Source organism: Sturnira hondurensis, unplaced genomic scaffold (assembly GCF_014824575.4).
Source record: "Sturnira hondurensis isolate 20B ecotype Veracruz unplaced genomic scaffold, ASM1482457v3 Scaffold0010428, whole genome shotgun sequence".
In the NCBI taxonomy this organism is placed as follows: Eukaryota; Metazoa; Chordata; class Mammalia; order Chiroptera; family Phyllostomidae; genus Sturnira; species Sturnira hondurensis.
Window position 1 is genome coordinate 1,924,585 of NW_028083059.1, and position 60,948 is coordinate 1,985,532.

A 60,948-nucleotide genomic window follows, 5' to 3' on the forward strand; every position below is an offset into this window, starting at 1 on the left:
GCGGCGGAGCATTTTCTCCCTCAAACGTTTCCCTGTCGCCGAAGCACAGTCTTTTCTGGGACTTAGAGGTCCAACAGAGGTGTGCCCAGTTCACACAGCAGGTGAGTCTCAGAAAAGTTGGGTTTAAAGGTTAGAGTTTGTACCCGTGAGCCCGGCATGGTGCTCAGAGTTTGCTTCAGGTGGTCCTCGAAATTCTTAAGTGTTTCAAAAGGACAAAATAAATAAGATGTCATAAATGCCACTTTGATGGTGATGCTTTTTAGAAGTAAAGAACCATTACAATACGTGAAACTAATACAAAATAATGTTCAGTGTCAACTGTAATTGAAAAATAAATTAAATGGCCTGGATATTAAAGCAACTCATCCCAGATTGCAGACCACAGACCCCCTAACCTACCCTTCCCACATGTGAGCACTTAGTAAGCTGAACCCTGTTCTAGTTTGAAAACAGCTCTCCACCCTGCAGTTGGATGTCCTCGGTCACTCGCACAGTCTGTAGCGCAGGCCACTGAGTTCCTGGATCACCAGGAAGTAGCACTTCGAAACTCAAGGTGTCAGGGTGAAGAAGAAGGAAAACACATGTTTGCCCTTGGTTCCTTTAAAAGGCAACACTGGCCACATATATCACCCGTTAAACATTAATAAACATAACTTCCTTGAAAAAATATATAGTTGCTACAACCCAGAAACAACGCTCCTAAAATATCCTTTGGAGAAATGTGTGCACATGTCCATCTGGACACAGGTGTAAAAGAATGTGCTAAGATTGTTCACAACAGTTGAACACTGGGAACAAAACAAATATTCCACGGCAGCTGAAAGGATAAATGAGTAGTTGAATGTCGGTGCGTTGAAGAACCATGCAGCAGTGAGGGTGAATGAACCATGGCTGCGTTCAATGACATGGACGGATACTGCAAAAGCACTGTGGTGGAGAAAGCAAGACTTCCTCTAGCAACAAGAATACATACCTATTACTGATCAACTCTGGTGCTCAAGGATGCGTACACAGATGTTAAACTAAAACAATAATAGGAATAGGGAAAACTACGGATGTGTTCAACTCTCCTATCAACTATACAGAGCTGGGCCATCAGGGAAGGCAGGAGAGTGGCTATCTTGGAGGGAGTGGGAATTAAATGAGAAGGGACCCACAGAAACATCTCAGGTTCTGGAAATGTTCCATTTATCACCCTAGTTGGTCAGTGCACAGCTGAACAATATAAAATTATTTATTAAACTGAACATTTATTTATCTACACTTTGCTGGATTGGCTTTATGTTTCTCAATGTAAAATGTTAAAATAAGAAGTTGACTAAAGGCCTTTTAAATTTTTATGGGAAACATAATTCCCCTTATATTGTCTGTAAATAAAAATGCGTGACTTGTAAAACAGTCATTGTCAACATAATTGGCTGAAAAGTCCTTAAGCTGCTGAATCATGGAACTCATACTTGCGGGAAGGACATTGGAGGAACTAGAGAAATATAACAGAATAAAATATCTAAATGTGTCAAGAGCAGACTTTTTGCTGAATTAACAGTTTGGAAACACATTTGCAGGTCTGGGTTCAATTATGATTAGTAAAGGGAAAACATAAAATGGAGAAAATAGTAGTGCACGGGGGAGAGATTGAGAAGGTTTTAAAAAACACAAACTTGAAATATATTGCTTTTTTTTATTTGCACGTAGAATGCAAACTCCTCTCTTACACTCGAGTGTGTGTGCGGAGGGCAAGGAAGAGGGGGCTGCTTTGAGTAATGCGGGAAAGCGACTTCGCTACTATTGCAGGCGCAGCCCCGGAGGCCCGCGCAGGTTTGCCGCGCTGTGGGCATCGGACAGCCGCAGCTCTCAGCCAGTCGGAAACTCAGTAGAGGGTGTGTTTTTAGATGATAACTTTGATTAATGTAGTCCCTGCATACTCCCTGCATGATGGATTGTTACGAAAGAGCGACATATTCACATGGTGCGAGACCAAGTTACAGACCCGCAATGAATGGCTCCGCATCGTGTCAGCATGAGTGACAGAATCACACTGAGCAAAGAGAAGACTGGAACTTGGCTGCAGGCCTGGGGCCGTGCTCGTTGCTTTCGCATGTGATTTCACACAATCTCACTGGCAGTTCCTCCCGCCAGTGCGTGCAGAGTCCAAAGGATGGACCGCGGCCCCCCGTTTCACAGATGGGGAATGCAGCCCGCACAAGGGAAATGTCAGAACCTGGGGAAAAGTGTCTATTTCAATGGAAAACATAAATTGTGGGAATAGACATGATGCTAAGAAAATGCAGATACTTTAATTAATATATTTATGATAAATAAAGACTAAGAACTCAGCTCAAATAAATATTCAAAGTATAATCCATTTCAGTCTTCTTGCTTTCAAGACTTACTATATAGTGACAATAATTACAATATATCGTGTGTAGTGTTGGTAGAAAGATCGACACTCTGATCAATGGAACAGCACAGAGAACCCAGAAAGAGGCCTACACAAACACACAGAAGTATTTTTTGGTAAAAGTGTGAAAACAATACAACGGAGGGAAGGACAACCTTTCAAAAAACAATGCCAGAACATCTATAGGGGAAAAAAAAAACCCTTGATTCTCACACTTTACACAAAAGTTAACTTCAAATGGATAATGGATTTAAATGCAAAAATGTAAGACTATAAAACTTGAAGAAAAAATGGGTAAAAATCTTGAAGATCCAGGGCTCGGCAAAAAGTTCTTAGACTTGACACCAAAAGCATGGTCTGTATAAGGGAAAATTGATCAATCTCACCTCAAAATTTAAAACCTTCGCTCAGTGTAAGACCCTGTCAGAAAGGATAAAACGGCAAGCTTTACCAACCAGGAGGAAATATTTACAAATTACGTATCAAACAAAAGGCTACTCTCTAGAATACATTTTAAAAATAATCCTAAAACTCAATGGTTAAAAAAAGCAAACAATTGAAATAAAATATGGGCAAAATATAATTCACTAAAGATGATTTACAGATGGAAATTAAGTACATGAAAAGATGTTCAGCATCATTATCTGTTAGGAAAATGCAAATGAAGCCACAATGGGGTCTTAACGACACACTCACCAGAATGTCTATAGAACAAAATAAAACCTAACCAACAACAACAAAAAATCAGGAACAGCACCAAATGCTGCCGAGGTTGCAGAGAAACTGGGTCACTCAGACCTTGCTGGTGGGAATGAATGTCAAATGGTAGCACCGCCTGAAAACAGGCTGGCTGTTTCTTTAAAAAAAAAATCCAAAAAACAAAAACAAAAACATGGAACTACCATATGACTCAGCAGTTGTGCTCCTGGACAATTATCCTAAAACAATGAAGACTTACATTCATGCAAAAACCTGTACACAGACGTTTATTTGTAACAGCCAAAATTTGCAACCCACTTAAGTGTCCTTCAACAAGCAAACAGTTCAGCTGTGGCACATCCGTACCACGGAATACTACTCAGCAATAAAAAGGAACTAACTCCGACACACAGAACTTGGATGGCTTATAGTGCCTCTTTGCCCTTTTCCTGGTTTAGCTAAATTTCTACAGTCCTTCATTCTTTGTACATCATATGTCTTTGCTCAGAGGCTAATTTAAGGCTGTGGCCTTAGAGCAGTCTAAGGAAAATCCCAGTTGTCCATGGTCTTCAAAATTAAGGTTTACCAGAATAGTAAGCGGTGCTAGAGCTGAATATTTTTATGTCTTTCTAGTGCAACGATTCTGAAACTTTTTGTCTCAGGATCTCTTTACACTCCTGAAAGTTTCTGAGGACCCCAAAGAGTTTTTGATGTGTGGGCTATACCTACTCGTATTTGCCATATTGCAAGCAAAAGCTGGAGGAATTAAAAAATATTTTATTAATTCACTTGAAAATAGCAATAATAAATCCTTGACATGTTAACATAAACAGCATTTTTGATTCAAAGTAAATATAGTGTGGGAACAACAAAACATTTGGCGAAAAAGAGTAGCATTGCTCCCCATGTGGCAAATCTCTAACGTCTTGCTTTCTCGTTGGCCAATCTCTTTTAAGAGCCGAGTTCTCATGTCTGCTCCCGTCTGCTGTGATCTGTTGGTCAAGCTGAAGCACGTGAGAAAGCCCACCTCACACAGATGTGCAGTTGGGAGAGGGAGGACTAGACGGGCCCCTGAAAGTGTCTCCGGCCCCCCAGGGATCCATGGGCCACACTTTGAGAATCACTGACCTAGTGGGTTTCCTCAGATTTCATTGAAGTTCTTCTTTCCTCAAAGTCACAGAAGACATGCAGAACTTGACATTTTGTTGAAGTCTTTGGAGGACGTAGTGCTTTTAGGCAATTTAGGGAATCGTAAACAGAAAATAAGATGATGAGGAAAACTGTCTCCAGAAGTCGTGTTTGGGGGTGGGGAGGGGATGACTGTTTTCTTTAAAAGAATTCTCTGAAGACGAGGTCTGAGCAGCTCCCCAGGCCCAGCCCTGGACAGCACAGAACAATACTCCTGAACCGCCTGCTCTGTGAGGTTGCACAGGTGACCCAGTCCTGGGAAAACTGGGCGTTTTAAGCAGCTAAGTAAAAGCAGCGTCTATCTTAGCTTTCCTTTTAATGAGATTAGTCTTGCTTTTCCCCTCCTCTTTATTTCACTGTCTGCAGGCCACCTCTTGGCGCTCACGGTAATGTGATTAGCTGGCCTGTGGCCCACACGGAGGCCACTGTCACAAAGATCTCTGCTTACTTGAGTGCACCTCTTTCCTGAATGTGTTTATAGTCGCAGGGGTATTGTTAACTCTTGGATCCCAGTAGAATGGGATATTTACGACCCCCTCCTCCCTCCCCCACCCCCATAAAAGTTGATTCAGGGAGACACTTCGGGAAGAAATAGACAAGACAGATGTGTTTCCTTCCCCAGATGCTGAAGGGCTTCAATTGTTCCGCATATGTAATGACTTTTTATGGCTCCTCGCAAATGTCTCTTCTGACTTTTCAAAAGGTGTCAAAGTCAAATATAGGTAGTTACTGAGAACGCTTTAGTAATCTCACCGGATGCTCCAGCAGGCTAGAAATCCTCTATCAGAGGACACACGATAAGCCTCCGCCCCCTTCCCATTTTATGGGTATGACTGATTGAAGACTGCGTAAGCACGGACAAAAAGCAACAGTGTCTGATTTGAACAACAAACGTCTTTCATAAACCTTTAATGGTTCAATCATTGTTTTAAAGGCAGTTTATATAATTATGGCAAGAAGAAATGAAACTGATGGAGAACGTGGACCTCCCCTTCCTTTCTTCTAACGCAAATCCGTAACTCCGATAGTTTTTAAAGGACGAGTTGGATGGTAGTGATTTTGACAATTCAGGTTCAGCCAAATAGGAAACCGTCCAGGACGGGGAGGCTCCTGTCCGGATACCGCACTCGGGTAGCCTGGCCTGTGCGGTTCTCACCTGAAGACTGCCGGCGAGTTTTCCCCGAGAGACTGGACCCAGCACACAGGCACTTGCGCCTGGATGTCAGAGGGGGCGTGCGTGCGGAAGAGTCCTGGGTGCTCCACAGACCTGCCCCCGCTGTCATTTCCCCTTCAGGGTCTGGAGCCCAGAGGCAAATCCATGACGGATAACAAAAAGGCAAGACAGAGCAGAGTCCATGAGCAGATGCCTCCTAAGCACAGATATTCTTCCACTTACTTATCTTCCTTCCAGGTCGATTATCTTCTGTCTGTGCAAGAAAGTCCTTGGTGAGGTGTGCTCAGTAGTATGCTGGTAAACGCTTAATAACCGGCAATTTGTGGGGGGATGAGTCTTCATGTGTCATTCCTGTGGGGTCAACACTCCCCTGGCTGACTTCAAGCCACTGCTGTGACGTTACTGACCCCAGAGTTGGGAAGAGATGCAGCTGATGAGCTCCTGCTTGTCCTTGCCTGGCTCCAGCAGGCCCCTGGCTTCTTCCCGCTTAAAGGACGAGTTGGGGGCCCCCCCGCATCTGTGCTTCCAGGACGATTATAAGGGCGGTGAAGGAAGAGAGCATTGTACAGGTTTGTGCTGTCTAGAGCACCCCCCACAGAAAGCGCCCCACGAATCACCACCCAATTGCATCATGATCGTTACTATTTTTACTCTTGCTGCTGTTATTTCATGGACATGTATTACATTTAAATGTACCCTTATAAAAGCCTCATTATCTCATTTGCTGGAGATGAATACAAGGTTGTATTATGGACTATGGAAAACAGTATGGTGGTCCCTGAAAAAATTGAGGGTAGATTAACATTATTGACCCGTACACTTAGAAGCTAAGACGATATATTTTATGTTATGTGGGATTTTTTTTAATCACAGTTAAAAAATAGAATTGCCACATAATTCAAAAACTCTACTTCTGGGTGTATATACCCCCATGAATTGAAAACAAGGACTTGTACACATATTTATGCACCGTGTTCGTGGCAGCATTACTCACGATGGCCAAGAAGTGGAAGCAATCCAAGTGTCCACTGACAGGTGAATGAATAGAGAAAATGTGGTCTATACAACAAAATATTATTCAGCCTTTAAAGAATTTTGACAAACAGTACAGCATGCTTGGACCTTGAGGACATCGTGTTAAGTGAAATAAGCCAGCTACAAAGGCACAAAGAGTGTGTGTTTCCACTTATATAAGGTACCTAGAGAGGGGTCAAGTTCATAGAGATGAGACGGCCAGCAGAGTCATGGTTTCCAGGGTCAGAGGGAGGCGGACGTGGGGAGTTGGTGTTTGGCAGACGTGGAGCTTCGGTTCTGCAAGATGGAAAGCACTCTGGAGGCAAGTGGCGGTGAGGGCTGCTTGACAGTCTGAATGTACTGTTACCACTGAACTGGACACCCGAAAATGCTTAGGGTGATACATTTTATGCTATTTGTATGTTACCAAAATTTAAAAAGGTAACAAGGTAAAGAATATATCAGCGAGAATAAGTATATTTGTTGAAAGAGTTGTTACAGAATTCTACTCATTAAATGCCTGGAGACTAATAGACAGTGTGTATTTCCTCGTCTTACCTCTTGCGCTTTCTCGCTTTAAGGATCATTCCTTCCTCCCTGTTCCCTCATTTCTTTTTATGCCGTTCTGCCTCTGCCTTCTCTCTTATGTATGTGTGTACACAACTGTTTTCAAATAATTTTCAGTCATTAGAGCAATCACATTTTTCTTCATCTCACCTACAATTATCAGCGTCATCCCTCTGCAAAAAAACACATTTTGTGGTTTCCCTTACCAAGGAGTTAGGCAAACCCAAAAGCTGCCTCTTATAACACCTCATGACCCTCCTGGCCTTAGACCCTCAGGAGGAGTGGGGCGGACGGGGGGCAGTCTGGGAAGGACCACATTCCTTTCAGGGCCCCGCCGCCAATGCAGGATCTCAGAAAAGAGCTTGCATAGCGCCTTCAAGATGGGCAGTTCAGTGAACTGGGAACCTAGAGACCTGGCTTATCATTTCTAATTTATTTATCTGTACATTGGGAATAACACAGTTTCTTATCATTTGTAAAGAAAGTTTAAATATATGGCTTTGTGTTTTAAAGGCACAAAGTATGATATATGCCCATATATCAGTGATCTGGCTGATACTGAAGTATTTTACCATACTGACCCAAATATGCAAGATGGTTGGTGTTATCAGCCTAAAAATGTTTATTGCATATTTGTTAAATTTGCATTTTTGCTATATTTTGGTCCTAGCCACCTTGGTTATTATTTATCTTTGAAAGTGGTGAGGAGCTCTGTGGCCACGAACCGTAATCCTGTTCAGCACACCTGTTCGTGATGTCCGGGAAATGCTCTCGATTCTCGTCAAACGTTTCCCAGATTTTGGGATTGGACAAAAGTGACAGAGACTTCCATGTTCTCTTAAGGCTTTTTCCTGTGCTTTTATTGATTTAGGCTGTTGTTACTGAAATACGTAATGGTTTCTTCATAAATTAATTTGAATTTTATGTCAACTGCTTCAGTCATTTGCCCACAGTTATTTGGGACATACACTCAGAGGATTGTTTTCTACTTTGGGTTACGAATTATTTGGTCAACAGATTCTTTGGGAGTGAATGCTGTGCCAGGGTTCACAGCTGCACTTCCCAAGGTGCTGCTGGTGGCTCTTTTACTCAGTTCCATGTTCCAGGATGAGGCCCAGCATCACCCCACCCCCTTCTTATGCTCCAGCCTCAGAGGAAAACTTGGACTTCCTGGTGTTTCAAGACAAATCCACTGACTGTGGCCAACCCTAGATACATGAATAAGCTCATAGAAGAGTCTTCGAGCAGCCAGTTTTATATTCTTGGCCAATTGGAGAGCGTGGGCGGGGGTGGGGTGAAATTGGAGCTGTAGCGTGTTTAAGGTATAGCGGGTCCGCACACTTGTCTTACTGGGCTTACGACCTCCTCGGGAACAGGAGGGGCATAACTGCTTGTCAGGGTACCAATAAAACAGACACGGAGGGGGAGGTGAGCTCCTAGGAGACGTGGGCAGACCGCGACACCAGGCACCCTCAACCCACGCACCCTGGGCATTAACACCAGGAGGTGGGTGAGAGGCAGATTTACTAGAAAAAAGGGAACATGTAAACCTCATCAATTCAGCCCAACAAGAAATGCTTCCTCCTTCAAAAACTAAAATGTGCCCTGGCTAGTGTAGCTCAGTGGATTGAGCACGGGCCTGCAAAACAGAGGATCGCGGTCTGATTCCCAGTCAGGGCACATGCCTGGGTTGCAGGTCAGTTCCCAGCAGGGGACACATAAGAGGCAAACATACATTGATGTTTCTCTCCCTCTCTCCTTCCCTTCCCCTCTAAAGATAAATAAATAAAATCTTAAAAAAACAACAACAACTAAAATGCGTTTGTCGTCCAGAGCCCTTCTCATGAAAGTACTTATGTCAATACACCGACTGGGCACAAGTCAAAAAGTTTCTTTGAATGTATGTAACTGCTATTGTATTAAAGTTGTTCAAACTGTGGGTGACAGTTTTGTTTCAGCCAGTGCCACCCGCATTCCTTTCTCTCCAGGGCCATCTCCGAAACCAGACCAGCGTAGCTCAAGATTGCCGTCTCCCCTGACTGAAAGGCGGTTATGACCCTGCCTACTTTCCCCAGGCCTCTGAGATTAAGAAGAATTGATCTGATTTTTTCTTGTTCAACCTATGACTACATATCTACCACCAATAGAAGGTATTGATTTAAATATATTTCCCTGTAATATCTTTCAAAGAGTTTGTGTTTAAAACTCAAGATTGGCTTGCAAATTGATGATTTGCTTGCTTGTTTTTTCAAACTGTTTATCCCGAGAAGATCACACAGGGTTCTTCGGAGAAGACTTACAAACTGGACGTTGCCTCTTCACCAGAATGACATGAGCTAGGACACGAGGCCGGGCTGGCGGAGCACGGTCCCAGAGGGCGGAGAGCAAGGAGGCAGCGGTCACTAACCTGCAGGATCCCAGTTCCCTTCAGCGACAAAATGGGAGTGGGAGGTGGGGAAAATGTTTTTGTCTTGTTATATGTTTAAATAAATAGGACCCTTTTAAAAAGACATTAAGGTGTGTTGTCATTAAGAATCAGACACTAAGAAAAATAAAACTTAAAAGTTCCACTGACCAATCCAAGAATTAATGCAGTTACGCAGAAGAACAAGGACCATTTTTGGTCATTGGATAAAGCATTGCAAGATGTATAAATCATACCTACCTGTCCTTGACATCCAGCCCTTTGTTGGATGCTGGAATTTGAGTTTTATGAGGTGCCTATAATTAAAGTTTTTGGTTCAGTTTTTAAGGAAGTGAAAATTAAACACTTTAAAAGCCAACACCTTGCTTCTCAAGATGTAACCCCGGGCAGATTTTTATGGCTGCACTAGGCTTATAGTCACCGGCCGGCACTCTCCTAATTCTTCAACTGCTCCCAGCACTTCCCCTCTGTGGTGGGGCTGTGCTTCCTGCGGGGGCCGCAGGCGGAGACCTGCCTCCACCCGCCTCCCTGCCAACAGGTTGTGCACCTGGGGCTCAGTCCCGGGGGTGGACACAGGGCCCAGGACCGTGACGAAAGATGGGGGCTGACATAGATGGGGCTGAGGCCCGGCTCAGGTGCGAGCCAAATCACAAACTGAGGGGAGTTGGAATGGGAAACACAACCAGTGTGTCCGAAAGCACAGCTGGCTCTCGTCAAACCACAGCTACCTTCGCTGCCCTGAGCTCAGTGGTGGGGCTGGCTGGCTGGTGCAGGCTCAAGAGAATCTTCGGGAACATTGCAAGTCCGTTATTAAATGCAGCCGTTATCATTATGAAAATGAAATGATGTGAAAAACAAAGGTGGTAATACTCCAAACTGATCATCTCTTATTTGTTTCTCACTGCCCTTTACTATTCTCTGTGCCCTCCAGACCACCTGGGAATGTGGCACTGTGGACACTGTGTAAGGGTTCTCACTGGGCCTCACTTCCCAGCCCTGCATCAGTGACGTCATACCAGTAGATCGAAACTGACCACCGCACCGCGCCGAGGGTGCGAGGGTTTGCACCATAGAAATGAGCAAAATGTTACAAATCAAGGCTTGCTTTCTTGTTTTGTGGACTGTATGGAATAGACCTAAGAAAGTAACGGAGAAAATGCTAATGCATTTTAAACTTCAGTGTATGCAGGTAACTGTTACACTGTAAATAGTCGAAAAACGGAAAATGCATTCTTCCAGCGTCTGAAATGTTAGCTGATTTACAAAGCGTTCATATATATCATTAATAAATAACTGAAATTTGGATGTGGCCTGTGTTGCTTTATTTTTGTCTTACTCTCCAACAAAAGCATCAGCTAACATTTATGCAGGCACTACCCCTATTTATCAGTTGCAGCTGTGTCCTGGCCACACCCACGTGGACCCAAAGAAACTGACCACAGGCCTTCCGTGAGGACCAACTGGCTCTGTGGAATTCACAGTCGAGAGTGCTGCATTTTTTTATCTGTCAACTGTGTGTCGCACCTCTCCTACATCTGTAAGTGTGTAGCAAACCTACATAGAAGCACATTGCACACACACACACACACAAGTGCTCTTATCCCTGGTGCTGGTTGCTGACATGCACTGACACACCAGTGCACACACCAGTGCCGTGTGACTCCACACTTCCAGGCAGTGGCTCCCAAACCTTGCCTAACGGCAGCCCACTTTGACAAGCTACACACCTCCGGGCCTTCCTACCTCAATTAGGTTCCATGGGGCGCAAAACAGAGCTCCTCAAACACATTCAGCAGAACTAGGCACGTTTTAAATTCCGCAGGAGGGGCGTGGGTTCACCTTTGAACCTCAGTGTGTTTCTGTGTGAACATGTAGTTACTGGGGAAGTGCAGGCAGGTGCTGGGCTGATCCAACAACTCGCAACAAACTAAATGGACAAACCTAAGCCAACAGTCAGTCATAATTTAAAAACAAGAAAGCCAGCAGTTGTGAAAAGCATGACGGACTTGGGACAGCACTGATGACAAAGTGCTCCTTCCTCCCTAAGTGGCCCAAGCCAACCCTGCTCAGCAGTCAGACCTCCGGGACCTGAAGGGGAGCTTTCAGTATAGTCTAGTCCTGTGCTAAGTTTAGCTCGTAAACAGTAAATCGTGCCGACTCCTAAGGACTCGCTTCTTAGGTCACAAATAATTAGGCATTAGTTATCTATAAAAACAAAAGTGTCTGGAACTGCCTGTCATTTTTAGAACGGAAGGAAGGACCTGCTCAGCACAGGTGGGCTCTGTGTCCAGGTATGGCCACACAACACAGGCTCTTAGGAATTCTATGGTATCCCTAACGTTTCACACATAAATACCCCCTGCACCCAATTTGGCTCACACTTTGGGGTCCTGTGCTAAATAAGGTCCTTGCTGGTATTTAGGACAACCAGTATGGCATCTCTGTGAAAGCACAAGTCCTTTAGGTGATCAACCAGTCAGCGGGGCTGGGGCCATGTCAATCACAGAATTTCTGCAGTCAGCACGAGGCTGCACTTCCTCCAGGCACTGGAAGGGCTTCCCTTGCTCTTGGTCTCTACAGAGGCCCATCTCTGCCCCAGGCCTCTATCATCCGAACAAGGCCCAGCGGCTGGTTATCTCTGCTTGGGAAGTCCTGGGTCTGCTTCATGTGCATTTTAAAGAGCTTATCTTTCTGTTTATTTGTGTCTCCTTGATCGAAACAGCCTTGGCCAGGTGACAGACCAGCACCCGGAACTGGCCCAGCAGCCGGACCTCCTCAACTTTGGTTTAGAGTTGATTTTGGGGTTAAAGGTTACACTTCTCGAGAAAGGTAGTAAAACATTAATGACGAGTAAAGTTCCTTCTCTCTCGCCCATCAGGTAACTGGGTAATCCTGTTTGTTCTACAGAGTGAGCTGTGTTTGCTGAGGGTAATCTGAATTGAGCAGCACAGACAACCTCCTTGACTTCCTCCTGCCTCTGGGCTGCTGTGTGGGGTGGGTGTTACAAGGTGCTATCAGGCAGCCGGAAACAAGCCTTGTCATGACCGAGACCCACTCATAATCAAGTCCCCCAGTGGGGGGCAAGAGCTGCATATTTTGTGAGAATCACTGGGTTAGAAACGGAAGTACCTAAGACACTGGGAACCGCACAGACTCTCAGAGCCTGAACCTCGACTTCAAATGTACCACCTGACCCAAACACAGCAGCGTGCCGTGGCCCACAGTGGACTTGGAAGCTGGGGAGTCCGACCGACTTTCATCACTGGAGACTCTGATTTTATTCCCCTCTCTGGCCCCCAGAGCCCTGGATGACCTCGGCCTATGCTTCCGAGTCTACACCTAGAACGTGATGTACTTCTTTGTTCACTGCCTTCCTTCTACTGAAATAGGGACTCCGTGAACTTGGGGCTTTGGCCTGTGTTGTGCATCGCTGTCTTTCCAGGGCTTAGAGCAGAGACTGGCCCAGAGGAGGCAGTCCGTAGCTGTGAAACAAACAAATGAATCCTGTGTCACACTTTTTTCTGTGGCCTCTGTGGCACTTACCACTTCCCTAGGGAGACGTGGGTGTTACATGGCACATGTGGAGCCACGAGGCAAGTGGGTAAGACCAGCAGAGCCGGGAGCTGAACCACAGGCAAGGCCAGCACGCTGTGGCAGGAAGTCAGCGGGCTCAGGGCCCATGTGGGCCAAGGGCTGAGGTTGGGCAGGCGCCTCTGTGTCTGCTGGGCAAAGGTCAGATTGGCATGGACGGTGGGGGTGGGGAGTGAGTGTGGAGGATGTGGGCATGGGGAAAACTACTTGTTTTAAAAATCTGACTGAATTCTGTCTTAGTTGACTTCAAAGGTGTGGCCAAAGCCATGTGTAGCAGATTCTCCCCCAGTGGGGGTTAGGGATATTCCTCAGTGTCTGGAAAATGTCAACTTATCCTGTGGTCCTGGGTCTAAACTTTGCTAAACACAGTCCAGAGGTCTCCTCCTTTCAGCTTGGGGCAGGAAGCTGAGGAGAGGCCCAAATCAGAGGGGAGCATCTGGTGCCTCCTGACCATTTTCTGGGTAGTGAGAAAAACCCTCATCAGTCACCACATTTCCTAAAAAGTCTCTTGCAATAGGTGCCCAGGACAAGAGCACCCCTGAGCTTAGGTGGGAGGTGACCTGCTCACTTGAGGGCTGAAGGTAGTAAACCAGCCCCAGCGGAGGTGACTTGATGAAGCTCTCTGTTAGTGTGCAGGCTGCTTAGAACAGTCCTGAAGATGCAGTCGATGCCGGGGCTTCGACCGCCAGGTGCTCAGGTGCAGGTGCTCGGCAATCCCCACTCAAGTCTGTCCTATGTGCCCCCAGGTGGGGGTGGGGTCCGCTCAATGTGCTTCCCAGACAGCCGTGTGTGGCTGCTGTTTACAAGGTGAGAAAAGGCTCCCCTCACTGAGCAAAGAGAGGGGTGCATACGTCCTACGGGATACAAGGGGGTGCTCCAGGCCTGTGTCGTCCCCGACGGGCCAGGGTCCTGCCTCACAGATGACGTCACCGCACAGCCCTGGCAGCAGTGGGAAGCCCTCCGACCAAACTCACTTTCCAACGGTACAAAATCCAAACCACCTCATGGAAGCACATAATAAATCTCTCAGGATTCTGATTCCCCAATTGGGCTGTTTACTTTAATCAAATCACAAACCAATGGATCAAATTTGGATTTGATTCTGTGCTTGTAAAGATAACCAAGAAGACAACATAAGTTGCGGTCCATCAAACTCTTCTCAGACAACGGCTGGTATTACCATTCGCCAATTACATTTTTATCAGGCAGTTAAGTTAATTACCTGCGGTAAATGTGTTCATGGGACACGCGGAGATGGCTGTCAACATTTGCTGGCTGCTTTAAAGTGCTGCCCGAGGACCAGGGGAATCAAGACACAGAGTATGCAGGTGTGGTTACACCTGTAGCTTCATATAAAAAGCTCAACTGAAACCTGTGCCTCTTTTTTCCACCACAAGATGGCTCTGCACGGTTTCTTCTCAGAAGCAAGGTGGGATCCAGGGCAAATCTGTGTTTGTGAAGCACCACAAGCCTGGGCAAGGCGCCATCAGAGCCAGGTGGTCCGTTTGAAACATGGACTTGAGGCCCCCTTCCTTGCGGACTGAAAGCCTCAGTGCCTCCAGCCACCCTCCGTGCCAGGTGACCGCAGCCTCTGGTGCCTGCCCCCTGCCAGGGCGGCGCCTGCTTCATTCACGGAGGAAAACTACGTGCTGACTCAGTGTCATTTCCACGCTGTGTCAGTCTCCAGATGAGGGTGCCTTCCCTGCTTGAAATTCTCCCCTACATGCACCAGTGGCAAATCTTCACATGGTGTTTAATACACAGCTTATTCCCTTTGGCTTTTTGTATTCGTAACCCCTTTACCAACTCCCCAAACTGGTGTAATTCAACATTTGGTGTGGCTCAGTGGTTGAGTGCCAGCCTGCAAATCAAAGGGTCTCGGGTTCAACTCCCAGTCAGGGCACATGCCTAGGTTTCAGGCCTGGTTCCCACAACCTGTAGGGGGCACATGAGAGGCAACTACACCTGGATGTTTCTCTCCCTCTCTTTCTTCCTTCCCCTCCCTAAAAACAAATAAAGTGTTTTTTTAAAAAAAACAAAACTTGCTCTCCATTAGGAATGTGAGACACATTCACATTTCTTCCCCCACCATTCCTAGGCAGTACCAGCTGAAGTAAATCCCTGTTTTTAGGAAAATTGTGGCTTTATCTCATTATCTCCAAAGCGTTTTTTTCTACCAGACTAAAAGCCTACAGAGTAGTTCCACTGCCTTTGACTGTTCTGAGTGCTTACCATATACTGACTCACTTAATTCTCTCTTCCACTTGACTCTGCTAAATCGGTTGTTATCCAAATTCCTGCTTTCTAAAACCCAAACTTTTGTTCGAATACAGTTTGAACAAGTTGTCTCTTGCTTTTTTGTCCTTCTGGGATAATATGCTTTTTGGGAACACCTCCTTTCTGTCATTTTATCAGGGTTTCAGAAGGAAGCAGTCACTACTCGTGTTCAAGTCACCAACTCAATACGCGCCCTGACGGGAGCGCTTCGCACAGAATATCTCATTCGCTCATCCCCATAGCCTTTTCCCGTATCCCCATCTTTCAGAGGAGGGAATGGAGGTGCAGGAGAATCAACCACACAGCTGGGAGGTGCCTAAGAATCCAGTCCCTGATCCCCTCTCTTTGTCACCCGCCAGGCCACGTCACCCCCTCCTGTGCCTGGGCCCACTTCTTCCTTCTTTTCCCTTTTTATCTTGGTGGGGCATCCCATAGCTTCCCGAGAAAGAGTACAGGGAAGTAAAATTGGGGGGAACTTGTACAGCTAAAAATATTTTATGTCTATCGTCCTACTTAATTGATTGTTTGGCTGAATATGGAATTCTAAGTGTAAAATATTTTCCCTCAGGATTTTAACCCCATGGCTAAAATAAAGATTCGCAAGAAGGAAAGAGAAATCACAGTTTATCACACGGAGCAGATGTTAATAGCATTGATATAACTATGTTAGTAAAAACATGGAAGCCTGGCTTAACTAAAATATGGCATAGTCCCTCTTGCTCTTTGCATGTATAATGAGTCGATTGAGCGCATAGACTCCGAAGCCAGAATGCCTGGGGCGAACCTGCACCACCTTCACCTCCCCCTCGCACACTTATAAACTGTGTGATGGGGCCACAGGCTTTACCTCTCTGACTCAGTTTCCTTATCTGTAAAATGGGGGCATAAGAGAACCCAGGATTTGGGGGAGTAATACATAAATTAATACACGTGAAATGCTTACAGTAATGCCTGCTGTGTAGTCAGTTCCATATAAGAGTAACCTAGTATTGTTATTTTTTCAAAATTTAGGTGAATGGAATGAGAAGTGTGTGTGTGTCTTAATCTTCATCTTCCACAGGGGCAAATCGATAAAAAATGCCTAACATGAAAAAATCAGAAGCAACACTGTTATTTAGAGAGGTAAAGGAACATACTGAAAAATAAAAGCAAAGATGAATGTACAGTGGTTGCTTCTGGAGAATAGGAAACTGGGAGGAGCCAGGATGGGGGCGGGGGTGGGCAGAGGCAGGCTGTTTTTCATAATAAGCCTTATAAAGTGATGTGACTCCTATTTCCTGGGAAGTGACCATGAGACAAGGAGTTGGGTTCAGGATCTATCAAGTGCTCCTAGAGGAAAAAGTGGAGGCGGGGGGAGCTGGCCAGGGCAGGAGAGGCGCGGCCTGGGCTAAGGGTCTGGTGCTTCCCACCCACAGGTGGAGGAGGCTTCCTGCAGCCCCAGGATGTGCATCTGGGGACAGTCCTGGGTGCTGGCACCTGGAAGGCAGGCATAGGCCTCAGACGTGTGAAGAAATATGGGTGGTGGCCTTTAAAGAGTTAATGGTCCTAGAAATATAGTTCAAAACTCTCCAGTGTGTGTCTCCAGCACTTGCCCCATTGTGTCCACCTGTCTCGGCTGCTCCGCATCTTAGTCATGGGGTTGCTCTCACCCTGGAACCTTGCTTTGTAAAAAGCTTCAATAAATATTTTGGGTGAGTGGATGTTGCAGAGAACATGTTAAGTTTCCGTGTTTCCACTCTGTGCTGCGAGGTGAGCAGAACGAGTGACTTTCCAGCCTCAAGAAGCAGGCAGGTTTCATTCTAAAATGTAGTTGGTAAATAAACCCCTCCACATGCTTGTAAAGGGACTCCTCAGTAGGGCTGTGTGGAACCCACAGATATGGGGACAAGAAGGGTCATTGAGGGTCTGAGCAGTAGGGACTAATGCACAGGCGTGTGGCTGTTAGTGAATGGGGAATGTCCTGTGCAAGGACACGGATGCCTTACCTGTGAGGAGGAAGAATAATGCCTTCCTTATACACTTAATGGGAGGATGACATGAGATGGCGCCTTTAAAGTACTTCCTATAGAAGTTGGCCAAGAATAGACCTAAAATAATTCGGAGAAAAGGTGTGTGTGTGTGTGTGTGTGTGTGTGTGTGACGTATTTCAAAGCCATTCATAGGATACAGGATACATGTGATGCATGAAAGAAATTATAAAAACTCATTGGCATGCCAGAAAGCGATCATTAAATCTTCTGTTCAAGCCAAACATTAGTATTTCATGTGACATGTTATCTGCGCCGGTAAATGTTTTACCAAGAGAAATGCTATGAAAATGTCCACTATTAATTCTGCTGCTTCATAGCAGTGGTGGAAAAGGTACTAATTCAGTCAAGAAATATGTACTGGCACCCGCCGTGTGGCAGAACCTGTGCGAGGTGATGGGGCCATAGCGGTGACTAGCAGGCAGACAGCCCACCCCTCGGCGCTTGCCAAGGGCTGCTGGGGAAGGCTGGTAAGACAACTGTGGTAAAGCGTGAGAAGTGCTGTGAGGAGGGAAATGCAGAGAACTGCGAGGTGCGCAGCTGGCTGCTCGGCCAGCAGGAATGTGCCTGTCAAAGCTCTTGGAGGAATTTGCCCCTAAGCTGCCACCTGAGGAGTTGACATTGGCTGCTTGTGAGGAACAGCAGGGTGTGAGAAGGAGAGGGTGATGCCAGCCAGGTGGAGAGGATGTGGGAGGCCTGAAGGGACGTCAGAGATGGCAGGTGTGAGCCGTGAGAAGGCTCAGAACCGGGAAGGCAGGCTGGAGGTAATGCTGGCCCCTTTGAGGTCTTGCAAGGGCACCTGTAAGGAGTTGGGGTTTTATCCTAAAGGCTACGGGACATCCCTGAAATCCCTGCCTTTGGGAAGGAGCCCTCAGCCATAGTCTGGAGAAAGGATCTGGGGGCGTAAGCCTGGTTGCAGCATGCACCTGAGGATCAGGTGAGATGCTGGCACACTGGATCAAGATGGCGGCGGGGGAGCTGAAGAGGGGCAGGTGGATCCTACCCCTAAAGTAAAGCAAGAAGCCACCCGTAGAAGGGGCAAGGACTCCCTGGAGATGCCTGCTTACCTCTTTCAGGGGCACCTTTGGTGGCTGGCAGAGGAAATGATGCAACACAAAAGTCCTGGCTGGCTGTGGTTAGCAAGAGTGCATTCCAGCATCTGACCTCATGGGTAACCGCAGAGAAATTAGGCCCTGCTCACTAGATGGAATCTGGCTATTTCAGAATGAAATGGCTTTGAAGTGGATGTGAGCGATTAAGTGTAGGTCTGTGGCAGTACTCTGGGGCCATTACAACCACAGGAAAATGTGACAATCACCCCTCAGCAAGGGGAGGGCTACTTAGAGCAGCCAGGCTGGAAACGCACAATGAGCAAAAAACCAAGAAGAAAAATGGTAGTGGGACTGAGCACCATCCACTGGATAGTTCCAAAGGTCCACGTCGGGGACATTCAAAGAACAAATGCCGAGAGGGTGAGAAATCTGTCAACAGTACAGCTGGGAGCAAGGACAGAGATATGGGTCACAGCATGGGGGACCTCTCCTGACTGAGCAATGAGACAGTGGCTCTCGGAGGCTCCCTGAGGGATGCCTGTGTGGGTTTTATTGAGAATGTGGCTGAGGGCTGGAACCTCTGTTGCTCCATCCTGAGACTAAGCAGAGCGAACCTTTCTTAATGTGGCCTTCCCACCTCCTTCAGGCAGGACAAGACCAATGCAACAGTGCTCATTCATTCGCTTTTCGTTTGAGCCGATATTTGAGAACTTAGCGTCAGGAACAGTTTACAGATGTGCAGCCCCTCGTGGTTGGTGAAGGGGTCTGCACAGGTCACGGTAACCATGGTGACCAGAGCTGACATCCCCTGAGCCATTCCCCTGAGTCACCCATTTTGCTGTGTGTTTTACATATGTTTTCTTGTTTAATTCTCACAACCTGTGAGGTAGGTACTATTGTCCTCAGCTGACCCATGAAGAAAGGGAAGCATGGAGAGGTTAATAGCAGAGTTCTTACGTGATGCCCACAGCAACGCTGAGTCTCCTTTGGTTTATAAATGAGGCAAAGCTGGTTGGGAAGAGTTGCCCAAAGTTATACTCAAGTAGTTAGTGGCAATCGGGGCCCAATCCAAAGGCCTTTCTACTGCACGGCCACAAAAGAGGAGAACATGGCTCTTCTTTAAGTTACAGGTATGTTTCATAGATGATGTCCTGGTTCCCTGCCAAGCCACAGGGACAATGGCCTCAGCTGACCACCTGGGCTGTACTGGATCCATCTGGGAGAAGTAAACCTGGGAAGATTAAAAGTGGAATTAAAGGAACACACTGAAGTTCTTCCAGGACAGTCCACATCAAGCTATCGTGCCCAGTCGTCACCGTAACTACACTCATTCTGGCCACACTGTGAATCTGATTTTGGTTAAAAGCAGCTTGTGTAATGGCTGGATGCTGAGTCAGAGGCCCTCTCCTCTCAGAACTCTTTGTGTTCACATATTCTCTCCTTAGTCTGAGGTCAAGGTCACGGGGTCAGGAGTTTCTTTGCGTAATGAAAGACTTTGGCTCTTTGTACTGGTTATACTGTATACCAAATTACCAGACTTGGTGGCTTAAACCAACACACATTTATCATCTTATAATTTCTGTGGATCAGAAATCTGGGCACAGCTCAACTGGCTTCTTTGCTTCAGAGTCTCTCCCAGGCTGCAGTGAAGGAGACAGTCAGCAAGGGCTGGGGTATGATCTGAAGGCTCCAGGAAAGAAGAATCTGCTTCTAAGCCACATAGTTGTTGGCAGGATTCAGTTCCTATTCAGAAGCATCAACAAAGAGAGTGTGTCCATTAGCTATTGCTATATAATTGCTGCAAAATAAAGCATCCCACAATTCAGTGGCTTCCTATTGTTTATGGTCATGGATATGTGGATTGGCTGAATGTCAGATGGTGGCAGGCTGATCTGTGCTGGGCTTTCCTGGGGTGACTCGGCTTTTCTTCATGTCTGTCTTCTTCAGGGGACAAGCTAAAGCAGAAATGTCCTCCCTGTGGCGGTGGCAGAGGCATAAGAGAGCAACACACAAGTTCTCTGGAGGCCTCGGTGTGCTGTCACATCCAACTTACAGGGCCAAAGCAAGTCACACAGCTGAGCTTAGAGACAAGGAGAGAGAAAATATCTCCAGCCTTCTTTATGGGAGGAAAGAAGTCACATGGAAAAAGGCGGGTGCGAAGCTGAGGTAGGTAGACACAATCTTCTAGCTAGAACAGGCGTACCAGAGTTCTGTCTAGGTTAACTCACAAGTCGCACAGTCTTATCCCTTCTGGGATGAAGCTGTTTGGGCTCGGGGAAGAACCTGAATCCCAAGCGGGCCAAAGACTTTTTCGGGAGTCAGTAGCCATGGGATGTTAAGGAGCCAGAAAATATAAGATCCAGGCTGCTTGGGTTGAGCCAAAACTCTTAGAAAACCACAGTCACAGGGGCAGAAACTCTGAGTCTTAGAGAAGACAGGCAGGGATGATCAGACTGTGAGGGCCTGGGGGTGGGGGGAAGAGGAGACAGAGAGGGATGAGAAGTGGGCAGAAAGAGCTCAAACATCTTTGCAGGTGTTTAACTTATAAGGAAGAGACCACGATCAGCTTCTTGACTGCATTTAATTACAAAAATTAACATGTATTGTTGGGCAACTTCATTTTTAAATGATGGTATTGTCCTTTTGTTCCCACACACAGCCACAAAAATATTCTTTACATTTAGAAAGAAGGAAAAGGAGTACTTTAGCTAAGCTTCCTGATATTTGCATATTGTCATCCTATGGAGAGCTGCACAGAAGGCATTAATGGACATATAACAACAATGAGATAACACTTTTGATTATAAAAACCATATTCTTCCTATGAATCAAATCCATATTATATGTACATATGGATATATACAAATAATATATATGACATTTTAAATAGAGATAAATTCTGAGATTGTGTCACTGTAATGAAGCATAAAAATTGGGTTCTCCTGAAAAAATCCAGCTCCAATCATTTACCATGTAAGACAACATCTAATTGTTTTGGAATAATTAAAAGCTATGAGAAACACCTCCCTACTCGTCCTTTCATTTTCAAGGTATCCTTATTCATTGGTCATTCTGTTAACATTTGACACCACTGATAATCCTCCTTTTGAGAATCTTTTTCTTTGGATTTTCTGCACCCTATTACCTCTGGTATGTCTTGGACAATTCTTCCCTTGAATACAGATTTTCTCCTTCCCCAGAGGGATTCCCAATGATCCTGGGTTGGAGGGTCAGGAACCACACCCTGGGAAGAATGTGCTTATGTATGGGGCCTCTTCCAACTGTCCCAATGATTGTGAAGGGACACTGGCATTCAATGAGAGAAAGGTAGAAGGAGGGGATACACAGAACAGTTCCAAATGACAAAGACTCGTTAAAAAAAATAACAATAAAGATGAGGAGACTGAGGCTCAGGAATGGATATGATGTAAGTATCCAGGTCAGGACCGAGGCTCTTGTTCTCTGCAGAAGCCCGTTCACCATATGCAGACAAGGGCTTGTTTAATGATTTGCGATGACGTAGGCCGGGAAACAGATGTACGTGGCAGAACATCAGACCATCATCCATCATGTCATTCTCATCCAAGGACATCCTTTAAACATGTGGCTTCATAAGACACATACAGTATTCATTCAAGACTCTAAACAGTGTTTTTAAATGTCCATGTCTGTCAAATCACCTGCAGATCTTTCTGACTTACATAGGCCTGCGGTTGGGATATCTAATGATGTTGCTGGTCCACAGGGCACACTAGAGCAGCAAAACCTTAAGGAAGTGGTTCCCAAACTTTTCTTGGCATTGGAGTCACCTGGGGAGTTTCCAAACTACTGACTCCTGTTTCCCACACACAGAATTTGTGATTTAATTGGTCCAAGGTATGTTCTGAGCTTAAGAGTTTTAAAAGATCTCCATGCCATGCTCATCTGCAGCTAAGTGTAGGAAGCACTGTTCTGGGTGGGGCTTGAGGAAGACGTATGTAGATCGCGCGCAAGGACATGAATCCATAAAGAAGACAAACTGATAATGCGATAAGAACAGGATAGCTTAAATTTTGCAAGGTTAGTACTTTAAATAGGTTGGTGGTGGATGGGAAACGTCACGTTTTATTAGTGTCTCGGGATCTGTTTGAGGCCCAAGGCTCTTTTTGCTGTGAAGGAGGTAGCCAAAGCCCCTCAACCAGAGAGGGAGGGACGTGGAGGTGGGGTAGGAGGGGCGGTGGTGTCTTAGTCCTAGGGCCTAGGAGCATGCGCAAACGCGGCGCCGAAGGGGCGTGGCCTGCTGTCCGCGCGCAGGCGCACCAGTTCCGGCCCTTGGGGGTCGAGGGGAAAGGTCGAAGTCCCGGAAGTACGGTGTTGGGTCAATCCAAAGAGGAGGGCTGGTGTTCCTTGTACGCGGCTCGGCACGTGGCCTGGCGCCTGGCCCTGGCAGCCCTGGAGTCGCCGGGCTCAGTCGCCGAGGCGGTATCGTCCCTGACCGTTGCCGACCCGTTCGTCAGAGCAGGCAGGAGCCCCGCCCCGCAGCTCCCAGTGCATCCTAGGAGGTTCATCTGCTCCTTCCCGAACTGCAGCGCCAATTACAACAAGGCCTGGAAGTTAGATGCTCACCTGTGCAAGCACACGGGGGAGGTAAAGAGCCTGAAGGCGTGGACACGCACGGCCCTGGAGACTAGGCCCTGGGACTAGTGGTGGTTGAGCTGACTGTGTGCTCCGCCCGGGAGTCCTGGGAACAGCACGTGGGTGCGCGGGGTCTTGTGCCTGGCTTTGCAAAACACGTTCACCTGTGTACCGTGGGCTACCCTAGTGAACCAGCCACGGTTAGTGAACCATGCCTTAGGTTAGGAAAGGAGCTGAGAAGGTAGATGAGCAGCTGTTGAACCGAGGTATCCTTGCCCACGGGTTCAGAGTTTGTGGAGCGGCCTTTCCCTTTTCTTTCGTCTTGAGTCTTGGCCAATCACTACCTCCAGGTAATCTGTAAATAGGTGCAAAATTGCAAGTCTTTATTCCAGCACCTCCAGCGTGAAGCACCTCTCTCCCAGAGCTTGTGTGGGATGACTTATAGTACTGGTTTTGCAAGCAACATGCATTCATTCCTTCGAAACTCAGTATCATTTCTGCCTTGGAGAGAGAGTGAGCAGTGAACAAAACAGGCGAGACCTCTGTTGCCTTTGCACAAGGCAAGCATCTTGTGCCTTAAGCAGGACGATAGAGAAAGGAATGGGTAGGAGTGAGACATAGTAAATCCAGGAATGCCTGTCGTGGCCTGAATGAGAAGGAAAGGATCCAGCCATGCAGCTATTTGAGGGGAAATCTGGGCAGAGGGAACTGCAGAGAGAGCCTGTGGGCCTTTGGGGGGCGGGGGGGGGCAAACTAGTTTTATTGGGTGGGACCCATAAAAAAGAAGCTCTGAGAAGCAGGTCTGGTGGGATCATTTGTAGGCCAGGGTACAAATGAGTTTGGAGTGTGGGTTTTACTTTGAGAGAAGACAGCTGAGGGAAGGGAGGCTCATGGAGGCCAAGGAATCTGCCCAATTTCCTACTTTTGGGAGGAGACTGGCTTCACACTGCTTCAGAGAAAGACTCGTAATTTATTTAAGTTAGACATGCACAGTTGGTGCCTTTGCCACTAACACCTACCTAACTCGGAAGTCACTCCTCCGTGTGGCCTTAATGACACCCATTCTCCTCCACCTCTCCAGCATTTAAAGGCTGACCATTTCCTTTTTGGGACCTTCAGCTCTTTTCCTCTTCCTCATTGGCCCCTTTCACTGATTTATCTTCTGCCCTCTACTTTTTCCCTCTTCTCTTGGCAAGCCTACCCGATGACTGGGTTCACTTACACCAGGACCTTTTGCCTCCTGTCTTTCCTTTTTTTACCCCCTATCCCCCAAATTCTGAGCCCTGTAACCAGTATGTCCAAATTAGTGCTTACCTTTAATTTTAGACATGCATATTGTGTTTTGGCTATTGGCACTACCAGCTTCCTTCATATGGGCTAGAAAACACGAAGGCACCTTTGTTCGAATCCTCATATTAATTTGACAAATGTTGATTGAGCCTACTCCTCGACAGGAGCTGTGCAAAGTCTGTGGATCTGCCCCTAGTAATACAGCTCATCTGTCTTCCTCTCCGTTTGCTTTGCCACCAGTACTGTCATTTGAGGGTTGTTGTCTCCCTACTGGACTGTCATGGTTCATTTTTCATATTAAATACACAAAACTGGTTATTTTGAGGATGTGTTTTGGCTTTTCCTGTGATTCAGGATGGAGTCCCCTCCTCTCAACCACTAGGTGCCGAAGGATGGTTGCAGTTAGGGCTATGAGCTTTGCTTTGCCCTGGCACCTGTGAACTTTTTCAGGTGTGACACGTTTTGCTGTAGCTGTGCCAGGCATTCTCTCAGCACAGACACTTAGCTTGTTCAGGATGCGGCTGAACCTGCACATTCTTCTGTAGGCTTTGGATGGACACACACATGCTGTGGTAGTGATGTGTACATAGGCCATGTGAATGGGCAAGTAATGTTTAAGATGGGGGTTGCACTTGAAGCCAGGTATCAGGTTAGGAGCAGATTAACCAACTGTGAAGGCTGCCCGCGTATTGCATATGCTATTCACACAGCAAAGTGTGAATAGCAGTGACTTTATTGAGAAGTTGTGGCATTGATGTGTACCTTCATGCAGGACTACCTTGTCTGGCCTCAGTGTAGCCGGTGTGCAACTTAGTGGAAACCATCTCGAGACAGAGCCCATGGCCTTGCCTGCTAGACATTTGAGGCCTTTAAATAATATCAGAATTACTAACGTGGGCAGAATTGACATGTTTTTTTCTTTCCTTCCTGCTAGAGACCGTTCGTTTGTGCCCACGAAGGGTGTGGCAAAGCCTTTGTCAGAGACTACCACCTGAGCCGGCATGCCCTGCTTCACACCGGAGAAAAGCCCTTTGCGTAAGTTAGAGAGCTGGGATTCGGCCTCTGGAATGGTTGGGTGGCACACTGACCTGGTAAGAAAGCGGATTGATTGTTATCTCAGGACCAAGAGAATATGGAGTTTCATTTGCATCTCCTAATACTTAAGGAATAAGTTGCTCTGTAGTTCTTTTGCATTTTCATTCTCTCATCTCCTTTTGAAGTATGCACTAAGTGGAAAATCAGCCTTGAAACAAACACTGTTTAGACCAGGTGAAAATGATTCTTTGGCAGGTTCTTGGCTTCCCATTGTCAGGGTCTTTCTGGACTGATAAGCTGCTGGGATAAGAGATAGAAGCAGAAAGAAACTTGAGCTTGTTTTGTGTGTGTTTAATCCTCACCTGAGGACATTTTTTCATTGCTTTTAGAAAGAAAGGAAGGTGGAGAGATAGAAATAATGATTGATAGTTGCCTTCTCCTAGGGACCCTCACCAGGATCGAACCCGAAACCTGGGTATGAGCCCTGAGTGGCAATCGAACCCATGACCTTTCAGTGTACGGGACGGCACTCCAACCAACTGAGCCATACTGGCCAGGGCAGAAGTTGAACTTTTAACAGTTTATCTTGTATTTCTTTGGACTAAACCCCTGCACCTCTACCACACCAATTTTAATATTCTTCTTAGAGTTACTGTTTATTTATCTGAAAGGGTGGAGATACAGCTTTTCTTTTAAATCCACTACTTTAAAACACAGTGGACCTTAGATTGAGGATACATGAGAACCACCTGGAGACTCGGTATACAGCTTGCTGGACCCCGCTCCCAGAGCGGCTCGTTCATTAGGCCGTGGGTGGGGCTGGGAACTTGCACTTGTAGCAGCTCCTGGGAGATGTCGATGCTGCTGGTCAGGCATCCACACTTAGGACCACTAAACAGAATGTTCCAGGGAAACGCTGAGTTTTCCTTGGGGAAAAAAATAAATAAATCTAGTAGATGTCCAGAGCTTTGTGCAGAAGATCATATCAGGAAATAGCTATATGGCAGGTTTTGCGGGTGTTAGGATTTAAGATTGTAAGTTTGTCTGTGAGACAGTTCTGTGAGCAGTAGTAGGTTTTCTGGTGGCCTGGGTTGATTTCTGTTAGTTTTAAGCTGATGAATGTGAAGGGTCCCCTGTTTCCCTAAGGTTCCCTCAGTCTGAAGAAGGTGAGCTGTTGACACAGGACAGTCTTCATGGTTGTGTTCCCTGTGGAAGGCCGTGTCCTCTCCCTCTGACCAGCGTACCAGCCAGAGGGAGGGGGGCAAAGGACTGAGGACGGCAGATGCCTGTTTCACTCCCTGTTCAAGCATGCAGTGTGTCCTCAAGGTCCATGGCCCTAAGTGAAGCTTAATTTATTTCAAAATACAGTTCAGCTACACCAGCAAAGTGTAACCAAAGTAATCTGGGAAATGGGGCAGGAGTAAATTCTTTGACCTAGAAGTTTCACTTTGGGAAATTTATTCTACATATACAGTTGCTCCTATACCAAAAGGATTGTGTTACTACTAATAGTAACAAAGCATTGGAATCAACCCACGTGCCCATCAGGAGGATTAAAGTGGGTCACCATAGTGGAATACTATACAGCCTTAAAAATGAATGCAGGTGATCTCTGTGAAATGAAGAAAATCTCCAAGGCACATTAAGTAAAAAAACCCAATGTTCAGACGTGTGTATAAAGGCTAGTTTTTGTGTATACAATGGGAGGGGGTACAGAGGAAGAACATATATTTATATTTGCTTGTGTATATAGAAGAAGCCCTAAAAGTCCCATAAAACTAAAAATTTCATCATCTGTCTTGGTAGTGGTGGAAGCCCTGGGTGGGTAGGGGCAGAGGCGGAAGGAAACATTCATTCGAGTCCCTTTTTATGCTTTTTTGTTTCTGAACTAAGTTACTGTACACTATTTAAAAATAACAGAGAAAATGGGTCTGGGTACAGATGCACAGGATGAATGAGGAAAGTTCATTTCCACTGGAACAAGGTGATGTCTTCCAGGTCGTCTCTAGCCCAGACCCCTCTCTCTTTAGCTCCAGATTCCCATAGCCAGCTGCTGGCTGGTCAGCGTTACCCAGACGTCTCTGTGGCGTCTTAAATTCGCTGAAGTCCAGTCTGAGCTTGGCCTTCTCTTTGGTCTTCTCCCCCCTTGTTCCTGTCAGGCGGCATCCCTGTCTGTCTGGTGACCCGCAGCAAAGATAAGGCAACTTTCCTGGATGCCTTGGTCTCCTCTCCTCCCTGGCACACAGGTCGTCTGGTCCTGTTCCTGGTCCCTCAGCTCTGTCTCTCCTGCTCCAGCTGCCACTGTCTTTTTTCAGGCCCTACCCTGCCACTGGAATGGCTGTTTTCTTTGTCTCCGCACTGGCCCTCTCCCACATTATTCTCCAGGTTGGTTTCCTACTTAAGACAGTGCAGTGGTTTTTAAGCATCATTTAACATAATGAAGTTCAGCTTCTTAGCATGTTATATAAATGACCCTTGTGATTCGGCCTTTCGTTTGTTTATCTTGACGCATTTGTTTGAATTTCAGATGTGAAATTGTGGTATAGTTATGCTTAACTGACCTGCAGCCTCTCCCTGCTCACCCCTGCTAAGTCTGCCGGGGTCTTCAGTGCCCCCATGCCTGCTGTTTGGCTCCTCTCAGGACTTTTGTTGGCTCTGTCCTCCCCCACACGTGTGTCAGGTTAGACGCTTGTGTCTAGATTAGAGTCAAGAGGGACAGAAAAACCCAGCCCTATAGAGGTAGTCTCTTTCTCTTACATAACTGAAACGCGTAATCAAATAGTCAAGGGCCACTCCATAATCAGGATCTGAGCTCCTTTCAGCTTATCTTGGCCATCCTCATCCTGGGGCTTTAACGTCATGGTCCAACATGCCTGTTGGAACTCTAAGCTGTCACATAAGTAGCCACCAGGACGGAAGAAAGTGCAAAAGAGATACTTTTCAGATACTTTGTGGGACGTAAGTGATATGGACCAGACCTTCACCATTTGTGTTTGTAATTGCAAGGGAGGCTGGAAAAAGCTCTCTTTATGTTGGCCGTGTACCCAGCGGAAACGCAGCATTCTGTTCCTGAGGCCTGAGGTCAAGAACACCTCTTGGTCCGGCCAGTGGGACTCAGTCGCTTGGAGCATAGTCCTGAAGACCAGGAGGTCGTCAGTTTGATTCCTGGTCAGGACACATATTTAGGTTGCAGGTTCAGTCCCCAGTTGGGGTGCCTGCGGGAGGCAGCTGATCGATAGTTCCCTCATGTCCATGTTTCTCTCCCTTCCTTCCTGTCTCTCCCTTCCTGTCTCTCCCTTCCTGTCTCTCCCTTCCTGTCTCTCCCTTCCTGTCTCTCTCTCCCTTCCTGTCTCTCTCTCCCTTCCTGTCTCTCTCTTCCTTCCTGTCTCTCTCTTCCTTCCTGTCTCTCTCTTCCTTCCTGTCTCTCTCTCCCTCCCTGTCTCTCTCTCCCTCCCTGTCTCTCTCTCTGTGCCTCTCACCCTCTCTCTCTGGAATCAATAAATATATATTTTAAAAAGTTTTAAGGAACCCTTTGGAACTTCCAGGGCTTTCTGCCACAGTGCCCTCCAGAGTTCCCCTCTTGTGTGTTTCCAGGGGGCTTCTGGGCACAGCTCCTACAGTCAGTGTGCAGTTAGTCTCCGCCTCCCTCCACCGGACCCTGCGGATGGCACGGCTCCCCTGGGGGTATTTATTACTCAGCGTTTACCAGGGGATGGCGGCTAAGATGGGGGCATGTAGAGGAAGTCCTGCCTCACCCATTAGGCTGAGAAAAACTCACCACAGACACAGCACACGTGTTCACAACACAGTTTCCCGAAGAATCTAGGTAATTCAAGGCCCTGATGTAGAAATGCTTGTTAAGAAAACTTGACCGGCTTGATGATATGCCAAAGAGCAGAATGGTTTACGGTTCTGTAAAACCAGTTTGTTTTTTTGAAAGGCAGTTTATAGTGACATTTCAAGCAAAATTCTAGTTATCAGATTCTAAGCTGAGAACAGTTTAACTTACACATGGATTTAAGCCTAAACGGGGTCTGGGTTTTGGGAGCTGGTGTTGCTCACCTCCCCTCTGCCTGGCGTGCAAAGGGTGTCTTGATTGCAGGAGCTGGACATGGACTGCATCTCGATACATGTGAATCACTTCAGAGCAGAGGGGCCTGCTCGGTGTGGCTTACTTACGCTTTGGAATTTGTTAAAGACTGTTTTACACTATACTTTGGGATAATTAGCTTTTATAAAGTCTTAAAATTTTTCTTCCCTTGGTTTGTTAATATTTGGGTTTATGATTTCTATAGTTGTACAGCGAGTGGCTGTGACCAAAAATTCAACACAAAATCAAACTTGAAGAAACATTATGAACGCATACATGAAAATCAGCAAAAACAATATGTAGTAAGTGGGAATGATTTTCTGTGCTTAAATTCTCTGAATATTTTTATGTGTATTGTCTGTTTCTAAAATTTTCAGTATCCAAATTTTGTGTGTCAAATGCCTGGATTCAGCCTTACACTATCATAATAATTGTTTTATTTTGAAAGCAAACATTATTGTGCCTACTAAAGTATATTATTGGTAGATTACCACAAATGAAACATTTTGCTCTTTCAAGAATGTTCTCTTTAAAGTTTCTTGACAAAGAATTTTACAGTAACTAAACAGGTGGAAGTAGTAAGTCTGTAATCCCATGGCATTTTACCTTGGATTGTTATGACCTGGTCTTTGACTTTTCTTGTGACTAACAAGCCTTTACTGCACAGTGCACCTTTGAAGGCTGTACGAAGACCTTCAGGAAACATCAGCAGCTGAAAACCCACCAGTGCCAGCACACTGGGGAGCCGCCGTTCACGTAGGTGCTCGGGGGTGGGGGGGTTCCGATGCACACAGCGAATTTCAGGTGGGAATAGACTGAAATGCAGATTGGGTACAGATGTTTTGAAACAGTTTATTAATCAGCATTTTTCTGTTAACGTGTATAGTGTATGCCCATTTATATATTGGCCTCTTCCTGAAGTTCAGTTTTGGTTTTGTTTCTCTGATATGCTTCACAATAATTTGTGAGATTGGTACAATTGTAGTTATGCTTTAAGGGAGGACTAATAAATGACTTACCTATTCAAATAGAGCCTGTTGAATTACATGGCATGTCATTAGGAAGGTAGTAATTATTCTTGTCCTGTAAAACAAAAGCGGTGTGGGTAGGCCTGCATTAGAAAGGGTCTTGTGAGGAACAGGAAGGAGTGACAGGAGATGTTAGACATACAGAGGGCATCGAGGCTCCTGACCGCCTGCTCGGATGGCCACTCTTGAAGGGCCTGGGTTCTGGGCACCGTCCTTCCACTCACACGCGATGCCCTTTGCCTGGGAGCTGCCGCCATGACGGTGCCTGCCGTCACTCGCAGGTCTGCCTCTTCTCCTGCCGCCCGTGGCATTGAGATGGGAGCGGCCCGCGCATCTGATGGCTCGCAGGAGGCCAGGGAAGCTGCTGCCGTGTTTTCTCGTCACACCCCTCTGGGGCAGCACCGTTAGAGAAACTAGACACACATGATTGGGAATGGTCTAGGTGTTGACCATAACCATCTTTCTCGGAGCCATGAAAACAGTATATATTCAGAAGAATAAAGATAAAAGTGTTTAATTTGATCCCATAAGCCAAAAAAAAAAAGTCACGTGACCTTTTTTCCTCAGTTTGTTTTGCCCCCAGTTTGGTCAGGTAACTTGCTTGAATTTTATCTAGGATATGGTCTAACTTTTAAATCATTTTTATATGACTGGTTTAGTTGTGGGCAGGAGAGACTGGTAGGAGAATAGGACAAAGTATGCTTTACCCGAAGTGGGGTCCTCTGCGACAGTGGCCTGGCTAACACTTCGTGTCCTGTTCACCCAGGTGCACCCACGAAGGCTGTGGAAAACACTTTGCTTCGCCCAGCAGGCTGAAACGACATGGGAAGGTCCACGAGGGTACGTACTTGGCAGTGTTCACTCTCATAACACACCAGTACGGGGTGTATGTTTTTAAGTCTTTGAAAACTTCATGCTTTCTGCGTTTCCATGGTCATACGGAGAACTCAGAATGAGGAGGGGGCCCCATTCTGCTTGTTCAGGTTTTACATCCTTGACCAAAGAGGTGCTGTCCCTGTGTCCTGTCTGTCCTTCCACCCCACTGACCCTGTGTGGAGAGCCAGTGCCCCATCAGGGCACTGCTTCTTCACGGAACTGGGCAGGCCCGAAGGTTCCGTTAGCTTTGCCTGTGTGATGGCTCTGGTAGTGCTTACTTGTCTCTAACTTTGTTTAAAACAGTTTGGTTACATTGTATGGTGATAGCTGTCATACCAGCTTGCATTTAAAAACAATTTCCAAAATTGGTGAATTTTTGTGCAGCCATTTTAATATTGAAGATGGAAGAAAATAAGCAACATTTTTGGCACATTATACTTTATTATTTCAAGAAAGATGATAACTCAAACACTCAAAAAAAAAGATGTGTGCAGTGCATGGAGAAGGTGCTGTGACTGATCGAACACGTCAGAAGTGCTTTGTGGAGTTTCTCGGTACTGTTGGCATCTTGGCCATGTAACTCTTCACCGTGGGGCTGTCTCACGCCTTGGGAGGTGTGCAGCAGCGCCCCTGGCCTGTTCCCACTAGACGCAATAGCAGGAGGTAGCTGACATACTCAAAGTATCCAAATCAAGAAAGTTATTGGTGAAAATGAAAAATGTGTTTTTTTATGGGAAAAAACCAAGTGAAGTGTTTGACCAGCCCAGGAGTGTGCAGCCTCCGGCACTGACCCCTTGTGCTGCTCTCCTCCTGGGGGCGTCCCAAGGGCTTAGTTAATGCAATAGTTTGGAGTTTTCGGAGCAATCACATTGTAACTTTTTTCAGAAAGACTCAGTTAAACTAACTACTTGACTCTTCTGTGTTTCCATGTAGGATTTTTGATAACTATATCCTAATTTCCCAAGCCCTAGAATTTATGGGGTATTTTCTTGGTTTTTGTTTTTTAGATGAGACCAGTAGTGGTGAGTGACAGGCAGCCTTTCTTTTGTTTCTGTCTGGTATTTCGTTGAGTGAAACATTGTTGGCTGTTACATTGACAGAATAATCCAATTCCAGTGCTTTATGCAGTGTTAATTTTTGTTCATAGTGTTTTTCTCTGGGTTATTCTAGTTTATTTTTTCTTCCTTAACTGTACCCTGCTTCTTTTTTGCCATACAAAACTTACAAGATGGTAAGGCCGGAGGAAGCCAGTGGGTGGACACATACCTGCTAAGACCTAGTGTTGATGGTTTGCTAAAGACAAAGGACCAACTAAACTTTCTTGCTAAGGAAAAAAGGGGGCAAGCATAAAGCAGGGTGGGAGGCATGAGCCATGGAGGTGGGGGCTTAAAGCAGCTGGATGTCCCTGTGCCGTGTAGTCAGCTTGCCGAGAGCAGCGGGAAGGGAAAGGAAGCCTCTTGTGAAGTCTGCTGAGGTCAAGTCCTGCCTGAGGTACCTTGACGTGCAGCTGTTTGGTTTTACTGTCACCTCCAGAGACTAGCAGGGACAGTACCCGTGGGAGGGAGGAGAAAAGTTACATGGGCATGTGAGTTTCCTTTCTAATTGTGATTGGTGTTTACACTGAATATTCACAAAAGGCAACACACCTGTGTTTTTTAACTAGGTTATAAATGTCAAAAAGGATGCTACTTTGTGGCAAAAACATGGACAGAGCTTCTGAAACATGTGAGAACCACCCATAAAGGTAAGGCAGACATGAATAGCTCAGCATAACCATTTGCCCCTGTAGAACTGATGTAGTTCTTTTAAAGAAATATTATTTTCTTAAAATAATAGATATTTTGTGAGGTGCTGAGTACTTCAGCTGTTTGACAAAAGAGAAGAGATACCTATGGTCCCAGGTTTGGGAAGGGCTATGCCAGGTCTCTTTCAGCCACTGTGCATGCTCAGCAGTTTTAAAGGCTCTGGCAAGTAAAGAATCTGGAGGGGGTGGGGGGGACACGGGGATTCTGTGGGGCATTCTGGGAAGGAGTGCTCTGTGTGCCGGAACACAAGGAAGGAACTGGCCTATTTCGTTTCCTCCCTGTGCCCACAGCCACCATGCTGAGAACCCCTGCTCCTTGGCAAGGGTGACTCCATGTAATAGAAGCACTTGGGAGAACTGAGACAGATGTTCAGGCAATAAAAACTGGAGTTAATTTCCTCTGAGATTTCTGATTTATGTACAATCACAAGGTTCTATGTATTGAGTGTTACTTACATACTGAATACAGTATTTAATGTTTTCTATTTGGCAATACTTGGGGAAATTGGTTACACTTTTTTGTGTATTTTATCAGAGGAAGTGGTGTGTGAAGTATGCCAGAAAACTTTTAAACGCAAAGATTATCTGAAGCAACATATGAAAACACACACTGCAGAAAGGAATGTGTGTCGATGTCCCAGGGAAGGCTGTGGTAGAACCTACACAACTGTGTTCAACCTGCAGAGCCACATTCTCTCTTTTCACGAGGAACAGCGTCCGTTTGCGTGCGAACATGCTGGCTGTGGCAAAACGTTCGCAATGAAAGTAAGTGCTCACCCTCCCGGGGGCAGTCCAGTTGCTGTGTCGTTTCCAGCTGGGTTCCGCGGAGCCCTGGGTTCCAGGAGGCTGTGTCCCTGGGCTGGCAGGCTGGGTGAGCAGGGCCCTAAGACCTTCCAGTCTCGCCCCGGCTGGAACCGTCCTGAACGGAAGTCTGCCACAGCCAGATCGGTGTGTGCCACATGGTTCTGGGTGCAGCCCTGGCTGAGGACATCCAGTATCACCTGGACACTGGCTAGAGATGCACAGCCACACGCCCGACTCTAGGACTGCTGAACCAGAAACGCGGGGCTTTGGGGGCACAGTAATGTGTTTTAATAAACCTCTGGGTGATTCTCATGTGGGCTGTATTTGAGAACCAGTTCCATGTGGAACGAAGTGCTTATTCATGAGTATGCCGATATTCTGGGTGTCCTTTCAGGCTGCTGTCATCCAGGAGCCATCCTTTTAGGCCATAGTCATGTAGGGATTGAGAAGTGGGCAACAAGACATGAGGGCCATAGGACTTTGGGGGTCCATCTAGTCTGCATCTCGGTGTGATTCAAATAGTTAGGAACATGATACAAATTGGAGGGGGCTGTGCAGTTTGGGAGACTCGCCCATGGTTGGTACTCTTACAGGCACTTAAACCATGAATTATAATGAAGACTGCTCAAGAGAGAAATGAGGCTCAGCATAGGTCCGAACCATTAGAAAACAGCTGGGAGCTGCTGCTGGTCAGCATCTCAGCACGGACAGCAAGACTTTGGGCAGATACTCCATTGGTTTTGGGATGCTGCTGAAACAGCTTTGGTTAAAAGAACCTCCTTCGGCTCGGACTGATTCATTCAGAACTAGTTTTCCTGACCTTTTACTTACGAGAGAACAAGCCACAGGGAACCAACACAGACTGGATAAATTCGTGACCTGGGTCACTGGAAGAGGCAGTGACTTCAGTCCAGGAATTGGGAAGAATCCTCTGTGGGAATCTTTGTAGAGGTCACACTCAACATCACAGAAAGAAGGCTGTTTATTTAAATAACACATGGAATTTTCATGTTAATAGACACCAAATGGCAGTGTTTTAAAAACAGAACTTTTTCTTTCATTTCAGCAAAGTCTCACGAGGCATGCTGTTGTTCATGACCCTGACAGGAGGAAAATGAAGCTCAAAGTAAGTCGGGACGATACAGGCAAGCTGTTTTTAAAACATAAATTGCAGCCCTGGCTGGTGTAGCTCAGTGGATTGAGCACGGGCCTGCGAAGCAAAGGATCCCGGTTCAATTCCTAGTCAGGGCACGTGCCTGGGTTGCAGGCCAGTTCCCAGTGGGGGACTCACAAGAAGCAACCATACATTGATTTTTTCTCTCCTTCTCTCCTTCCCTTCCTCTCTAAAGATAAATAAATAAAATCTTTAAAAAAAATAAAAATAAAACATAAATTGCAGCCTGAAAGCCAGAGGCAATCTACTTAGAATAGTTTTGACTATTTATTACTGTGTGAGTTTGCTCTGCTACTGAGAACAACTGGGTGGGTTTCACTTTCTTGTAAGGGGTGTTATGTGCCTATCAGGGTGTGCGACTATTGTAAAATAAGTTCAGGTAATTTTGATCCTGAATTCTAATTGTTTTCCTTATTTCCAAAGGTAAAGCAAACTCGTGAAAGACGGAGTTTAGCTTCCCGTCTCAGTGGCTACATCCCTCCTAAAGGGAAACGGGAACACAGCCTGTCTTTGCCTCAGCCCGGACAGCTGCTGAGCCACACGGAAGACAAGGTGCTCTCCACGGTCGCAGTGCTCACCCTCAGCTGAACACCCAGGTGTTCCCACAGACCACCGGCTCACTTACAGCAGATCTCAGACAGTGCAGGCGTGGCCTCCAAACCGGCGCAGCAAAGCTTGTAGAGGGAAAAAGTGAGTTGAAATGTTTTTGCTGATGAAGGGTGTTGCCTTCAATTCGTAAAAAAGGCAACATCTGTAAAACAATAAAACAAGGCATGCCTACACAGTGTTACCTTGGTACTCTTCATTAATTCGTTCCAGAACACAGTATGAGTGCTGGAACCGGCGAGTACCAAGCAAGCGACGAGTGACGAAGCGCCTTCTCTCGCAGGGTGACGTTGTGACTTACACAGGTTCTAGAGCAAGGGTGATGAGTCCCAAGCAAGCGCCAAGGGCTGAAACATTTTTTTCTCACCAAAATGCAACAAGTACAGGGTTTGACAAGTTCTGAAGCCAATGAGTACTGAGGTATGACTGTATTTTCTCTCAAAAGCACCTTTTTCTTTAATCACTGATGCAGAACACCTGATTCTGTGTTCCCATTTTTTTTGTTCAAAGGGTCTCCTTCCTGGGTCTGCGGAGTCTCTCTATATGCAGTCTCTTCTTTTTTGCTCAAATGACGAAGAACACACATTACAGCTTTTCCTCCTTTAACGGGTTGTGGCTTGGATGAGAAGGTAGCTATTCCAGGCATAGTCTGAAGAATCTGATTAAATATCTCCTCCTAAGAAGGGAAAACAGCTAAGGGTTAATTTAAAACCAGTGTCTTGATTCTTTCTGGTGTTAATCCTCTAATACCCATAAGTCCCAGCATTCTTGAATTGCTATTTACACGATTAGTTAAATCAAATTCTACATGCCCAGTTAAGCTGACTGAAACCCGTACAGTAACCAGGCAGTTAGTCAAACTTCATGTAACTAAATGAAGGCAACTAAAGGCTTGGTGTTTTTAAATCCCCACTCCGTCAATGCACGTAGGTTAACTTCTTACAAGAACAATATAAAGCAGTGGGTTTGGGTATTGGCAGAGTATGAACTTACTTGCAAACTGTTAGCCTAGTGTAGTTCCCAACACTCACGGTCACTTGGGCTGTTAGAAAACTACAGCTGGTTCTAGAGATTCCGGGTCAGTTGGCTGGGAGCCTAGGCTTAAGTGATTTTCTAAAGTGGAACTAGGGTTGACCCACCACTGGGCTGATGCTGCCTTTTAGTTTGATAAGTCATCTAACTTGCAGAGTGAAAGGGGTATTCTGTACACTTATCTGGGGGCTGTAAACTGATACACACTTTCTTGAAGACAATGATGCCTCTTACTGGGATTTATAAAGAAAAAAAACTGTAAAAAATGAAATCTATACAGTTCTGGTTTTCTTTATTTAAATGGTAGATATTCTAGTTTGTAAAATAGGGTAGTATACAGCCTTTAAATTATGAAGTAGAATGTTTTCATATGGCAAAAAATGTGTGCCCTGATAGAAAAAGTAAACATAAAAGTATCCTTGCATTTTGAAAAACTAACTAGAAGCTTATCATCACTGATACTGACAGAATTCCTGTCACTTTGCTTTTACATTTTCCAGATTTTCTACAATTGTACTTTTAGATCAGAGAACAAAACAGTTATTCCTGTTTTTACTTACTATTTTTTTTTCTGGTTCTTCTGAATTCTTTGCTTTCTTCACAGTAACTTGAACTTTGTATTTTTTTTCAATCCATTGTTGAATCTGTTTACTCTTTGTGTCCAAATCATGTTGTCCAATATTTGAAGAAAACATTAGTTCCTTTGTCAGCGTCGGTCCTAGTTGGAAACAGCGAGACTTGGTGCTAGGACCGTTCACTGCCCTGTCGATGGGACTAACGCTCAGCTCACAGAGTCTCGGGCTGCCCCGGGGAGGCCCCCGTGGTCCTCTCCCTTGACTTATTTCAGTCCAGGAAAACACGTAAACATGGGTGGCAGATATAAAGGTACCATTTTGGGGGGGCCTGTCAAGAAAGGGTGTTTAAATATGAAATGCCTCCAGTTATTGTTCTTTAATCAAATGATTAAAGAACATTTGATTAAAGAACAAAAGAATGGTCCTTCAAAAGGAGCAAGTTTAGCTTTATGATAAACTTAATTATCCTTGTTTTTCTTTCTGAGGTGGATCCGTCTGGGAGGTGCTTTTCTCATCTCCCTCTTTTGTGATGCCCTCCTGGCTACAGTGGGGTCACCCAGGCTGCGTCCTGCATTCTTTCCCTCTACTCGGGAACTCCCGACTTATTAGCCGCTTATTTTACAGGGAAGGAAGAAACTGCTCATTAAAGGCACTGGGACAATTGAGGTTTCATACGGGGGAGCAGTCAGATTTTGACCCAAACAACCATCTCCCTTGACAGACTACCTAAATGTGAAAAATGCAGAATAGAAATGGAAGGAAAAAAAGGATATGTTTATGACCTCAAAACAAGGGGAAAAACAAAAGTGGGAAATTTAATTAGGAGAAGGTTTTTCTCCTCACACAGAACAGAGAGCTATATAAAAAAAATAAACCGTCGAAGTAAGAAAAGAGGAATATGAACAAGCAGTATGTAGATGAGGAGACTCAACAGGTGAAAAGACAAACCGAAGTGTGTTCCCTGGGTCGTGAGCATGACAAGGAGTAGGGTCCATGGTGCCAAGAGTGGGCGAGGGTGGGGAGAGCTGTGCGCACCGCTGACGGTCTGGTCTGCCCCGCGGGCGTCTGGAGTGCGCAACAGGAGACACGGGTGTGCACGTGCTCCTGCTTCACAATAATGAAGACTGGAAACAGGCTCAACTGCCAGAGATACGGGCTGACAAAGCTACAGTACATGCTCATGATGAAATGTAATTATTAGCAATAGCCATTATATAAACACCTTGAAAACAACAGTAAGCCATTTATAATTTTAAGCAAGCATAATTGTTCTGTGTACTGTCGATGACTGTATCTGTCCTAACTGGAGTTTAGCAACATGGACTGGACCCACACCCTGAGTCCGAGAGTGAGCAAGGGCCTCTGGGGAAGGAGGGCAGAAGGGGAGAAGGGAGCATAGGGGACCTTAGCTTTCTGTCATGTTTTATTTAAGAAATCTAAAGTACAACAATGGTAATTCTTATTCATTATGGGTGATAAGTTTATTATACTTTTCTGCATCTAATTCCCAAAATAAGAGTAATTTTACTAAAAAGGAGTGCTTTTATTAACACCTACTTGCTTCCTGAAAGCTTCGACCAGATGGTCCTAGTTTCCTATCACGACAAAGTCATGCCTCTGACAATCTCTGAACACAGCAAGGTGTCTTCTCCAGTCAGTCAACTCATTTTTTCAGTGAGGTAGTGTGATGTCCTTACCCCCCTAGCTGGACTAGCTGGCCTCTTACCCTTCTTACACGTTTCCCAGTCAACATCCTGTGGTGGTTCAGTGTGGCGTTACACACCGAGCCACAGTTGGATAGTGTGATTTGCTCAGGGCGCACCACCTCAACGTGGCAGCTCTGGCCCAGTCTTCTCCCCACCCTCGTGCTTTTACCATTGAGCAACCTTTCATTATGATGAGTACAAACTAAAAACCACGAGAAACCAGCATCTTCACCTCAGATCCCATTAATGGCTTTTATAAGGTTTAGATGACAAATGCCTTGTCTGGTGATTGGCAAAATATGTAAAGGAGTGTTACTGCCAATACTGTAACAAAACAGTTAGGCATGACTGACAAGTCAGAGTTTAAAAGGTGTTTCCAAGGAACTAACCAAACACCTCCACTTTGAGATGAGAGGGTTTTTGTTTCTTTTTTAAGGAGGGTAAACGATGGGAACTTGAGGGGCTCCTGTTGGAGCCCCATTTCACTGCACCCATCAGTTACCCTACCGATCCGTGCACTGGGAGACAGAGCCAAGGGGAGGGAGTTCCTGTCATTCTGGAGGTGGTGACCTCGTTTTTTCCTCACTTTACATACATTTAAAGGAGGAGATAGCACAGCATGCAAAAGAAGGAAAACAAGCAACATAAATTAAGGAAGGGATGAGAAGCACTGGAAACAATGATGAAGCTGAATTTTCGTTTCGCACCTCCCCATCGTCAGAGGCACCGTAGCAAACGCCGAATTGAAACTGCTGGTTTGTAGCCATACAGAATTCAAGGGGCAAACAGCAAACTACCCACCAGTTTTAGGTCTCGCCTTCTCCCTCTCTCTCAGTCTCAGCCGCTCCTCGTGAATCTGCAGGCCTGTCATGAGCTGGTACTCGGGGGGCTCGGTGCTAGACTTCCTTTTCACAAGTCTCAGGTCTCGCTCATCCATGAGCCGAATCACTTCTGCTCGGTGCATGTTTCCCAAATCATTGCCCTGCTCATCAAATAAATGAATAATTCGTTCACTGATTTTTCTTCCAATGTTACTAAAATCAGTTTCATTCTTTTCTTTCTTTTTCCTTTCAGCCTGGGTGTCTTCAACAGTACTAAAAGCTTTCGGGTGAATTAGATAGGCCGGTCTTGGGGCAGAGGCGGTACGGGGCAACTGTGCTGGTGCCAGGGTCTGCATGATGTATTTCCCCAAACATCCTAGGCAACTGTTTTCAGTCGTTATGGTTCGTAATGGTAACTTCTTTAGAAAAGCAGCAGCCATCCTAAAAAGCAGGAAGACGGATTGATTACAAGTAAATCATCTGCTCTTGTGGTTTCTTACTGTGGTACAAAGGGCGTGTGTGAGGCTGTGGGAACCCCGTCGTCTGTGAATGTTACTGATCTGTGCACAGGAAATTTGCACCAACAACATGGACCATCAGGTGGCCACGGACACACTCACTCTTGGTGGTGCTGTCTCCAGTATTGTTAGAATAAAACATACTTACACAGTATTTTTATCTCCCATTTTTTCTTCACCAATATGATTCTATTTCCCACAGAACCTATAGTGCCAACTTCAAAAGCAAAGATCATCTCAAGGATTTTACAGGGGTGTCCAACCTGCGGCCCGTAGGCTACATGCAGCCCAGGATGGCTGTGAATGTACCTCAACACTACATTGTAAACTGACTTAAAACATTATTAGATTTTTTTGTGATTACGTGTCACACTGTATTTAATGTGTGGCCCAAGACCTCTCTTCTTCCAGCGTGGCCCAGAGATGTGGGAGGGTTGGACACGCCTGAGGGAGGATGCGGTATATGACACATTTCGTGATTCATAAACACCAATGCACACACTTTTAAGACATTAGCAATCTGTCAATATATCTGATGGTCTACAAAATACAAGAGCACTATTCCGGGATGGTGGCCTCTCCACGGGGAAGCTGATGCACTGGAGGAAGTTGAGACTATCAGAAAGGACATACCCTGATGATGTTAATCCAAGTGCTGACCTCATGAACTGTAAAGATCACTCACCAGGTAAGTCGGCATTACTACTAGATGTTAACCAAGCACCAGATACTTGTGATGGTGCTTTCATGGTTCTAGGTGCTGCACTTAGTGGCACTTTGATTTTTCAGTTGCACCACTGCCATAATAAGCGTCTCTCCCCTTCCATTCACGTGTTAGATAAAGCTTACGGGCGCAGGCTCCAGGAGGGGTGAGAAGACCCATTTGTCTCCTCATCTAAGGCTGGCTGAAAACCCCAGAGAGCCGAGAACTCGGGCGTGCCTTGTCAAAGATGAAAGAGGAAAGGATGAGGGGCGGTGCGTAGTGCTGCTAGGGAACGGTCCTGGGGTCACCTGCACGAGACTCTCCTCGGCTGTAAAGACCGGAAATTCCCTCTGGTCCCTAGATTTGATCCCACCAGTCACCCCACTGATCTCACCCACCACTACCCCTCATACCGTAGTTGACAAGTGATTTGAGAAAAAAGGCTCAGTAAACTGAATAGAAAGTGCACGGAATGTGCATATTCTCACTTTGCTCCTTAACTAGCTTGATAACACCCAAATGTATTGCTCTGGCTCCAACCTCTTGCCTGAATTCCAAAGGTGTAGAGTTAATTGCCTCCCCAACATCTCCACTTAGATACCTTCTAGTGAAGGTATCTAGTGATACCTACAGTGAACATGACCAAGACTGAGTTCTCCACTTCTACCCTACACTTGCTCCTTTCTGTTTTCCTGGTCTCATAAAAGGACACCTCCTGTCCCTCAGGTCAAAACAGCCAAGTTATTCTTCACTTTTCTCTTGCTCAGCAATTTATCAGCACGTCCTATTCAATTGCTAAAATGCATCCAGGGCCCAACCACTTCTCACCCCCGTTGCTGCCAAACCGCCCCTTAAAGCCACCACCATCATCCTCCGCCTGGATTATAGTGACAGCCCCCTGACTTGTCTCTGTGGTCTGCCCTTGCCCCCCAGTAATGTGTCACCCACAGGGTGATCCTTGTAAAATGTGTAAGTCAGACGACATGGCTCCCTGCTCACAACTCTCCATTTGCTCCCATCTCAGAACACAAGCCAAGCGTGGAGGCCTATGGGATTCTCCATGACGCAGCCCCCATGTACATCCCTCTGTGCCAGCTCCCTCTGTTCCAGCCTTGCTGTTTCTCGCAAACACTGGCCCTGCCCCCTTCTCCGGGTCCCTGCACTCAGGCTCCGTTTCCCTCCTCTGGACAGCTGCATGGCTCATTTACTTCAAGTCTGCTCAGATGTCACTACCTGACGAGGTCGTGACTGGCCACTTTATAAGATGGCACACCCCATCACTGTCAAACACATTACCTAACCTTTTAAAAAAATTCACTGCCTGACATATATTCACATGTAACCTTCCTTCGCTAGAATGTAAACTTCATGATAAAACGTACTTTGTTCATTCTCTTCACAGTCGTGGTCCTAACACTAGAGCCAGAGTCTGGCTCGGTGGCAAATAGTGAGTGAATGCGTGAGCCCTGGGGGACAGCCTGGAGGGATGGTGGTTTCTGCTGGCACTTAACCTCAAGGTCCTTAGATGCGTCACTCCCCACCAATCCACATAAACGCTAGTCATCCCAAACCCTCACATTTCTGGCTGACACTTCAAATGCCCACTGACATCAGTGACATCTACGGCTGGGTGTTTGATCTACAGCACGGGTGTCAAACTCATTTTCACTGGGGGCCACATCAGCCTCGCAGTTGCCTTCAAAGGGCCAAATGTAATTTCAATTCCTTAACTGTTAAGGAGCAGTTACACAGTCCTAAAATCACTTTAGCCACAACTGCGAGGCTGATGTGGCCCCCAGTGAAAATGAGTTTGACATCCCTGATCTACAGAGAATGAGATGAATTAGTTTACAGTCCTTAATGTGGGCTGGGGATTCGTTGTGGGTGTAGTAAGGGCTCTAAGCTGGGAGCAAGCTGGATTTGAAATAGCTGAGATACTTAATGTTCAGTAAAAAGCAGTCACATATTTGTTGGCGGAGGAAGGCCCCAAACTGAAAAGCAGTCTGAAGAGACTAGAGAAGATATTTTTCCATCAATTATCAGAAAAGTGGCAGCAGCATCAGGTCCCAAATTTCAGGGTTACAGATGGACGCTCCTGTGCTGGGTAATGAGTCATCACCATATTGAAACAGAAAATATTATTTCAAAACATAATATTTTTAAGAACTAAAGAAATAAACTAGGCATAGGAAAAAGATAAAATTTATTGAACCCCTGGATATTTGAGGTTGAAAATATAGTGATTTCCCCTTTCTTCCTAATTATTTCTCAAAGCTTTTAATAAAGAGGAAGTATTATTTTTTATCCTAGTAAATAAGTTACATTTCTTTATAAAGACTATTTTAGAAAAATGACATCAAATATTTTAAACTTTAAAAACACTTCAAGAAAAGAGTAGAAAAATATTGTTAACTATTTTTTAAAAGTTCTTTACCATTATTCAAATTTTAAAAAGCTTTAGTTTTCTTGATTTATACAGCAATTAAGCTTCAATATTAGCTAAATTGTGGCTTTAGGTCAGCACATTGAGGATGTACACAGTTCTTCAAAATAAGCTTTTAATAGATAAAATTATAAATGCAGTCAAGAAAGGACATGTTGTTAAACTTGAATTGCAAATATCCACAGAAATTCAGATAATTACAAAAGTATGAATCAGCATAAACTTCAAACACGTACGAAAAGAACAGTGCAAAGAGCCCTAATGAGCCCTAAGCACCCATCACTCAGCAGACTCACCAGCAGGCGGCCATGCTTGTTTCACCTCCACCCTCACCAACCCCTGCCCCTGCCCCCATCCAGGAACTACTTCAAAGTAAGTCTCATTGATAAATACCTTAGCTTGTCATCTGTAAGAGGTAAGGCCTTTTTTATCTTTTCAATAACCACAATAACATTATCCCAACTAATAATAATCCCTTCATACCATCCAAGACCCAGCTTTCCCATTTCCCCAACAGTATTACACTCTTGTTTGTGTGCATCTCACTGACAGTTTGGTGACAGGAAGAGCCGCCCACTGCCACATGCATTATTTCCAAAGGTAAAAGCAAACTCATGAAAGACGAGTTTAGTCATTTATTAAAGTCATTTATTTAGTCATTAATTTAAGCATTAATGACTAAAATTCATTTCAATACATTAAATATGCAAAAATCTATTTAAAAGGTCATTTGCCATGACTGACTATTACCCTTACTCCTTACTTTGAAACTTGATAAAGAATTAAGCTCATATCCTACCTTTTAAGGAAGAATTAGAATCATTCCCAGCTGATAAAGAAAACCTGTTCTTCAGAGCAGAATGCCAGCTAGTAAATGGGGGAAAAGTAAAAGTAGTTTAAAAATCACCATTTCACCACCACCAATCAAATCGCTGATTCAGGCAAGGATGGATACGAAAATCTACAGGTAAAAAGCTGTTGAGGAAACAAGGCATTCACATGGTGCCGACTGAAGATGACTTCCAGATTGAAACAGGAAGAGCACACTCTGCTGTTACCTCAAAACAAAGGAGAGATTCGGCATCCCGACCTCGGGACAACCCGTATCCTACCGTGTGCCTCCCGTGTGACTCTGCTCCTACAGGAACTTCCTGGGAAGAAGTCCTGCCGAAGGGCCAACCTGAGCCTGGTCCAGCCTCCAGACTTAGCTTTCAGCTTCCAAGGAATACAAGCACCAGACTCAGAGAGGAACAAATGAGACCAGAGGAACAATCGGAGGATCCGAGTGTGAGACAATTCATGACTGGCATGGTGTCTTCAAAAGTCTGTCATTGGGAAAGGAAAGGTCTGGGGAAGTGTACGCTTGAATAAAAAGACTACGGAGATATACTGTTGAATGCGATGTGTTTGGGAAAAAGCAACTAAAAAGACATATTGGGATAAAGGGAAAACCTGAATATGGCCTAGATTCAGGATGGATTACTCACTCTCAGGAAAGTATTATTAATTCTTAGGTGTGAAAATGGCATTATTAGGAAATGAATGCTGGAGTATGTACGGGGGAGGGTCTCACGACATTAGCCGCTGACCCTGAAGTGGTTTGGCAGAAAATAGAGTAATTATGGTACCATTTGCTGAATCTAGGTTATGGGTATATGGTGTTTAGTTCTTAGTCTTTCAACTTTTCTGTATGTTTTTCATAAATAACAAGTTAAAAAGAGGAATCAAGAGTCTACAGGGAGGAAAAAATTTACTAGTTGTGGACTTCCAGCCAAGATGGAGGCATAGGCAGATACACTGTGCTTCCTTGCACAACCAAAAGAAAGATAACAACAAAAACAAAAAACAATCAGAACTACCAGAAAATCGAAATGTATGGAAGTCTGACAACCAAGGAGTTTAAGAGACATTCATCCAGACCAGTAGGAGGGGCAGAGATGGGCATTTGGGGAGGAGAGGACTCACAGCAAGGTGGCAGCTGGCAGCACAGGTGGTCCCACATTAGCGTGCGAATAAATTGAGAGGAACAACTGGGGAGCAAGACAGACCACCCAACCCAAGGTTTCAGTGCAGGGAAATAAAGCCTCAAAACCTGACTGAAAACACCCATGGGGGTTGAAGCGGCGGGAGAAACTCCCAGCCTCAAAAAAGAGTTTGTTGGAGAGAGCCACAGGGTCCCAGAGTGTACACCACACACCCTGCCCTACCTGGGAATCAGAACAGGTCCAAATTTGATTGTGGGTAGCAGGGGGAGTGACTGAAAGCCTGCAGAGAGCCAAGCCACTGGCTCTCAGACCCCTCTCAGACCCTTCTCAGACCCCTCTCCCACATAAATGTCACAACTCAGTGAAGTGGGTTGCTCTGCCCTAACAAATACCTAAGGCTCCGCCCCTCACTACAGGCATGCCAAGACACAAAAAAATGGCCCAAATGAAAAAAAGATCAAAGCTCCAGAAAAAATACAACTAAGTGATGAAGAGATAGCCAACATATCAGATGCAGAATTCAAAACACTGGCAATCAGGGTGCTCACAGAAATAGTTGAGTATAGTTGAAAAGTAGAGGAAGAAGTGAAGGCTATGCAAAGTGAAATAAAGGAAAATGTACAGGGAACCAATGGTGACAGGAAGCAAAGTGGGGCTCAAATCCCACTTTGGAGCAGTGGGAAGAAAGAAACATTCAACTAGAACAGAATGAAGAAACAAGAATTCAAAAAAAATGAGAGGCTTAGAAACCTCTGGGACAACTTTAAACGTTCCAACATCCGAATCATAGAGGTGACAGAAGGAGAAGAGGAAGAGCAAGAAATTGAAAACTTATTTGAACAAATAATGAAGAACTTCCCCAATCTGGTGAAGAAAATAGACTTTCAGGAAATCCAGGCCCAGAGAGTCCCAGAGAAATTGGACCCAAGGAAGAACAACACCAAGGCACATCATAATTACATCACCCAAAATTAAAGATAAGGAGAGAATCTTAAAAGCAGCCAGAGGAAAGGAGACAGTTACCTAAAAAGGAATGCCCATCAGACTGTCAGCTGATTTCTCAAAAGAAACTTCTCAGGCTAGAAGGAACTAGCAAGAAGTAGTCCAAGTCATGAGAGGCAAGGACCTCCATCCAAGATGACTCTATCCAGCAAAGCTTTCATTTAGAATGGAAAGGCAGGTAAATTGCTTCCCAGATAAGGTCAAGTTAAAGAAGTTCATTATCACCAAGCCCTTATTATACGAAATGTTAAAGGGACTTATCTAAGAAAAAACGATGATAAAAAATATGAACAGTTAAATTACAACAAACTCACAACTATCAACAACTGAACCTAAAAAACACAAAAACAAGAACTAAGCAACAACTAGAACAGGAACAAAATCACAGAGATGGAGATCACATGGAGGGTATCAGCAGGAAGGGGGAAGAAGTAAAGGTACAGGGAATAAGTAGCATAAACGGTAGGTAGGAAATGGACAGGGGGAGGTTAAGGATAGAATAGGAAATGGAGAAACCAAAGAACATATGTGTCCGACCCATGGACCTGAACTAAGGGGGAGGAATACAGGTGGGAGGGGAGGTGCAGGGCAGAGGGAAATAAAAGGGGAAAAATGGGACAACTGTAATAGCATAATTAATAAAATATATTTTAAAAATTTACTAGTTGTGCCAGCAGGTAAAAGTTAACATGTCTATTTTAGAGTAGAAACTGCAGGCCAAACAGCCTCATCTGGGGATACTTTTTCTAAACAAGATGTTCCCTCACTCCTCTACTGTTAAGAACCACTGGATTGGGCCCCTCCCTAAAAACATGATGTAAGGTCCTGGCTGAATGGCTTGGTTGGTCGGAACGTCACCCCATACACCAGAAGGCTATGGGTTTGATTCCCGGTCAGGGCACATGCCTAGGTTGCTGGTTCGATCACCGAGAGGCAGCTGATCAATGTTTCTCTCACATCGATGTTTCCTCTCTCTCTAAAAATCAATAAAAAAAAAATCCTCAGGTGAGTATTAAAAGAAGATGACATAGAAAATGAGTAATAAATATTATAATGTGAGTGGAAGTAGTATGAGCTAGAATGTCCAGGATTATCCTTAACCTTTCAAAACTGCTGCAGAATAGAAAGCCATGTTCTCTAATGAAATGCCTTTGACACCTCTGTCCAGTAAGTAAGAGGGAGAAGGAATCCATCATCTAAATCAAAACGAAAAGGCTCATGTTCTGATAATATGGGTGAGTTCAGTGACTCTTTCTCCCAGAACTTTCCTTTCTGAGACATCCAGAAATATTTTTTAAAAAAACTACCTTAAAGTCAGCTACTTAAAATGTGCAATTATTATATTATATCTGTGATTTTATGATTATTCAGACTTTACCAAAATTACACTCACTCTGTGCTACATACCATATTTTGCTGTATATAATGTGCACTTTTTTGCCCAAATTTTTGAGGGGAAAATAAGGATGTGCATTATACGTGGGTACAATGAATACATAAGCCCGTGTAAAATGCAGGCAAAAAACGTAGGCATGCATTAAACATGACAAAATACAGTAATTTCATATCTGCTAGTAGTTGGTTTTCCTTTAAATCCTAACTGCAGAACATGCTTATTGGTTTTAGAGAGAGGGGAAGAAATGGAGGGAGAGAGGGAAACGAGGATGTGAGAAACATCAATCAGTTGCCTCTTGCATGTGCCCCAACCCAACCCAACCCAACCCCGACCTCGGCAAATGCCCTGACCAGAAATCAGGAATCGAACCTGCAACCTTTTGGCCCACAGGACAACACTCCAACTGGGCCAGACCAACCAGGGCTCTGTTGGTAGTTTTAAACTCAGCAGCCAACTCCATATTTAGAAAGAAACACAGAATTACTTTCTATTCTTTATTTACTTGAGACTGGATCACTGATAAACTCCATATCCTCTGATCATCAGAGGATAAGCTGACCGACAGCCCAAAGCCCTTTTGCTCCTCGGTGCTGTGCTTCCTCTCAGCCACTTCTGCTCCTTTCGGTCCTCACCCCTCCTCCTGGACCTCTCCGGCATCATCACTAACTTTCCCAGGACAAGTTAGAAAACAGATCAATTGGATTATTCAAAATGACACAACATGGAGTAATTTTAATTTGATCCATATACTCCATAAGAATGGAGTGATCCATATACTCCATAAGAATGGTGTGATCCATATACTCCATAAGAATTCGAAATGATTTCAGTATTAAGCCATGGAGTGGGAAATTTTTAACAAAATAAGTATGTGGCTACTTCCATATGCTATGTATTTCAGGTCAGGTTAGGGCTGTGTTCTTTGTATTCTCAAGTTAGTTTTCAGTCATCTAAAATGAACAATACTCTCTGGAGGCTTATTTTCCCCAACTTACATTGTGAAAATGTTTAAACATACAGAAAAGTCAAAAGATTGTACAGTGAATGCACCAGTACCCATTCACCTAGACTCTTAATACACATTGTTTTCCTTGCTTTATGTATCCATGTACTTATTTCTCTTCATCCATTTTATTTGATACACTTCAAAGGAAGCTGCAGACATTGGTACATTCATCCTCAAATACTTCAGCATGCATTTCATTAACTATAATTCTGCATTTGTTTATGATTCTTTTTGTTTTCTTTTGAGGCAAAATTTAACTACAATGAAATGTAGAAATCTTAAGCCATCGTTTGATTATTAGTTTTGACAAGTACAAATGCTTTTGGAACCAAAACTTCTATCGACATATAGACTATTACCATCACTCCAGAAATTTTCTTCATACTTCTTCCAAGTCAATCTGCATCCCCTTCCAGGGGCTATGACTCTTACTTTTTTCCATCACTTTTTTCAATCTTTCTGTTGTAAGATTTCATATAAATGGAATCAAACAGTATGTACTCTTTGCTGAAGGCATCTCAGCATGTTTTTAAGACTCATCCATGTAGCTGCATGTATCATTAGTTTGTTCCTTTTTATTTCTGAGAATTGTCTCAGTACACGAATTAACCAGTTTTAAATCCCATTTCCAGATGATGAGGAACACTTAGGCTGTTCTCAGTTCTGGCCTATAATAAATAAAGCTGCTACCAACATTCTTGTACCACACTCCATCCCCCCCAAAAGAAAAGACAAAATGGTAACTGCCCCAAAGAACAGCTGCATTCCCCTTATGATACATTAATCTGCATGCCCTCTTTTCTTTGCAGGCACCCTTTGTGATTCGTTATTTTACGTCACCTTTTCCAGTACCTGTTTGGGAGGTACTGAAGTATACTTTTGAGGAAGCTTCCTAGAATACAATTTAAATATTATGGCTTAGTAGATATAATCACGAGGAGTGGGTGGGGAGTCCCGTCCTATAAGAAACTAAATCGCTTAAGTGCATTTTGAAACTATGTAGACTGAGGAGTGAAAATAACTTCTATTCTTTGTTCACTCACTGGTTTTCTTTCTGATACAGGTGATATTCACAAGCTCATATTGAAATCTCTTCTTTCCAAGGAGGCGGGCTGAATCAAAGTAACATTAGATCCCAGTGACTTAAGTGTTTGTGACATTAACTTTACCAATTCCTATGATACTAAAATTCTCTCTTACACCTTCCAAAGGAGCTTTACAGTCTCTGTTCCTCCCTGCATTGCCGCAAACTGTCCCATCTCTCCCATTCCAGCTTGGGCTGTGCCACCTCAATCCCAGAGGACTGCAACGTGGTCAACGAGCCTCCACGTCATCCCTCAGCTCTGGGTTTGCCCCTTCATAAGAACCACAAAGCTCGCTCTTCGCCTGATGGCCATTTAAGAGCTGGAACACTGATTTACAACACTGGGAAAAGCCAACATGACTCTGGCCAATTTCTTCTTCGCTATAAAATATTTATTTTTAGTTATTTTATTGAAATATTCTAATAACTGCCATGAAAATCTTTTCTAAAAAGCTTTTAAATCCAGAACTAAAGATTCCATATCACAGGTTATATTACTCTCATACATAACTCTTCTAAATGGTCATTTCATCTTCCAGAACTCCGTATCTCAGCAACCAGCATCCCAGTCCACCCACCTCTGCTCCCCCTCATCTTCATGGCTAACCCAACACCAAGTTTCATCAGTTTTACTTCCTCATACTTCTCTCCAAGTCCACTGTTACCACCTTGGTTTAAGATACTGTCCATCTCTGGTTTGGATTCCCACCAGTATCCTAACTAGGCTCTTACATCCCACTTGAACTCTGCAATCTGAGCACCCCTTTCCACTGTCGTCACCACACTCAGTGCCCTCCCACTTAAAACTGCCCCTCTGGAGGCCAAAAGGCCCTTCCCACCTTCTCAGTCTCATTCCATACCAAACTTCCTTTTTGTCCAAACCACACTGGCTTTTCGGATTATTTAAATGTTCTTTCCCTTCGTTTAGGAAACAGCAGATCATTGCCTAATGCCACCTTTCTCGGGTCATTCTTCTCTGATTGCCTCCCACACTTATCCTGATCTCTCCCTACTCACCCCGCTCCCCCACCCCCACCATTCATTCGTTAAGCTCAACATTAGTGCCTAAAATTAAATTCTTCCAAAGTATATAGTTTATCTTTCTCATACAGTATCGCAATCATTATTTTGTGATTATCTTTTTACTGGTTACTTCATCAGGCGGTAAGTTCTAAGAACAGGAGAAGAATCTGATTTATCCTTTACTGTTTTGTGCCTGGCACAATGAACAGCAATTGATGTTCCTCGACTCTCCATTTTCTTGGACTGAGACCTTTCCTAAGATGCACTTGGAACTGCGACTTTAAGAAAACTGATTACTTCTCTCAGGTGCCTTAATGCCATGGGGCCAAGAAAATGATAAACGGGAGGAAAAAAAGAAATCCCAAAATCACTTTACAACTCTCCCCACAACGACCCCGTCAAAAGTTCTGGCTTTGCCAGCCCCTCCCGCCCAGGCGTTAAGCCCAGGTGCACCAAGGCTGGTTGTGCTACCACCGGAACAGACCCGATCACGTGCGTCAGCCGACCCAGCCGACCCCAAAAAGGGGCGTAAGGACGCACGGCGAGCGCGCGTACGTGCGCCCGAAAGGCCGCGTTTGAAGTTAAAGGGACTGAAGGCCTGCGATGGGTCTAGGTGTTGCGGCTGCGGCACAGCCGGGGAGCAGCTTGGGCCGGAAGGCGGCTTTACAGCCTGTCCGGATCCCCGACATCGCGGCAGAGTCTGCAAGGCCCCCTCGCGCTCAGCACAGCAGCATAGGTGGCACTGACCTTCCAGGGACACGTTCGAGCACAACGACGCCTTCTCTGCAGGCGTGTCCCTAAGATCACGTCCTCCCGCTGCCCTTCCCCTCGGTCGCTCGGCACCTCCGTCGCTGGGGTTCCCGCACCGGGGAAGGAGAAGGTCTTCCGGAAGGATAGGTAAACGATCCCGCAGAACCCCTTCGCCTCCCGTAGTGGGCGGGGCCTCGGCCCAGGTCTCTTAAAGGAAAATGACCTGGGGAGGAGCGTTTCTCTGGCTCTCCTAATAAGTCCCTCCGACAAAAATAATACTAAAGGCGAGGTTCCTGCTGGGGGGTTGCTGGTCGATCATCTGCCTCCTGTGTCTCCAGAAGTTGGATGAAGACTCGTGTGCTGAGTTTAAGTGGCAATCAGAGCTTCCCTTCTGTAGTTACATTACATTGACGCCAAGCTCGCTGTGGCTACACTCCCACTAAGGCTTTATAGAGAACTTTCACAAACGCATTTTGTATTTAATAATATTTAATAAACATCTTTCTAATTATTTCCAGTCAGGGAGTACTGTCCCCGTTTTGCAGGCGAGCAAATAAATTCGGAAAGTAAAAGGTTTCCCTTGGTTCGCAGTAACGCGCGACGGGTCAGCCAGATCCAAGAGCGGGGTCACTGGAGACAGGACAGAGATGCAGTCGGGACTGTGCGCTCCGCAGTGTAACTGGGAGAGCTTCGACAAGCCAGCGGTTTTACAAAGGGGAGAACTCAGTAGTTCTCAACCGCACGTGCAACCCAATGCTCTGGTTTCTCACCTGCCTGTTTTGGGGTGTCCTTTCCTGGTCTCCGAGGCTTATGTTTGCTGGGCCTTGTGTTGGATTATTGGGGTCAACCCCTGCCCCTCTCGCGTCTTCAATAAAAACTTCCTCCATGGCAGAGTGAGAGTATACAGTCGTAACTTAAAGCCACCTAATTAGAGAATACTTTCATTTATGGTACAAGAGGAAGTTACATTTATTGCATACTTGTAGTCCAGCAGAACACATTGCTCTATTTAGTCTCATTAAATAATTCCTTGAGTCAGGTATTACCTCTTTTATTACAGATGAGGAAACTAGTTCAGCCCTAAAAAGCTCTGTGAGAGCAAAGACTAAGTAGAAGTGTCCTCATCAAGTCCACTCTGTTACCTCGTCAACTCCCAAGTCTGGCACTTTAGCCACTGAATGTTTTTGAAATAGTGAAATGGTAAACCCACAAACAAGTCGTGTGTCTTTGACCCAAAGTCCAAGGTTAATACAGGGTCCATCAGAAGTAATGCCTACTTGAGTGTGGCTGGGAGGGTAATAATATGGGTGTAATAATGTAGAGTTTTATTTTGAACATTTCACCTAAAATGGCATATGGTGTGGTTGAGTGTGATATTGTTATGTTAGAGACTTACCTGTTTAAGATTTTATAATAAAAGACTTTATGACAAAAAAGGAGCATTATTTGTGCTGGACCCTGTATTTGCATGTTGGCCATTTCAAAGTTAAACAAGAAAATTAGAGATTCACTTTATTCTACCAAAGTTTTCCCAATACCAAGGTAGAAGTTCATTTAGTGGCAATATGGCGACAGAGTGACTAGCACAGACCTTGAGAAATGGTAGGTAGGGTGTTCAACAATGTAAGTGGCCACACTTTCAGCACTTACCTGTGTGCGTACAAGGCTCTCTTCTGAGTGCTTTATTTCTACTAAGTCATTTCATCCTCATGGCAACCTTGTTACCCCATTGCCCAGAGGAGAGAACAGAAGCATAAAGAAGTCATTTGCATGAGGTCACACTACAAATGGCAGAATCAAGAATAAAAAACCCAAGCAGCCTGGCTTCAGAGTTGGTGCTCCTAATGCTGAACGTTCCTTGTGCTGGTGAGTGAAGCAGTGGGGCTGGAGGTCTTTGAAGATGGGGAGTGAAATGTATAACATTGATTGAAGGGTTTAATGCCCAAACTAAGAATGTGAAATGTGATAGGATTATGATTTGAATACATCCACACTGAGGAATCATTGGTACCTGAGCCACCTACCAGCACCCCATTTTTGGCCTCTCTCAGAAGGCGTGTGTGTCCAGAGTGGATTCAAAAAGAAGGAGGTGAGCAGTAAAGAGTGGGTGTCACAGGTATGTCTTCAGATAGAGAAGCTGTTTGTTTGTTTTTTTAAATTTCTTGAACTCTGCTTTGACCTATAACTGAAATAAGACCTGGCAGCTTTATAAAGAGTCACTGAGAGCCTTACTTTGAAGTCCCTTGAATAAAGATAATAAAGCAGTCAGCTGGCTTTTCTAGGACCCCTTCCTATATTTATGGCCTCTACGTGCTAAGGTGCGTTTCTGGGTTTGGAGTAGTGTTATTATGTGACAAATCCTCTGTAAACTGTCTGATTCCATATGTACACACAAGGGGACTCTCAGAAGTACATGGAACTTTCCCAATTGTTATGTTCCTATGTGTAAAAGTTATTAAAATGCCAGGCTGTCTCCCTGTTGCCACAGTAACTGCAACGATTACTTGAAGAAGCTAATCTTACACTACTGAAAACCCTGTGTTTATTTTGAAGCTAAAGAGATGTGGCAAAGTGTGTGTAGGTTCAAATATTCAGCATATCCTTAAACAGTTGGGAATGAATTATAATTAATTTATAAGACTCCTCTCCTCCATTAGATTGTAAGCTCTGGTCAGGGCAGTTTTGCTAAAATAGGGGAATTGAAGTGTGTGAGATCTAATCACTGCTAAACAAACTTCTATGTCTGCATTAGGGGATGCTTTTGATTGAATAAAATTAATCTCTAATTTTTCCTGTTTAACTTGGAAATGGCCAACATGCAAATATTAACCTTGGACTTCGGGTCACAGACACGAGTTGTTTGTGGGTTTACCACTTCACTATTTCAAAAATATTCAGTGCCTAAAGTGCCAGACTTGGGAGTTGACAAGGAAACAGAGTAGACTTGATGAGGACACTTCCACTTGGCCTTTGCTCTCACAGAGCTTTTTAAGGCCAAACTAGTTTCCTCATCTGCAGTGCCAGCTAAACGTAGCCCAGGGCAGTTGTCTTAAGTGGCAGCAACTTTCTCATCACATAAGTGCCAGTTTAATAACTGACTGACCCGTGCTCCCCTGAGTATATGTTTGCATATGTGTCAAAGGGGCATAGAAAGCAAGGGGTGCAGACTTCCGCCAAGATGGAGGCGTAGGTGGAAACACTGTGCCTTCCCCCACAACCAAGTTTGAGTACAACAAAGGTTTAGTAAACAAAGACACAGCCAAAGAACAGAAAATTGAAGTATACGGAAGTCCAACAACAACAATGAACTGTTCTACCGGGACCGGTAAGAGGGGCGGAGCCAGCAGCGGAGCAGGGTCAGGCAGGAAAGATTCCCCCACCCAGGCACGCAGGCAGCCTGGACCCAGTCCGGGGTGCGGGGCAGACTGACCGCGGTCGCACATTTGCACACAGTAAGACGGACCACGCAGGCCCCAGGGGGCGAACCCAGTGGCGGAGGGCTGACGGCGGTGGCACATTCGCGTGCAATGGGATGAAATGCATGGGCCCCGGTGACAGGGGCAGCTGTGGCGGCAGCGGCGGGAGGTGACAGATGGGACCGCCATTGCTCCTCTTTGACCCCGCCCCCACGCACAGCATCACAACCCAGCGACTGAGTTGCCCTGCTCTGGTGAACACCTAGGGCTCTGCTCCTGATACATAACTGGCACAGACAGCCCAAAATATGGCTCAAGAAGAACTCAAAGCCCCAGAGCTGACAACTCTAAGTGACCAGGAAATAGCCAGCCTCTCAGATGCACAGTTTAAAACACTGGTGATCAGGATGCTCACAGAACTGGTTGATAATAGTCACAAATTAGAGGAACGTATGAAGGCTAAACTAATTGAAGGGAAATGCACAGGAAACCGATAGTGATGGAAAGGAAACTGGGACTCAAATCAATAGAATGGACCAGAAGGAAGAACGAAACATCCAACCAGAAAAGAATGAAGAAACGAGAATTCAAAAAAATGAGGAGAGGCTTAGGAACCCCCAGGACATCTTTAGATGTTCCAACATCCAAATTATAGGGGTACCAGAAGGGGAAAAGAAACAGCCACGAGTGGAAAACTTATTTGAACAAATAATAAAGGAGAACTTCCCCAGTCTGGCAAAGGAAACAGACTTCCAGGAAATCCAGGAAGCTCCGAGAGTCCCAAAGAAGTTGGACCCAAGAAGGAACACACCAAGGCACATCATAATTACATTAGCCAAGGCTAAAATGAAGGAGAGAATCCTAGAAGCAGCAAGAGATAAGGGGACAGTCACCTACAAAGGAGTACCCATCAGGCTGTCAGCAGATTTCTCAAAAGAGACCTTCCAGGCAAGAAGGAGCTGGAAAGAAGTATTCCAAGTCATGAAATACAAAGACCTACATCCAAGATTACTCTATCCAGCAAAGCTTTCATTTAGAATGGAAGGACAGATAAAGTGCTTCTCAGATAAGATCAAATTCAAGGAGTTCATCATCACCAAGCCCTTATTATAGGAAATGTTAAAGGGACTTCTCTAAGAAAAAGAAGATAAAAAACATGTACAGTAAAATGACAGCAAACACACAATTATTAACAACCACACCTAAAACAAAAGCAAACTAAGAGGACAGCTAGATCAGGAACAGAAACATAGAAATGGAGATCACATGGAGGGATAGCAATAGGGGAGTGGGAGGAGGAGAAGGGGGGAGAAGGTACAGAAAATAGCATAGAAGGTAGGTAGAAAATAGATGGGGGAGGGCAAGAATAGCATGGGAAATATAGAATCTAAAGAGCTTGAGACGTGTGGACATAAACTAAGGGGGGGGAATGATGGGGGAGGGGGTGTGCAGGGTGGAGGGAAATGAAGGGGGGAATATGACAACTACAATGGCATAATCAATAAAATATATATATATATATTAATTTAAAAAAAAGAAAGCAAGGGGAGGGGAGAAATAACTCATCAAAACATCCTGAAGATACCCTCCGCCCAATACCATGTGTCTATTCTCATATCTGAGAGCTGGAAGCTTCTTACCAGATCTCTACCATTTATCCTCAGGCAGAAGTATGCTTAATCCATTGCAAACATGTAAACATTTCTACACTGAAGAAGAAGGAGGAGGAGAAGGAGAGGAAGGGGAAGAAGGAAGAAGATAGAAGAAAGAAGAAGAAGAAACTCCAGGCAAGGTGATTTGACTTGCATCAGTAGCTCATTCAATGTTTATAGGGACTTAGAAGATCTTTCCCTTTAAGTGACCTGATCCTCCTGTGGCTACTTATTCCGCTTCCCCAAAAGAGCTGGAGAACATGTGGTGACCGCATCTGTGTTAAAACCCTTCATGTACTCTGAAATTATTTTTAGATTCAGAATACATTTTTTTCATGTGGAAGATTTCCCATAATGTTTGACTCTTGATTAATCATTTCTCTTGTAACACACTAATGGCACCAATTAATTAGAGCATGATAGTTGTTGTGAGTGAGCAAAATAAATTTGTCTAAAATGAATGAAATAGTCTAAGGAATTTATTAAAAAGTTCTCCTGCCTGACAAATCAAAGAGTGTTTATATATGGGATGCCCATTATCTTCTGTGAAAATTCTCATGCAACTGAATGAAACAGAAAATAGGTTCAAAAGTCTCCTTCAGGAAAACAACAAAGCTTTGTGTTTTCATTTTAAAGTTTTGGGGGAATTCAGACAATTTTGGTCATTTTGAAATACTTAATGAAAATAGTTTCCTTTACCATCATGGAACATCATTCAGAAATATAAAGAGCTAGTGTAGGAAACATACAGAATGTACAATGTTTACTACTGTGTAAATCAAAGTAAAACAGAACCAAATTATTAATCAGCATTTTCTGTTTTAAATAAAACCCAAGAATGTTTTTAAGCATTCACATGAAAACGTTTAGCCCCAACGATATTTAAGGAAGGCAAATGCAATGTTAGCAATCAAACAAATCTGTCCTTTCAGTGTTTTCCATCTTCAGGGGAAATGGAATTATAGGTAAATCATTCCATTTGGGAAGGGTCCTCAAATGTGGAGTTTGGGGAAGACTTTCCACCGTACATTTCAGTCCTCGTCGACTGCCTCCCCCACCTTCCCCTGAAGTTGCTGCAAAGATTGTAAAGGCTGTTTTGTTGGCAGCCTACGATGCATCTGTGACCTTACCAAAGTGGACGTGAAAGCTCTGTTTTTCTTCTTTCTTTTTTTTTTGCAACAGTAAATCTACTAATTTTACAGTCAGTTGAACAGCAATGGATTAATTTGTTTAAAGTCTGTGTTCACAAAGAGAACCTGAACTTCAGTAGCTTGAATGCCTGACGTGGCAGCCTGGTGGTTGAAGTGTAGACACTCACAACTGGCTGTGGAAGGAGGCCTGCGGTCCACTGTCACCTGCTCCTCTGCACAGGTGCTGACCCCGCGGTCGATTCTGGGCCTGCTGACGGGGTAGCAGGAAGGCTGGGTCTTTGTGTGCAACAGAGAAGGCTTTTCCAAGGCCTGAGCCGGCTGTCTCCAGCAGCCACAGGAAGCAGAAGAAAGAAAAGGTTAAAGGCCGTGGTGAGGGTCAGAATGGGTTAACTTCAGTTAACATCAGAGGTTATAGCTTTTAACAAGAGCTTCGACAAACTTCTTCGAAGATGCAATTTGTTTCTTCTTTGTCAACCATTTTCTTACCCTATTGATAGTGACAGCTTCACAAAGTTTTTATATCCTTTAGAGAATAAAGAATCATGTTCTTAAAAAGACGTGCAGGTGGAGGACTTTATAAAGCTTCCATGATTTTTAAATTGGGAGCTTTAAAATAGACTCCATGCTTGGCTAAGTAAAAAAATAATCTGTGAGGGATGCTGAAAAAATCCCTGTGCAAGGGCTCTAGCTTCTGGAAGCTTCTTTGTGTAGTTAGCTTTCAAACATGTAGTGTCGTTTTCCCGTTCATTATTCAAAATTACCAGAGAGCCTTCTTCTTAAGTTTCCATACTTGGATTTATTTACATTCAGAGCGTGATGCTGGGCAGAACCCAGTATTGCATTTCAATGTTTATTGCATTTCTACGTAAGCAAAAGAGATGGCCATAGACTTCTGTATACGTCTTTCATGCTCTTATCCTGGTGTTACCCCATGTTTTCTGTTGAAGGACTAAACTGTGCTACATGGCCCAAACTGTCAAGGATTTTGAATTTGTAATTCTAACTTTTTATAGATTTTCTTACTCCTCTGTTGCCATTATACTGTCAGCAACCCCTTCTTGTTGCTATAATTGCCCACCTGGCTTTAAGCGTACTCCCCCACTTTTCAAGTTTTATTCAATGTCAAATTCAATGTCACCTGGCCTAATGTAGAGGTTGAAGGGGGCTCTTAGCTTTTCACCTCACCTTACTCCGAATCAGCCCTCACACACAGCCAGGATAACCTTATTTAACTAGAGGCCCACCATTCACACCATTTCCTTACTAGAAACTTCTGGCGATTTGCACGGCCTGCCAGCTGTATTACTTATTATTTTCCACTGTAGTGTGTATCACCCTCTGTAGTTCTCAGCAGCCTATCGTATTTGACAAGTCAGTCACTTTGCCTGCTCTGCCGGGCCCCTTTCTCAGGCTGTGCTCCTGTTGGTGGGCCCTGGAAGGGGAGTCCTGCAATCCCGAGGCCCTGCCCCTGCGCCGTCTTCCTGTTCACAGCTGGCTGGCCAGGGTGGCGGCCTCACCAACAGGAGCCAGTCTGCAGGATGTAACGACTTGCGAACTCAAGGTGGGAGGTTGGCTGGGTGTCCAAGGGAACTTGTGGTAGAGATACTACTTGGATGTGCACACTTCTCTTCGCCAGATTTTACCCGAGCACGTAGCTTCCCAGAGTAAAGACAGTATGTGCAGCCTCCCTAATAGATAAGTGTGGCCATTTGACCAAGTTCTGGCCAGTGAAATACATGTTTATACACATAAGTAAATTATTCCAAGTAGGTTCTGGGGGAATCTTGGTTTATATCTGTTATTCTGGTATAATTATTAACAGCATTCTGTCTCATTCTCACTAGGTTCCAGTTCAGATGGCATTTACAGTCACCCTAAATGAGCAGATACGTGCACTTCCAGAAAGTTCTCTCCCCTTCTTCCACTCTGCTGACTAAAGGTGGACGTGGCAGTTGGAGTCTGGGTGGCGCCCTGGAGCAGGAGCAGCGTGCGGAGTGGAAACCCTGCTCGGTAGGGCAATGAGGCTGGAGCGTGGGTCCTCACACCCCCGCCCACCATGCCCGAGGTTCTTGATTGTGAGAGAAAAACAAGCTTTTATTTTCAGCTGGACCTGCTCCTAACCAACAAAGTACTTGAACTAAAAAGCCTTATAAAGTTGTTTATTTGTTTATTTCACTATGTGCACTCTAGAGCTCCTGCCACAGAGGTGAATCGGTCTGCAGGGAGAATGAAACAGACATGCGGAAAGAAACAAGAGACCCTGAGGCCCTGTGAGAAATGGGAGGATAGGAGCCTTCATTTCTAACTTGCTACTCCAGTCCCCATGGGCCCTCTGGTCTTCATTTCCGGTCTTAGGGCACGCTCGGGTACGTTTTCTTATGACAACTTAGTGTCCCTGAAAACACACGTCTTCACAGCTTTAACCCTCCTCCTGCCCACAGCTGCTGAGCAGGCAGAGGACCACCTGCCGACCCCTAACTACATGTCGTGCTTCTCTGCCTCTGTGCGTGTTCGTGCCCCACGTGCTGTGTGGAATCCAGAGCCATCTCTCACGCTCTAGCTCAAGTGCCACCTCTTCCATGAAGCCCCCCTTGGCCTGACCGGCTGAGCTTTTCTCTTCCTTGGACCCTTGCTGTTTTGTGTATGCTTGTTCTGTGTCATTTCTTTTTTTCCCATCTCCTAATCAAGTTACTTGAATATTTGGCCCATGCTGCCCTCTGCATTGTCAGCGCCTTAAAGACGCACTGCGCCGTTCCTGCTTTTCCTGGTTTTGCGTCTTGTGCGTGGCCTCTAGCAGCCTGCCTGCGGCCTGCTTCGCCAGCCTACAGTGAGCATTTGCTGAACAGTTGTGGGCTGTGAAAAGCACAACTAAGCCTTTGCAACTGGTCTCTGAAACAAGAGAAAGCAGCCTTTCTTTGAATTAAGTGTGTGTACTTCAGTGCAGGACTT

At 45.1% G+C, this 60,948-nt stretch overlaps 2 protein-coding genes and 1 long non-coding RNA gene across 4 annotated transcripts; 2 read left to right on the forward strand and 1 right to left on the reverse strand.

Annotated features, from left to right (window-relative positions):
• Positions 1-12,360: 12,360 nt before the first annotated feature.
• Positions 12,361-14,105, forward strand: LOC118995754 (uncharacterized). The gene is made up of 2 exons (XR_005068353.1): positions 12,361-12,462; positions 13,577-14,105. It is a non-coding gene; the product is annotated as an uncharacterized LOC118995754 (long non-coding RNA).
• Positions 14,106-22,660: 8,555 nt separating this feature from the next.
• On the forward strand, positions 22,661-35,899 carry GTF3A (general transcription factor IIIA). The gene is made up of 9 exons (XM_037058818.1): positions 22,661-23,041; positions 25,254-25,354; positions 29,650-29,746; positions 30,112-30,200; positions 31,239-31,312; positions 33,012-33,092; positions 33,688-33,917; positions 35,023-35,082; positions 35,554-35,899. The coding sequence occupies exons 1-9, from the start codon at positions 22,661-22,663 to the stop codon at positions 35,716-35,718; spliced, it is 1,278 nt and encodes a 425-aa protein (XP_036914713.1). The 3' UTR covers positions 35,719-35,899.
• Positions 35,900-35,996: 97 nt separating this feature from the next.
• Positions 35,997-51,928, reverse strand: MTIF3 (mitochondrial translational initiation factor 3). Of its 2 annotated transcripts, XM_037058884.1 has the most exons (5): positions 51,778-51,928; positions 44,334-44,401; positions 39,851-40,311; positions 37,329-37,486; positions 35,997-36,412 (listed from the first exon to the last, which is right to left on the reverse strand). In XM_037058884.1, the coding sequence occupies exons 3-5, from the start codon at positions 40,308-40,310 to the stop codon at positions 36,197-36,199; spliced, it is 834 nt and encodes a 277-aa protein (XP_036914779.1). In that variant the 5' UTR covers position 40,311; positions 44,334-44,401; positions 51,778-51,928; the 3' UTR covers positions 35,997-36,196. The 2 variants fall into 2 exon arrangements, with proteins under 2 accessions (XP_036914779.1, XP_036914778.1); XM_037058883.1 differs by lacking the exon at positions 44,334-44,401.
• Between the last annotated feature and the right edge of the window lie 9,020 nt (positions 51,929-60,948).

Coding starts and splice junctions, on each gene's coding strand:
- GTF3A (XM_037058818.1), top strand. CDS start 22,661: ATGCGCAAACGCGGCGCCGAAGGGGCGTGGCCTGCTGTCCGCGCGCAG. Junction 30,201..31,238: donor ACTGGGGAGCCGCCGTTCAC/GTAGGTGCTCGG, acceptor CTGTTCACCCAG/GTGCACCCACGAAGGCTGTG. Junction 31,313..33,011: donor ACATGGGAAGGTCCACGAGG/GTACGTACTTGG, acceptor TTTTTTAACTAG/GTTATAAATGTCAAAAAGGA.
- MTIF3 (XM_037058883.1), bottom strand. CDS start 40,310: ATGGCTGCTGCTTTTCTAAAGAAGTTACCATTACGAACCATAACGACT. Junction 37,487..39,850: donor GAAGGCGAGACCTAAAACTG/GTGGGTAGTTTG, acceptor GTTTCCAACTAG/GACCGACGCTGACAAAGGAA. Junction 36,413..37,328: donor AAGAACCAGAAAAAAAAATA/GTAAGTAAAAAC, acceptor TTCCCTTCTTAG/GAGGAGATATTTAATCAGAT.